Raw genomic sequence first — 72,089 nt, 5'->3', positions numbered from 1 at the left:
TCAGGAAGCAGGCGCCTGCAGGAGCAGGGTTGGTCCGGGATGCTTCCCATGTGAGGGCTCCAACAAAGAACCACTCCCAAACCACTGGGAAGAGAGCACACAGGTGTGACCAACTGCTGAAAATGCCCCTCACCTTCAAAAGATTTTAATCCTTTTACGCTTCTAAATAGCACTTCAGTGTCTTTGGTATTTGTAGTATCAATTAAGCACTACATGCAGCAAACTTACCTATGGCAGTAGGTGAAACAGCCATGCAATTTGAGACATGGATAATAAACAGTAGTGCCCTGTTTGCTCACTGAGTTTTAGGGTACAAGTCTGCGTTTATTGTAATGGTCATCATGTAATCAAGGAACCTAAGCTTCCCCCTTAGCTTTTAAAAAACAAATACTTTATAAAATACTGTTATCTGTTCTCATGTTTCCAAATATCAATACAACTGTGGTCAATGCACAGCAAGCCTTCAGTCAAACTTTGTAGCCAGGCTTTAAGAGAGGAAAACCTACAGTGCAACACGCTTGCAAACACCTAAGTCCCTAATCTGGCCATCACCTTTTACTGACTTTTTTTTCTAATTTACTGTATAATGAAAGTTAAATTTTAAAGATAGGAAAGAAATTACAATTTATGCCAATGCTAATGTGGGCAAGGGAATTCAGGCCACTGAATACACTTCAAAAATAACTAGAAATTAGAACTATACCTTTCCCTTTCCAGTCTTTGGTTTGTGGGTTGGAATTTTTTCCTTTGCTGTCTCATTCTTGCATAGACAGTTGTCAAAACTCCTTGCAGAATGCATGCTTTCCCTGGCTCCAAAACCATTCTATTTAGTTATCAAAAACAGGTATCAAAACTCTACCTCAAATTTTTAGAGTCTTTCTTTTATCCAACGCACAAAAATATGTGTTTACAGATGCTCACCAAACCCAGCATGCTTAAACTGTGCCACAGAAATGATCTCCAAATTTATTAGGAGGTACATCATGTTTTCAGCTTAAATGCATGTGGTTTATTGCCTTTTAGTTCTGCCTGCTAAACAGCAGCACTATGTGAAAAGACAGGCTTCAGAGACATAAGACTCTTGGGTAAATGAATTTCAGTAGCAGCACAGGCTTGCACAGTAAGGCTGGAAAGTAGCCCAGTGTTTTTCTAGGATATTTCTTTTCCTTTGTCTAGCTTTGGCCAGATTATTTGTATTCTTAGTACTGCTTCTTGAAAGGTACTGGCCCTCAACCTGTGCTCAGTAAAAGGCCTGGACTCCTGCAGATGTCCTGTGAATTTCTCCACTGAAACTTTAACTCCTACGTCTGTTTGAGTCCCTTCTTCACAAAGGCACTCAGACATGAGTCAAGAACAAAGTAGAGAGAATCACCACATCCTTATGCTGGTTTAAAGGGGAAAAAAACCACCAAACAAACCAACAAAAAACCCAGACCACCCTAATTGTAATTCTGCACTTGCAGTTTCCAACTTTAGACATACAACCCCAGAATCCTTTTATACACACTATCAGAAAACTTCTCTGCCAGTAGCCTCCAAGGCATGACAAAGCCACATTTTTTTGTCCAGGAACAAACTAAAACATGGGGTTAAAGTTCATAATTAACTACAGCTCCATTCCAAGTCCAGTGATCTTAATGAATATCAGTAAATTTCAAAGACTGTCAGGTTACTTTCTTCTCCCAGATGAGCAAAACAGATTCCAGGAGACAAAAAGAACTTGATTTCTGTCTCCATGGCCCCAAGAATCATTATTATTTTTAATGAAACACATTGAGGGTCCACACTGCTGTCTGCAACTTGGTTTATTTTTAGCTGGCAATGTAGTTAATAAAAACCAGGTATGAACCTCATCCTGCTTTAGAAGCACATCTTGGAAATCAGACAGTTCTGCTAAAGTCATTATAAAACAAGATTTTAAGATACATCTAAAAAGCCATAAACCAAACTGTTCTTAATATGTCATAAAAGAGCTGTTTATCTATGTGCATGCATTGAAACATCTGATGTTGCACTTTTCCATTTATAGGCAAAGGCAACCCTGTCGGAGAGACCACACACTATGTCACATTTAGTACCTGTTAGGAAAATTTCAGCATGATTTTAATTATTTCCAAGCTTGGTAAATCCCTTCTGCCTCCTTGCTGGAAGGGTTTACATCAATTAAAATGGACCATCCTGTAAACTGTTTAAATGCCTAGAAAACTTCAATTTGCATCCTAGTTAGCAAATTCTTCTCCTCCTAATTGTGCAGCTACAGCCTTGGCCACGACAACATAAAATGCAGTTTGACAGGTAGCACAGTACCTAGGATGCCATCCAGATGTCCCTGTGTTGCTCTCAATACCTGTGATGAATTGTGTGTGCTATCTGCAGAGCTATCCTGCACTGCCAGAAAAACCAAGAGAGAGCAGAGGGGCCACTTGGCTGCAGTGACACCTCATCAGCTCCTGCAGCATTTGTACCTAAAGGCTACACCTCTAGAAGGGCTGGGGCCATGAACCTGCTATCCTACATCTATGGCTGTGAATCTGCTGAGAAATTTGCATATGCACAACCAAACCCATTCATTGATCTTAGGACAGCACCTTCAGGAGGCAAGGCTGTCTGGGGTCCTGCCCACCCAAAGCCCAGGGAAGAGCTCAGGCAAGGAACGACAGGTACAGAGACTACACAAGAGGAAGCAACACCTTTGGTGGAAATGATACGGGCACATGGGCCAGGAAGAGAGCCTGACACTCCATCTTTGGATCCAAGCCTGGTGCACCTGAACATCCAGTGATCTATCAGACCCTTGATAACCAAGGGCCAATATTGGAATATGAATCCCAATATAACCAGTTAGATGGTGCCTGGGCCAGTTCTGACCCTCGCTGCTGGGCCAAAGGCGGCACTGTGGTGCTTTACCCCAGAGATACCTTGGCTACTGGAGAGTGCAGCGGGGCACAGGCACAAGTCCAGGCTTGTCAGGACTCCGTTTACCTCAGGAGAGAGAGCTTCTGGCGATGGTGAAGATAAGAAAGGGAGGATTCTGCTGGAGGGTTGTATCCAGATGTTTATTCCATGGGTACAGAGGTCTGAACCGGGGCAACTGCTCCAACAGAATGGAGGCCGCATGGTCTCATTAACCTTTTAAGCTCAGGGCAGGGGAAGGGGAGAGGACAGGTGAGCCACCAACCAGGTGAAGGGGCAGGGTCTCAAGGGACTAGGGACACCTATATGGGCCAATGTCCCCCAGGCCTGAGGGACCAATCACACGACGCCTTGCTGGTATGTTAGCCTGATTGACAGGGCACACTCAGCAAGGGGCGAGGGGGAAGGGAGAAGGTATAGGCACACCTGGGAAGGGACCGGAAGTTTAAAACAAGACATTGCAACACACCGCAACAGGCCAAGGCTTAGCTGAAACATCTCCCTCATGCTGGGCTGCTCACAGCATTAGAGCCTACAGGCTGCTTTTTTCAGAGCAGAAAGACACAGCCAGGTGCAAAGCAATAACCTGTAGTCATGTTGGGGCTTGCAGCTTCAAGTCCAGCATTAGAGGCTTCCACACAGTTACCCTGGCAGAGGGAAAAACTGAGTTATGACCAGCAGAAGAAATTCTGCTGTTAAAAGCAAAGCTGGGGTTGGTGTTCATTGATCTGCCCCTCCAATCTTGGTCTGCAATGCAGAGGGGACAGCAAAAGGTAATTACAGGAATATATAAGAGAGAAAGCCTCTTGGCCCCCTTCCAAAGAGACCTCAGCATCTCCTAGCAAAGGGCAATCTTCACCTGCAGCCAGACATCTCCCTGCTCTTCGTCTGGCAGCAAAATGAAACCTGAGAGCTTAATCCATGGTAAATTAAAGAACCAGTGTGTGTTTTAGTGATTAATAAGAACATTCCAGGGAGTAGCAGAGTTTGTGCATATAAACTGGCTAGGACAGAAACCTAAAACATTCTTGCATGTCCTACTCCACAGCTGGGATGCCCACCTCTTCTGACAGAATTTGTTCTGGTAGCACAAGCTTTGTTCTTATTTCTCAATGAAAAACAATAGGAATAATGAGATCACTATGCTCTTTTAAACATTTTTCCCTTTGCAGAAATAAAAGGCCAGATTTATATTTTGTTTCATACTTCACTCCAATTTGGAAAAAGACACATATATGTATTATTAAGCAGCCTCATGCTGCAGTAGGACTGGGCACTGCTCTCCCAGTGTGAACAGATCACATAGAGATTTTGATATCACAGAAATGGGTCATCTGAAGTTTCCTTGGTTCTGGATGTTGCAAGTAAGCCGAAGCTTTCTGGGAGTAAAGGAAGGGTGTTTGTTACCAAGGAAATTCAGCTGGTCCTTACAGTAACAGAAGATGGATCATATAAGCAGAACAAAACTTCTGGTTATGCCTAACCACAATAAATACCAGATGCTTCCAATATATTTCTGCTCACCTCAGGGTGGAGTTTCCAAGCTTTCAAGACAATATGCCCTACAAGTCCTTTAGACACCTAACTGTAAAAGGAGGACAACAGCCTGCCCAAAGAAATTTTTCTGTGAAAGCTTTCATGTAAGGAGATACAAGTACCCCAGTTGAGTTTCACATTGTTGCAGGAGGAAAAAAAAAATTACATAGCTTTTACAATAATTAATAATTGAATAAGGAGTTAGTTGCATAGAAAAATGTTATATTGCTAAACATCTTTCACACAGATGAACATTCGAATTGTTTCACTCTTGCATTTCAGGAATTAGTAAATAATGCTGGTGCCAATTCCCAAACACAAAGTGATTTTAGTAGACCACCTTGTTTCAGACCAACCCAGTGTCACCAGCAGTTAAATATAATCCCTTAAATTATACACCACTGGTACTGTCTGACAAATGCAAGTGTAAAACAAACCCAGGGTAGCACTTAAACACTGAAGGCAAGGGCAATCTTGGATTTAGGGGCAGCAAAGTCTCTTCTTTCCCAAATGGCAGATACATCAGTGTCTCCAATGAGGGGGCTCATTACCAGGCTCAGAGCACGGGCTAAGAACCCATGGCAGGATGCAGACGCACATGCTGTGTCAGGCATTTGAACGGGGCAGGCTGCAGACCCTGAGGGGAACACCACCATGAGCTACACTGAGATGCCTTCATTCTTTCTGTTCCTGGCATGGCCCGGGATCCCAAGCAGGCTCAGCAATTTCAGTCCACAATCTAGAAACAGAAGAGCCAATTGTGAGCCAGCACACCCATGCAGCCAAGCCCACTGCCAAACCTGTCTCTGGGGCCTGCTGTAACCACAAAACTTCCGTGTGCATTTCAAGCCATAGCCCGCACAGCAAGCCCAGCCCTTCCCTAGGGAAAGGGATGGGTGTTAAGGAGGAGATCCTAGGGAAGTGCTTTGCTAATCACACTTTCAGCTCCAGGAAAGTGGTCATGTCCCCAGGCAATGTTTTTGACAAAATTGCATCTGAATGCCAAAAATTAAGGAAATGAAAAATGAGTAAAGAGCAAATTAAAATCCCATAGCATTTAATTGTGGAATCAACAAAATGTTGTGTTCCTGGAACAAGCACTGTGCCCCAGGCACCTCAGCAACTGCAGCCCGGCACTGAGAGGGGCTGAATCTCCTCAGCGTCCCTCTGTCCCAGCCAAATGACAACTGGGAACACACGAGACTCAAAGCAAAAATCCTGGCACATGCCAGGCTTTCTCCTCCCTTTCCTTTTCAGTGTTTGCAGCACTGTCTTGAACGTGACTAACGAGAACAACCGAAACAATGGATGTGGCCTCTGCAAAGCAGTCCATTGTCAGAGAGGGGAGCACAGGGCTGGTGACTCAGTGGCTGCAGCATCACTGCTTCCCCCACACGTGTCCTTGCACGCTGATCCGCTCATTAGGGTACAGCTACAGGCTGCTGTCCGATTTTCGGCTGTTTGGATGGCCTGGAAAGGCCCGGGGTGGCCTTGGGGCAGCCCACGCTTCAAAAGACGAGAAGAGGCTTCAAATCTTTTCTCGGTCTCAGTGTTTATTAATAGTTTATCTAAAAGATTTTCTCTCGGCCCGACAGAGGTCTGCTCAGCAGCCAGCCATGAGCACACTCCCTGCCCTCCGGGCGGTCACCTATCTTTATTCCCAAAGTTACGTGTACAATATTTATCATTTTTCCCCAATACCTTTCACCCTTATTGCCCAGTGCACTTTTAGTAATGACCAATCCCAAAGTGCCACCATCACCACAGAAGATGGAGGAGAAGAAGAAGAAGAAGAAGGACAGGACACGCCCCAATTCCTCCATCTTACTTTTCTAAACCCCCCTGTACAGAAATCCTAAACCCTGTGTTTCACTCTCTAATTAACGAATCCCTTCACCATTCACCCCGGTGAAATCCTCCTATCCTCATACAGGTGTCGTCTCCTGCGTAGGATCAAAGTCCAGCCACCAGACACTTCTGGCAACATTCCAGGACTCCCGAGCCCCCCAAGGGTGGTCTCGGTGACTCGGCACCTCAGTCCTGAGGTGCTGAGATCCCACAGGCTGCCATGTGAGCTCTGTTTGTTTCATGGAAGCATAGTCATGGTGCATTCACATATTCCTTAAAAAATTTAATTGATTTCAACTGTTAAAGCTACTTTCACAAAGGGGAAAAAAGGGGTTAATTAATAAGAAACATGTAATTTAAGTTAACAAATTCATTCTGTATTAATATGATTTTTCTTAAGTTCTTACTGTATTATCGCTATGATAACATTGTGCTGAAAACTGTTTTCTTTCCTACACCAGAAGTTCTGTTAGCTCCTCCCATCCCTTAAGTTTACAACAGTTCAGAAACTGCAGCTTTTGTGAATGCGAAAAATCTAACAGCAAATTCCATCTGTGCTGAAAGATCATGACTCTCTCTAAGGTTGCCCCAATGCCTGCAATATCAAGAATTACTCAAGCTGTCTGAATATGAGATATATCCTTCTGAAATCAGTCAATAACAACTGGAAAATCTATTATGTCATTGGAAAAAAAATTGTGGACTTGAGCAATGGGATTGCTTTGTACCCAAGTTTCCACACCACCTGTATTTTACTTTAATTACATTGAGCAACTGACTGCGACAAAATATTTTTTGTAGCTTTTATAAGATTCTGAAAAAAGAGATGTTCCACTCAGTTTGCAAAAGCTGATCCTAGAGATGAGAAGGGACCCTATCTGATAAAACAGGTAATTCAGTGAACACAGCATTACCCCCCCCTCAGTTGTACATACTGCATGCACTAAGCATTAAATATATTGGAGGTTGTACATAGTAATGAAGATAGCAGTGCAGAACTAAGATTCCAAATTCCTCTGTTTCTGACTGCCAAGTGTCAGAAAAATCAGAATAAAAATCAAAGCCAGCTCCAGAAAGGAGGAGTCACAGAAAATCAACACAATAAAACAGAATTTGTCAAAACCCATAGAAACTGAAGTCCTGGAGATGTACACAGCTCTGCTGCAGACTTCAGTTTTATGGACATTTTCCCTTCTGGCCACAGGGCCCCAACTGCCTCAGGTCAAACCTACTGACAGGCCTGTGGTTCCTGCTGAAAGTTCTGCCCATCCACTTGGCAGAAAAAGCACTTCATGGCCCCTGCAAAGCTGCCTCTAAAGCTCACTGGTTTAAGGTTACATTTTGACTTCTCCTTACTTGGAATCTGACTGAAAATACCACTCGTTTTGGCAAGAAAACTGGAAGAGATTCAGTGTAACGGGGTGAGCAGACCAGTTATTAGCATCTCAGCAGGAGCCACTCAGGGATGCACTTCAGTCTCCACATACTTAAGAGCTAAAACAGCTTCGGTCTTGCCTGAAATTTCTCTCCCCTCCCCACTCCCACAGGATTTACTTCACTCTTTTGGTGAACAAGTACTGAGTTCAGGAAGCCAAAGAAACTCAATCATACCATAGATGGGTACTAAGCAATCCTCCATGAGGCTTTCTATGCAAACCACAATCCCTACTTACAGAAAAAGCACTCCCAAAAGACAAAGCCCCACCCCAACACATAAAGCTCTCCCCTCCTCCTCATTCTCCCTTTCAGCCACACACTGTCTGGAAGCAGATATGATGTTTTGGGAAATCATCATCCAGACAAGAGAGAAAGGATAGATGGACTATGTGTTGATTCCTACTGACTCAGTAATCCCTTCATGGAGTTCCCAAGCTCACAGTTGGAGAAGGCAAGGCAAAGGAAGCAAATACATTAATTTACAGCTTCTTTTACCTTTTTCTTTACCATCTGCCTGCTCCAAATTGAACACGTAAGAGGAGCTGACAGCTCTATATAAAGTTTATCAGGATTTTATCATCTAGCATTTCCTTTCCAGCACACAAGGTATCCTTTGTTCAACAGATATTTTTCCTGTCTTTCCTCTCAGAGGGAGGTCCAACTATGTCCTGTGGCAATTCCCTTTTCATCTTTTAACTCTGTAGTTAGAAGTTATGATATAAAAGGATGTGCAGGCAGAGTCTTTCTCAAGTTTTCATTTCACACATGGATAGAAAATTTAAAAAGTTCACAAATTAATCAAGTTTCTTATTGAAACTACAAAACACAGCAAGTTATATCTGCTGTAACTCCTCTGTTAAACTTATGGATACATCTATCCACACAAATATTTTTGTATGTATATACACCCAAACACAAAAGCTGTGGTCTCCGTACAATTTCTGCTCATGCAATTACAATTCTGCATTCAAAACCAGGCAGGAGCCATAGCAATCCTGCCAGAGTCAATTCAGTGCACCACAGAAATCAGAAGGTTGCAGTGCAGCTGAACCCACTCAGCCTGTTTGCCCTCAGTCGGTACCACCATGGACACACTAAGCATCTGCTCCTGTTCTGCTGCTCACGGTTTGACATAAGAAAAGCTCCTTCATCTAAGTTCTTTCTCTGGCCTGAATTTAAGGATTAAATAACCCCCCCAACCATTTAGGGAAGACACGGCATCCCTTTGCTTTCATGTAAGGCTGCCAGCTCATGAAGCTGCTCTCAGCCGGAGCAATCGGCGTGAGCTCCCCTTGCGGAGACTGCGGGCGGAGCGCGGCTCGCTGGCAGCAGCTGCACCCCGCCTCGCACCCACCCGGGGCTGCCCCTTCCTTCCCAGCCACCCGGGCTGCCCCCTTCCCTCACACCCACCCGGGCTGTTCCCCACCTCACACCCACCGGGGCTGCCCCCTTCCCTCGCACCGACCGGGGCTGCCCCTGCCTCACACCGACCCCGACTGCCCTCTTCCTCACAGCCACCCGGGCTGCCTCCTTCCCTCACACCCACCGGGGCTGCCCCCCGGCCTCACAGCCACCCGGGCTGGCCCCCGCCCCACACCGACCCGGGCTGCCTCAGGGCCCTCCGGGGGATTGTAACTGAGCCCTGTAACCAGTCATGGAAGAAAGGGAATGAACTACCGGCACTTAAAACACATCGTATCCCACAAGCCCGAGCCACAGCAGTGTTTTCACACCGGTGTCCTAGCTCAATTTGGGTGCACGTTTAACAGTAACAAGCTTTTCCGACAGGAAACCAGCAGCTCATAGGCAATGCATTTGAACTGTCCTTTCTGCCTTGTACTTTTCCATATAAATTTAAGTTGGTGAACATAAACAAACACATCTTTTGAATCAGGGAAAGTAGAAAATTACCATTTTCACTTCACCGTCACTTGCCCCATGCAGCATTGCCCCACAGCACAAGGTCGTGACAGAGCCCTGGAGCACCCCCTCAGGTCTCATGTCAGGCCTGACGGGAGGCAAAGCCCCGCACAGAAGAAAGCCTTGCATGTAGGTAGTCACAGACCAAGATTTAACATGTCTTCCCACAGCAGTTACCAAATCCTGTCGACCTTTGGTTAGCTCTCCAAGGGACGCCTTCCAGATTTGCTCTTTTAACTCGATGCCGGCCTGTGCCACAATCAGACACGCAGGCTTGTGTAACACCCACCATTACAGTACCCCCCACAAGTATCCCCCACACACTGCTCCTGACACAGCCACGGCAGGGTGAAGCTGGATACCCCACAGGGCACGTACCCACCCCTCCTCCGCCCCCAGCCCAGCAGCCGCCATCCCGCAGCCTCCTGCAGCAGCACAGCTCCCGGGGCAGCGCTGCACATCCCCGAGGGCCGCTCAGCCGCCGCTCACCCACACCAAAAGCGCCGATTCCCCGCTGCCAGGGCCCACCTGAACCCATCGGGGGTCGCTGTGCTCGTGGCTCAGCCAGGTCGGCTGCTGCTCACCTGCGGGGCACTGGCTCACACAGCTCAGTGCCAGAGTACAGGCAGAGCTGCACGGGCCCCCCGCATGCTCCAAAGCAGCCTGGAACCGGCAGAAATGGCTTCCTCTTCCCTGACAGCATTTTGGGGGCTGACTGAAAGAGTAAAAGAGGCCTAAAAAGTGAAAGTTACTTTACCACCTACTGCTCTGTGTATTCTCCATGTTTCATTTCAAACCATCCTCATGGGTGAAAGAAGCCTTGTCAGCCCCATTTTCTCAGATGGGCAAATAAGTTGTGGGAGGAAGGAAAAATTCTGTGGTGTGCAATAGGCTAGAGTAATCACAAAACTCCCCCTCTAGAGAAAATAAACTAATGACCTTTAGAGAAATCTTGTATGGTGGACAACTAATTAAAAGTATTGCTCAAATGACTATACAGGTCCAGGTCCAGTATTTTGGGGTTTTTTTCCCCCCTTTGATCTATTGTTCTGAATTTCTCCCATGAGAGCTGAAAATACCTGCCTTTCATTTCCTGAACCAACCTGTTGGGACGTGTAGGACTGGCTGTAAAAGGGCATGACAGCAGTGCACTGCTGAACAAGCTGGATTGAGCACTAGCATGTACAGAAGCAAACGTCATACAAGGCCATGCAGGTGCTTTTAAAAGTTGCATCCTGGCACAATGCCTGGGACTCACTGATGTCCAGAGGCTGTGTTGCCATGCTCTCAATGGCACCAAAATGTCACAGGACAAATCACGTGAAACTACTCTTCAGTAAGAAAAACACTTCTAAAACAAAGAAGATGTCAAATGACTGTGGGATCACACACTCAATTATGGTCTTTTGAGCCAGTTGATTCCCTGGTAATTCTTGCTCAGGGAATCATGGTGAAGGCAGCAGGAACACTGCTGTGCTTGAAACTGCCAATACCCATACACTGGTGGTATCAAATCAACACACAATCTAGCACTGCTTTTCTATGAACCCCTCACTGCACTTAAAAGTGTTGCATTAGATATATTCTGCTTCTCTAATTTGAAAAATGTATATTTTATTACTGTTTTCAGACTTTATATATGGCACTTTATATATGACACTCTTATAGGGCACTATGTAAGCTGGCCTAACATTCTGCAAAAGAGTAATCCTTAATCCAGAACCACAGTCAGGAGCTTTACAAATGAATTTTCATTTCTTCATAAATTATTCTCTTCCAAGATTAGGAACACACAAGTAAATCACTGAGTCCACTCTGCTGATTTGCCACATTTTTCTGAACAGCAAACAAAAGCATTTCTCTCTGGAGACTAAAATTTCAACAGCCATGTTAGTTACCTTTATCCATGAATCAGAAACCTAACCTTAGTTTAGAAAAAGCACATCCATATTCATATCCTTAACCCATGTTTAGGTTACAATATTCCCTGTAAATATTGTGTGGCTCTATTTTTAGCTTATACACGTAGGCAATTCAAACCAGCTCATAATTAATCTTAATAAACAAAACATATGAAGAGTGGACAGACTGTGTTTGCGTGTGTGTAACTTGGGTATGTAGCTAAGGAGCTTAACCCCACAGTCACATCATGGGTCAGCAGCACTACCAAGCACAGAGCTCAGATTGTTCATATTCAAGTTCGCACTGGATCCCACAGATACTTCCAGAGTAATTGGTTGTTTATTTAAATGAGTAAAATATTTCCTAAAAAAAAAATTATTAATGTTTCACATTCTTAGTTCCAGTGCTTCATTTCCCAACATCACACATGCATGGGTTACACAAACATAGACAGGGCCAGAAAAGCTAACTTCTTTTTGTATTGTCAAGACAGTTTGATTTGTTTCTTCTCCAAGGAACTTGGAAGCCTGTAAGAAGGAAAAGTGCTGGAAAATAAGAATATAACCTTATATGCAGAAGGAAAACAGAGCAAATAATAATGTTGGCCTTTCAGAGTCACTCCTTCTGGAGTTTGCACTGGGTGAATGCTGCAATACAATTTCATCACATTACCACAAGATTTTCTGATTTGGAGTAGGTATAATGCACTACTGTGCGCACTGAAAAAAACACCACAAGACTAGCCTCCAGAATGTCCAGGAAAATTCCAGAAAACCCACCAATCTTGCTGCAATTCATAATACCTCCTTACAGTTCTAGGTACTTCAAGGAGAATGTGATCAGGTAGTAATGGCTGAAGGTAAGCAGATCCAAATAAGCTGCTATGTTTGGGTTCAACATGGCTGGATCTCTGGGTAGCCATTCCTTCATTGCATTTGTGTTATTGTTGGTTTGGTATCAGTGTTGCTTTTTGCTTTTGGGGGTAGTTTGTTTGGTTGGTTTTTTAGTTTGTTAGTAGACTTCTACTAGTATAATAACAGAGTTTTAGGCATGGATTTACGTGAGGGCTTTTTTTTAATGTGAACTGGACATACAACTTGTCACTTTCTTTTCTAGATCAGGTACTCACCACTGGGGGACAGCGTTCTAACTGATTGCAGAAGTCAGTGTATTGATATTACTACACAGAAATGCATAGCTCACCACGACTCAGCAGAAGGAAAGACAGTGCTCCAAACAAAGCAGTATGAGAGAGTGTATCCCTGTTACCATTTCCACAATGTGCCTGTGCCATTGCTACAAAAAAATGTATCACATGCTTTGTGCCTTGTGAGGGACAACCGCAAAGGAATTAGGCTTCAGTGACAGAAGCCTTAGCCTCACCACAAGAAATAAAACTTACCTCAGTCATCACAGATGGCAGAACTAGTAGTTTTAACTGTACTGAAGCACATAAATCCTGGTACCAGGTCAAGGCCCCCTGAGCTCACTTTTTTTCAAGTATGTAAAGAGACAAATTGCACAGAGGATTTACAGTGTATGTACTGGAGCAGAGACCAAACAAGAGATGCCACAGCAGAAGAACTGAAGGAGCTACCATGGCTTCAGGAAGCCTGCAGCCCCATCTGCTCCACATGGCCTCAAACCCGCAGGGGGTTAATACAGAATCACAGGCTCTAGCTCCTCCACAGAGACAAAACTACGGAAGTGACTGTCTGCTTGTGGATATTTTAAACAAAAAAGAAAACATATGGCCTCTGGAGCTATGCTTGCTTTTTCTCCAGCTGGTATGACACAGAGAACAGATAGCCTGGGCCTACAACTAAATGCAAAAGCTTTATTCCAAGGAGCAATCTAGGGAACGTGCTTCAATTTTAAAAGTTCTCAGATTAGCAAATCAGAGACAAAAAATTTGAGAATGTTCATGTATACTAATTAGCAAAAACTTTTAAAAGCACAAAATATCTTAGCTGTTTCTTACCTGTGTGACTAATATTTCTGCAAACTACTAAAGACAATTTAGAATTAAATAATTAAGCCCAGCATTTCTCTCACAGATATTAATTTGTAATTCTACACATACACTAGTAATGAGAAAAAATTAAAACTGAATAATGGGCTTAATTCAGAAGGCTGAAAAGAAAGATCAGTAATTTCGTTTATAAAATCATAAATTTCTTTAAAAATGTAACCATGTGGATTAAAACCATGGTTATAATAAATAGTCAACAGCAGTCATGATGCACATCTTTAAATTCAAGTCTTGAAACATGCTGATAAATACTTCAGAGTACAACCTCATTTGGTAGTGTGGGCCCAAAGCTGAGCCAGTGTGTGCAGAGCCAGCCCACCGACTTCTGAACCCCTGCAGGAGCTCTGAACCCCTGCAGGAGCAGCTGCGGCTCGCAGGGAGCTGGAGTTGGGCACTGCCCAGGGACAGCAAGGCCAGGAGGGATCTCAACAAGTCATCTAGTCCAACCTCTGCCAGAGGATGAACGTGCCTTAAACATTGCCTGACATCTGATTTAACTTTTATACTAAAACTTAAGTAAATGATTTTATAATGTTCTCAGGAAACGTATTGCAGGGCTTTGCAAAGTTACCATCAGGATCATTTTCTCCTAATGCCTAATCTGAAGGCAGGCAATTACCTCTTGTCCTACGAATAGGGAATTTGGAGAACAAGGTTTGGGGTTCTTTTTTTACTGTCTTGTCTGCAAAAGGTTTTTACAAATGTGAATACTCCTTTAGTCCTTGCTCCTGCAGACTAAACACACCAAATTCTTTCATGTTTTACACGCAAAATAATGTTGTCTAGCACTCTCATCTTTCTTGTCTCTCTCTTCACTGGACTCCTTCCAGTTAGACCCCAACCTCCCTCAAGTGTGGTGCCTGAAACCAGATACAGTACACCAGCTCAGACCTCATTAGAACTTATTAGGCCTAATTAGAGTAAAAGGTTATTTCATGTGAATTTAATGGGGAATGTTTATTTATTCAGTCTAGTATGAAATTTGCTTTTTCACAAAACCATAACATTATTGACCCATGAATAACTTGCCACTCACTGGAATCTGCATGTCCTTTTCCATAGAATTACAACTAGCCTGGTCTCCTCCAATCTCTGTTAATTACTTCAATTCAAGACTTTATATTTGCCCTCAATGAAGTAAATCCTACTTACGTCATGTAATTTCAGTAATTAATGTAAGTAACTTCTTGTTCTAATCTATTTTTCCAATGCACTTTCAGCTTTTATCAGCAATAATTACTTGTAAATGAAGTATCTATTGCATAATCCAATTTATTTTATAAAGGATATAAATTAGCATAAAATTGATTTCAGGAAAGGCCTCCTTATTACATTTTCCTAGGTGACAGTGAATTGTTAACAACAACCCCAAATACAAATCACTCTTGTAGATTCTTTTAAGCTATGCTTCTTGCATTGGCTATGAAAACATCAAAAGCAGACTTTACCAAGAGCCCCTTACCAAAATCATGATGGGTCACCTTTCCAGTTCCCCATTCACAAGCCAGTTACTCTGTGTGAATCACAAGACTGTCATAGAAGAAAGTGTTAGGATTAATCTTTCATTTTCCCTTTTCTCTGAGATTATGTATGAAAAAAAAAAGCTCTTGAAATGAGGACATATAGAAACTATTTTTCCCACAGGATGAACATTCAAAAAAAAAGGCATATTTCAATTTGTGAAGATCTCCCCGTCTTTGCTATAAAGTGGTCCCCATTATCTTACACATCAAATTAATCAAAGGAACATACAGTTGTCCCTACTCAATTCAATGTTCTTTAACAGAAATGCCAACTTCTTCAAGGTACACTCTCTCCATCTAGATTAAGAACCTGAATTAAAAGCCAATCACAACTGGCCTCTCTTCTTCTACAGACTCTGGTGTACTCTGGATCAGTCCAGTGGTGAATGGAAATTCTTTACCTATCTGCCTTTACCTATCTTCCATTTTATTGGAAACACTGCTGTCCAACACACTCAGAAATAGTAGGTCTTTAGTAGTCTATTTTTATGTACAGGTTATGTTATATAGATGATATAAAAGGTTAGTGATGGACACATGCTAGACTAGGTTCTTCAGAGACACTCTGATGAAACCACATTAGGCAACTCTTCAAAGACAGAGAGCCAGACTTCACAAACTTGATGGAGATCCTGATACAAATCCATTACATATCAGAGCTATAATAGATTATTCTAAACCACTTTATTTAATTGCTCTTATATTTAATATTGTACTTGATGTTACAAATAAATTATAATATTTAATTTATAAAATTTTCACATTTCTTTGTAAAACCAGCAATAGGTTTAAAGTAAAAAGAGCTTTGTTGCGGCAACAGCTTTGTTTAACTTCAACAAGACTGTAATATTTTAAGAGTAGAGAAATGTGTAAACATAAATATTAATGATTTTCTTCTGTACACATCTGTGTAAATTAGTTGATATAAATATAATTTACTATAGAAACATTTTTGTTTGTTTATGTTACACACAGTTCTATGCTGGCATCATGTACTAGTTGATTCATCTTTCAAAGAGCGAAATTTATTCCTTTTGCATTCATACTCCCAGTATGTCCATTGCCAGCAGCGGACCTCATGATCAAAGAATCAGACTCACAGTGTCAGAAATCTAAAATGAAATTTCAGTACAAGATTATAAATAATCAAAAATGAATGCATTATTTTAATACCATAATTGCCAGACACTTAAAGGCCACGGTCCCAGCCAACCAAAATCAATGACTGTCTTTCCATTGACTTAGCTGAAATTTACCCACAGTTTCCAGTCTCATTTTAGTTTTACAATTTTATTACAGCGTGAAGAGTTAAGAGTACGTAGTATCAGAGCTTCAGCGTAAGAAGTAAAGCCTCTAAGTCTTTCTGGGCCTCTTTATCCTGAAAGAAACAGACAACCATGCATCAATTTAGAGAGGATAAATCCCTTCATTTGCCTAATACGTGCCTATCCACATTTCTTTACTAACAACAGACATAACACACAACTGCAACAGCCACAAAATGTAAAGACTGCATAGTAAGCTAATTTATCAGTGAATACAAAAATAAAGTTTGAAGTGAAAACAAGAGCCAGATGGCAGCCCTCCCTTTACAGCTCTGTTAAAGCACTTAAAATGTTAGCCCACAAATAGCCTTCTCAGCAGACCAGTAAGCCCTTCAGCCTGAGATATAATTTTTATTGGTGTACTTTGCATAAAGTACTGCCTTGCCTTATACCTGATGTAATCTTGCATCCCGATCACATGCAGTTTCTCTAAAGATGTTCTGTGATGTTTGCTAATGATTTATTATGCAACTAAGAAGAAAACATTGGGAAATGTAATTAATGACATAGGTTAGATTGTGGGTTCAGAGCATACAGCCATATCTACCTGTAACAGCCACCATGGGCTGACTCCACCCTCAGTAGCTTCCACACCGGGCTTTGCCTATGCTACTGGGCTCATGGCAGAGCCAAGGTGGGAGCAAGAGCCAGGTGTCCTGCTGTGCTCAGAGCCAGCACCACACTGCACTCCTAGGGCAGCAGGAAAAGACTCCTTTCAGGCCAATGCTCAGAGCCAACACTACACTGTACTCTAAGGGCAGCAGGAAAAAGCAGAAAAAGGCTCCTTTTAGGCCCCAATGTTTTAAGTGCACAGCTTGCATGGGGGTTCAAACCTAAGCCAGGCCTAAGACTGTCTCACAGGTACCCACTGACATATCTTTTGGCTATTCCATTCCATTCCAATCTGCTTGGAAAGGGGCACATGCATATGAGCATGTAACCACAGTACAAAAACTCCATTATTCTATTTGTTTTTAAGTGTCCCCTGGATATAATCTGCTTCCTTTAGCTGCTGTTGCTGGGAAACTTCTAGCTTGCAAAATGCACCTTGGTTTAAAAACCACATTTCTAAATGTCACCACCTCATGCCTGAAGGCTCATAAGGGTCCAAACACACAACACATGCACCCATGGATATTTAACAGTGCAAGTGAAAAGTGCCTGCACATCACAGATTTTGTGTAAGCATTTCTAATGATAGGGTCCAGTAATGATAATGCCACGGGATATTCTGAAGGAAAATACTGTAGACAGTCAGTGAAGTAATCACTAGATTTCAGGATCACTTCATTACTCAATCAACCAAAGAGCTGGAACAAAATACAGAACATTTTAGAATGTATTTTATGGGTGAAGAAATTCCTGCTTCTCTTTATTTTGGTTAGTTGTCTATAATGTCATGGAGGAACAGAGAAGAATATTGAGATGATAGAAACCATATGCCAGACATGTCAAACTACATCATATTATTGGTCTGGATTAAGGCATTAATACATTAGCTGGACACTTCTCTTGGAGTTACTGCCTTACTCCTACTGGCAACAATAGGCTAAACTATCTGCCTAATCATTTATCAGAGGCCTTTAAAGGCACACACTGCAAAGCTAGGAAGCTCTTGCCAAAATACTCTAACAGAAGGAAATGTCATGCAGCATAGAGCACCCCTTAAACTCCACGTCACTACAGGCTGTCTGGAGCACCATGCCGTTGCTTTCAACAAAAATTGAAAACCTCAAAATTTTCCCTTAATTCAGGGAAAACAGACTTTTCTGTACTGACTGTGGTCAACTTGTGAAAATGATTCTAAACTCCATTAAATAAAAAAAAGTAAAAATCCAGATATTGTCCCATGCTAGTAAGAAAGGAAAAGCTTAGTTGTATCTGGTTGTACTCTTATGATACTTTTCTAAGTTGAAAATTATAAAGGTGCAGGTTTTCTCATATCTGAATAGTGTTCAGCATTTCATGAGTTGATGGGATTCTCTACTCATTTTGCAGGATGCAGCATTTAAAAAATATATCTCCAAACAACTTTGGATAATTGTCTCTTTAGAAGTAAAGGATTTTATTGGGCAACGAACTTTACAAGTTGCAAAGGTCCAGAAAACATTGGGCAATCTTCCCTGAATCTTCCTCTGGGCTTAGGAAAAAGAATGGAACAAAACCCAAGATTGTTCTGAGAACTGTCTGGAGAAGAAACTGCAAACGTGCAAAGCATTCTACCTCTGGTTTGCCAGTTCTAAACAGGCAAATATCAGTTAAAGCAGGAATTACTGTTGCAAACTGCTTGACGGGTTGCATTAATTGAGCCAGCAGCTTCCAGTCAATAACAACTCATACGGCAAAAGCATTGAAAAAAATCAGTAATGGCATTAAAAACAGAGCTGAGAATGGTCAGTGAAGGGAATATTATGTCACCTTTGGAGAGACTCCTTCCAGACCAAGAGGTGTGTCATGCTAAAAGGAGAGAGAAGCCACAACTCTGTTCAGTGTACTAGTTTCTGGTTTTAGGGTGAAAACTTCATTATTGCCCAAAGCTTTGCTGCTAATGGAAAGAAAAAGCCATAAATCCTGTCCTGGACCAACTCTCTTCCTTGTTGACTTCTGGGTCTGTGGCTTTCTGAAAATGAACAATAAGGTCAGCCTTTTTTTTTTCTTTCTTTTTTTTTTTTTCCCAGACAGCAGGGTTTCTCTTTAGAGTGTGGCAAGCAGAAGAAGAGGTGCAAGTTGTAGGAGGAATGCAACATGCTTGCGTCAATCCCATTTGTTCACCCTGAGGCTTAGTTCAGCACTGACTAAATACACAGCCATTTTCAACCTTGTCTTTCTACTGTCAAGGCTTACATTTATTAAACACTCCTTATATCATTTTCAGAGTTGAATATGAGTTCAAAATATTCTGCGCAGTGCTACACAAAATGTATTCAAGTTACAGGGTCAGGGACCGTATTTTGCCTTATTGCTATTTTGTTGCTTTACTTTTATGTTTCATCATTCACAGGGGATATGCACAGGAAAAAAAGACCTGGGAGGCCAGGGACTCAACAAGGGGAGAGAGGGAGTTGAAAACAAGAGCAAGAAGGGAGAGCTGGTGGGAAAAAGGGAATGTTGGCTTAACTGGAAGCGGTTCACATTTTGACAGTTCATTTTTGCTGAAAAAAATTTACTGATACACATACATGGAGAATTACACATATAAATATGCATGTAAAAATTAAAGGGTAATTAAAGCCAAGACAGAAAGATAATGATTTTACCTTCCATCTCTATTAATTATTTCCTTATGTGCTAATACACTCAACCCAGGCACTGCACATGTGTGCACTTGTTGACAAAGTCCCAAGTGTCAGCAGAGAACGATACAGCCCCATGACCACAACCAAAACGGTTACACCAGCCAACGAAAACATAATTGTGTGCAACCACTGCCAAATCCCAAGCTGACATGCATCCTGTAGGGTTTCACTGAAGTCAGCAGGGCAGCATGGTATATTAAATGAGCTGGGCTGCAAGGGTGGTCCAAAGCTGTACTCTGATATGCAGTAACAGCAATGAGGTGCTGAGAGACACTCCTGCTTTTGGGTACAGCTGTATCATTCCCTCACAGCTCCAGCAGAAATCCTGGACTAGCAGAAGAGACTCCCAAGCATGCACAAGGGTTGACAGAGAGCAATAGCTCTTGTGGACAGTATAAATCATGCAAAGCTAAATGCTATCCTATCCCTTCCTGGTTTCCTGACAGACTCTCACAGATGGTGTGACTGCAGTGTGCACTAACAATTGTATAGTACCATGAGTTTTCTCCTTTGATATTGCAACACACGAATGCATCATCCACGTGATTATTCTTCTTCTACATGCCTACGGTATGCCACAATCTGGTGTATTCTATGTTCTTTCATATTATCACTATCTTCTCTGGGGATTAACCATAACTTTTCAAGGCTTTTAGGATCAAGGCAAGCACAGCTTTAAAATATGCAGCTGTCAATAATTACAGATTTCTGGATATTACTTCAAGTAGAGGGGAAAATATCCTTTCTCACCCAGAAGAATATGCAAATGAACTCATTCAAGGACTACTGTTGAAAAATTACAAACCAGCAGAATACAATTCAGAATAGTTAGTAGTCACGTAAAATTTTAATTGGCTAGTTCTTTCCTGACTTGAAAGACTACATTTCACCTATGATCTGTTTTTCTTTTACTACTGTATACAATATGGAGCTTTTGGTGTTCAAGACATTCTCCTCTTTCTGTCTGCCTCTCCCATGATGGGACCTACAGCTTTTCTTCCTGCACAGTCATTGCTGAAACAGCCTGAAGCATATCACACCCAGTTACAGCCCTCTCAGAAAGGTGCCTGTCAAGGCTTTCCTTCACCCTGCATACTGCCTCCAAGACAATATATTTCAAAATCCCACGAGTTTGACTTGGCCCAGCTACTCTACAAAAATTCAGAATGGGTTTTTGCCAATCTGTTTTGTAATCCTGGAGTGTACCACTACCTCTGTGAATATTTCTTCCACTCTGTCCCTGTATCATGAGAATGCCAGTGGAAGAGACACACTCCATACTTTGGAGAACTGGCTGCTGATCAGTCTTGCTGGACTAAGAACTATGCTAAAACTGTGTTGGCTTTGATAGGATGTTGAAATGAATACTGTGTGATAGTCAGTTTAATCATAAATATAATAAGCTTGGTATTTATGAGGATAAACTTCATCCTTATGCATGAAACTGTAACACCACAAAAAATATCTTCACTTTCTGGAATAATTTTCAAAGGGAGAGAAGAAATAAGTACACAATGCAAACAAAGCTTTTTTCAAGGACTTCAAAAACATGCAGATAGAAAATTGATCTGATCACTAAGATAGAGAAAAATAGACTATTCTTTGAAGTAATGTAACAAAATAATGTAAAATATGGGCAGTCTCAAATTATTTTAGCAACTCTTTAACCAATGTCTCACCTTTCCCTAGAATTTTAGTTTGAAGTTTGATTTCTTTATAATGAGTTTTTAAAAAGTGTATTCCCTGCACTTGAAGCAGTCACGTTCATTGTATACAAACCCACTAATTAAGGAATAGTTTTTTTAAGCACACTCAAAAAATATTTTAACTTTGAGTTGGTGGTAGCTATTAGGAAATTTTTGTTCAACTCCACAAACAGTACTAGCAGGAAAACAATAGCCTGGAATTCAGAAGGAACACAAATCAGAACACTTCCATTATTTTTCAATTGAAACATCATTGATTTTTGCTGGTCATTTGGAGAACAAATATGCAAAAAAATCTAAAGCAACAAATATTCTCTGAAAAGCATGACATTTTGTATTGAGCTGAAGATATGAAAATAAAATATTCTGGTTGATGAGAAAACAAAAACACTTTATAAGGTTAGTTGAAATTACTCCATTTCAATTGGTAGTATTTTTACAAAAACAAGTCATAATTTGTAACCTTCACTTTAAAAGCAAGAGTAAATTACTTTTTTCTCCTCAAAATCTTACTGAGAAGGACAGATTACAACAGCAGCTTCAAATAAGATCTGTTGGAAATATCACAACAAGGTCTGCTCATATGACCAATCCATGGCTGCTGGAGTGGTATTTCTTGGAAAAATTTGAAAATACAGATAGAGAAATGGTCTGTTGGAACAGAACAGCTGATGGGTGCTGAAATTTATACTCTGACCTCTCTTCCATCCCTCTGCAAATCCCACTTTTTTCCTTATAGACAATATTAAAAATGAAATTAATAGCCAGGGAAATCAATTATGGTGTTGTATAAAAAAGTGAAAGAAGAAAATTGTATGAGTTCTCCTCAGGAGCTGCATTCTTGTGTAAAAATTCAGCCATTGTTGCTGCCTATTATTACATTTATCACCTCCTCCACATAAGTTTCAGATGTCACTGAGGCTGAAAGCAGAGTATTTAATAAATCTCTGCTTCCTACTATTTTACACCTGTAAGAAGTGAATGTCATAACCATGAATTTCTGTAAGATCTAAACCTCTCTTCTTTGTTAATTTCAATTCTGAATTGCCATCATTTCTAATTCCTGGGAAGGACAGAGTGCACAAAATCACTAATAATTTTGTAAAACACTTATCTTTAGGGAAGTTTTAATCTATATTTTAAGTGAGACTTTCAGTAACTCAGTACAAATTGATTTCCTTTGCATTTTTCCTACTTTCCTGTCTTCATCTCTTCCAAGACTACACCTTTTGTAACGCAACTGCTGCTTTTGAGATTAATTTTTAAAAAAAAATGTAATAGAGACTAGAACCTTGAAATTTTAATCTCTTTCTCTGCTAGGCTGTTAACTCCTTTGTGGTGAGCTTACTGGTCCTACAAGCATAGAATTCATTGTCATGCTCATGCTTGTCTCCAGACGCAAGAAAAAACAGTTCTGTGACTATTATATTTTATAATTCTACATTAAGACTTGAAATTCTAAGAGTTCCAGTCTTGAAAACTTCCAACAATCTTTATTATAAACAAGAAATTAGGGTCTTATTCCCCTTACAAGCAAAGCACCATGTGTTTAACCATACACCACACACGCACCCTCTACCTGTTCTGTCTTTCTGTATCCAAGACAAATACTCACGATTTCAAAATTAAATTACATTTTTGTCTTCAAATTAAAAAAAGTAATTTTGTTCCACCACATCTGGTTTCAAGAGCCCTTCACACAGTCACAGTCAGCAAGGCTCTGAGCACACTACAAAGCAATGAGTCTCAGTAAGGGTAATGCAACATCCTCTACATGAACAGAGCAGCTGTTGAGCACTTAACAATAACTCACAGCAGCCCTGAACATTGGGATCTCTTTTACTGAAGGGCAAATGTTTCCCAGGACCCTGAGGTTATCCACCTGGGTAGCAACCAGAGAAAAACTGGACAATTTAATGTCCCATGCACCTCCAGCAGTGAAGTACCACTCTACACTATTTATGGCCAAGGAAGGACTGTATGATTCATTGGAGGCTTTTTGTTTAGAAAGGATAGAGAAGGGTCTTTAAACTTGCACTGTAATATCAGCTATGTTTTTCCAGATGTAATTTGAACCAAATCACACATATTTCCTTTTAAAATAAAAAGAATGCATAGACTGATAAGTTAAAAATGTGCCAAACTATTTTTAAAAACTGTCCTGTTTTTACAAATCGTCCTGTAACTCTTAATTTACAGGACTCACTCAATCAGAACTTGTTTATTTTTTTATAATTTCTGTGTATCCTTTCTAAGATTCAGAATAGGTTTGAAACAGGCCATTTGCTTATTTTTTTTTCCTTTAATAAGAATGAACTATGTTTGGAAGCCCCTTTACCCCTTGAATTAAAACAAACTCTGTAAATGGTAAGACAGAGGCACAGAAGCGATATCTGGATGTGATGTAACATTCAAGACAAAAATAGTATCACTTAACTTGAAATGTTTTGTGAAATGAATCCTAGAAAAAGTGTCAAAGAAGTGTCCTGAATTAGAGCAGCTGAGAATTTGACTTGAGGATTAAAATGAGCTATGGGCTACCTTACTGATGCCAAGCACCTCTGGTTCCCAGAAGGCACTGGAAACTGTGGATGCTCAGAAGCAATAAAAAGTAAACCACTGTGTATGATAATTTTTCTGCAGGATGATTTTTATCATGAAATACTATACATTTCCTCAACGTGGCACCTTTCCAGAAACTTTGTCTCTCAGCCTGCTCCTGGTTTTATGCCTTTATACAAATACATGTTTCTCACTAGAAGTCAACATTTAAAAACAATAAAGGAGTTCCCCTGCTTGAAGAAAGAGAAAATTCATATGAGAAACTATGATTACACTTGGGAATGATGGGTTTCACATGACTGTGACAAAATACCACACTGCTGACAACCCTGAGATCCTGAGCTGTGGCAAATGGAAAGAAATCCTCGCACTGCGGCTGACCTGTGCTTTTTTTTAGACCATGAGCCCCAACTTCTACAGGGCTGCAGTCAATTCAGGCAATAATAAAGTGCATATTAGCATCTGCTTATTACTCTCTCCCCAGTGCCTCTTCAGTCTTATTACAGTCTCTCTCCCCTCTTAAACTAATCTCACTAAATGTTATTCCTACATACAGCTCCAAGCCCTGAACCACTTCACTTCCAACACATTTTCCCAAAAATCAGTAACAGTCTTTCTGTAACACAATAACCAAAATAACATGTAATATTCGAATTCAGATGGGATTTGAGGTAACAGCCAGCAACAGCAGAGTTCATGTTCCAGATCTCCATTTCACAGTAATTTCTTTCAGCATGCACTTGGTTTTTTTACCCTGTGCTGAGTGCTTGGTTGTTTTTTTTTAAATTGAATTACATACTACTGCCCTAATGCCATATTCTTCTGGACTCTTTTTTCCTAAATCTAACTCAAAACACATCACAAGTAAACAAGACAAAGGAGATTAATCTGTGATATCTATAGGATTTTTCAAAACAGGAGAGGTCAAATCATCTTATCCTCTTCAGATGGACAAAAGATTTTTAGGGCTCATTTGATGCTCACTCTTCTGATTACACAAATCAGTGTAATTCTTGTTCTCATCACCACCCTGCTTGTCAGAATACATACACCTATCCCTCAGACTCCTTTTGAATTCCTGCTCTCATCTCAGGCTTCCTTCTCCTTCTCAGGTCTGCTGATACTTCACAAATGTGATGGGATATTAAACAGATAATTTATAGCAGCCTTTCCTATGTTCTGTAATAGGCAAGCTGAAGGTATATTTTAACAATAAGTAAAGAATAAAGAGAATTAAATCATTGTTAATGTCATATCAGTATCAATAGATATTTAAAGAAACACGGACCTTAAGCAACGATTACCTAATTTATGATTGGTACATACTGTAACTGGGGCCAAAAATCAGGCCACCCAGGAGCAGCGGCTGGTGAGGCATGCAGGGGTCTCTCTTCCCAGCAGGAACACTTGACATAAACATGTTAGTGCTCCACACACAGCATTTATTGTCAATCAAGTTAAAGAGTTACTTAATGGTCTTTTTCCTTAACTTCAAAGAATTAAATGGGATGGGGCCAATTCCTCTCAGGAATCACCTCTCTTTCTCCATACCACATCTGCTGTGCTCAGAGGGGGTCCCTTAGGCTGGAAAAGCTCAGGTTTGAACTCGTCATGCTCTAGGATGGTAAGATGTTTCCAGTTATAGGTCAGTTATGGAACTTGCTTCTACATGAGATCAGACAGAGTGAACCTTCTTGCCATGACTTGGTTTATATTTGAGAAATTAAACAACTTAAATCTCTCAAACATTTGTAGAAATTTTGTGTCCACATACCAAAAATGCTCTAATGGGCCTAAAATACTGTAATGGGCCTCAAGAGGAATCTAGTAACCTCTAAGAACAAACTCTAGGCTAGCAGATGTGACTTGAAGAACTGTGCTCCCTTAACTGCCCTGTGGTTGAAGACAAAGCCAATCTTTAATAACTCATCTGTCTCTGCTGTAATTAACATACTGCCCTTAACAAGAATCACAAATCAGAGGCTTTCAGGAGCAGAGACAGACTGTAGGACAAAAATCCAGAGTGCTTTCAATTGAGAAAAGCATAGGTCTGGGGCAAAATTTCAGCATAGCTAGAGTGACACACTCAACTGCTTATGCTCAAGATGATCTAATGAAGTGGGTTGAATCACAAAGATTTCAATTCAATTTCTGATACAGACGAGTCCCTAACAGTTCCCCAAACAAAGATTTTTTTAAAGCTGTTGATACAGACAACTCTAATGAGGCAACCTAGAGTGGAGGAAAAAGGAATGTTCTGTGTTCAGAGGAAAAACTGAAACATTATGTTGTTACCGGCAGTGCAATAATGGATGCCAAAGACAAGAGAGCAGTCACAAGGGAACAAGTTATCACTCTCAATACCCACCTCATTAGTAACTGAGAGAATTGACAGTGCAGAATCACAGTACTTCAGTGCATTGCTTTTCTGGCCAAGATCTTTATAGCACTGAAAAGAAAAAACATTTTGTTTCCAATCAGACCACTGTAAGAACACCAGAGTCTACAAATCATTATTTTTAAAAGAACTTGGTTACCTTTGCCAAATACACATAATTGCATTTGGAATATCCTGGATGCATTTCTTCTGCCTAAATAATAAAAAACAGGAAAGAAAATAGACATAAAACTCGCATTATGAGATTTATGCAGTCTGCCTAACATTTTTAGCAATGCACTACATTTCCTCAAACATCAGACCGGATCATCCCTACTTTGTGTAATGCAATCTGTTTAGTAGCACTTCAAAAAAAAAATCAAGAAAACAAAAAATTACAAAACTCCAACCCTAAACCAGGCACATGAGATGCTGACAATGAACACAGAAAATGTTCTGTACTGCTTGCTCTCCTCTCACCCAAAGCATTCTCTAAAGATCTAGGGTCATTCTGCACAAGATCTATTGGATTCATTCACTTACACGGTAGGTTTACAGATACCACTGTCTATAGATTATTAACATTTATTTCCTCATTAAAGAAGTGAGAAAGTAACCATCATTCACTTTTTGTGTAATGAGTAAAGAACTGTGTTTATCAATTTTACAATTATTTCCTTTCCACATTCTCTTATTTTCTGGCTTTGCGTTCACTTTTCTTTTTAAATTATCGTCTTCTAAAAACTTCAGGTAATTTAAAAAGTTTAATAATGTCTTTTTTTTTTTTAAACAAATCAAGGATATAGAAGCTTGCAAGATGAGCAAAACTTTTACTAATTATCTACTAACAAAGAAGCAGCTTTTAATCAAAGAACAGCTATTGGGAGGGGAAAATTACATCAGTGAAATTTATAGTAGCTGTAATCTTTGGACCAAAACAATGCTGCTTTACCACAACTGTGTAGAATCAAACAACTGAAAAAGAAACCTAAACAGTTGTCTTTTAGAGAGTAATTTGATTTTTGTTGCTGAAGATGACTTAAAACCACAGTCACTCTGCAGCCCACCACAAAATACCCTGAGGCTAAAGCAAATGTTTCAAATTATTTCTACCACTTTTGGAATTTGACCTTCAAGATAAAATCTCTTAAACTGGGAAGATGGTAATGTATTGTACTGTCCAAAATTCAGGAGATTTTCAGTCTTTAAATGGACTAAGAACACAGAAAAGAAGAACTTTTTACAGTGAGGAAAAGATGCCTATCCAATTTATTTGAAAAACTTTGATAGTAATTGTAATGATAGAAGTTTATGCTTTGAATCTATGAATGTGAAAAACGTGTATGCTTTGGAGCTCCAGAAGCAGAAATTAGTCATGTGGAAAGCAATAAAAGATAGATTTATTTTATTCATGTCGTGTTTTCTCATAACTGTGTTCAAATAAAATGCCCAGGAACATGGACCTATATAGGACAGGGCTTTCTTCTCTCCTCACTACAAAAGCCATTTCATCTCCACAAATAAGAAAGACTTCTACTGAAATTCAGTGGAAAATAGTTTCAGATCAGTGGAAAATAGTTTCAGATCAGAAAAAAGAGAAGGATCACAATGTCAAAGTTTTCCTTGCCTATGTCAACTCTCTTGCAGAAAGAGGCAAATCAGCAATCACTATCACTATGGTTCATCTGTTTCAGCAGCATATGTAACTAATCTATAATCACATCACATTCAATTCAATAACTATTAACCATGGCAATTAATTGGAGAATTTCCTGAAACTAAATAAAGAAAAGAAAGGTGCTAACCACTCGTGTCCAAACTAATTTTAAAACTGAAAAGAAAAAAATATTTTAATAGAAAGCTCAGTGGTGTTTAGAAGAGCCCTGAATGTATAGCTACTGAACACAGCCTGTTGAACAGACATCTTGACAATACTCACATACAACAGCTGGCAAACAGCAATATAGGAAAACCCTTGGCTAGGACTTACCTTAAGGAAATTCTGCAATGCTTCTTCTACTGTTGAAGTTGGTGGAGTCTCAAAGAGAGCAGCAGCTACTTTCTTTTCAAGCCACGACAACTGAGCTACCTGGAAATAAAAATCAAACAAACAAACAAAAAATTAAAAAGTGAGATTTCTTAAGAGTTGCTTTTCAGTTTTGCAGTAAATACTGTCTTTCATATTGTCTACCTATACAACATATTTTGGAAAAGAACCTGTAAAGGAATGCTTTATAGTGTCACTTTGGCCAGCTCAAAGCAGTCTTTTGGATTTTAGAGTCATATGACCAAACATCAACATCCCCAATATAAGGTTACTTCCATGTTCAAAGCTTAAAGTACATTTTAGGTTTCATAGCATCTTGTCTTTTTTAAAAACCTAAGGCTAGAAACAGTACTTGAAACCTCTTGAGGTTTTCATGAGATAGACAGCTTTGCAAGATAATCTATGCACTTGATTACTCTCCTACATTATAAAAAGGTGTTGCTGCTGTAAAAATGTGAGTGGTTGTGGAGCTTGTGTAACAAGTTCATTTATTACACACAAGCTGGTGACAACCACTGTTAAGAAATAGGCTCAATGTTTAGCTCCTCCAATCTGACAAATAACACTTGCCAGTGACCTCTTCTCATTTCAGGAAGATCAGCTGTTATAAAAGGACTTTAGGGAACTGTCATATTGCCACACAATGCATACGACTTACATACACTGACACCTGACAGAAACTGCTTTGGTTACTGCCATAAGGTATTTGCCTCCATCACCCAACCCTCACATCTCCAGCAAAGGCTGGAGTTGCTAAGAAATGCAGCACGAAAGAAGAGCCTGTTTAAGTGGAGGAGTGAAGCCATTTTCCTTTGGTCACTTCTACCACATCTGTAAAGAAAAGCCAGAAGTTTTTTCCTTCATATCAGTATTTGAAGCACAGCACTGATGGCTCCTGTCACAGAGCAGATGAGTCAAAAAATGGCAAAACCAAGGTTCTGTATTTTCTGGCCTGATCTATGCAGAGGCAACACAGAGAAGAGGCACACACAGGGTGTGTGAAAGAGAGCCCCTCATCAGAGACTTGGAGATGAGATATGAATCACACAGGGACATCTCTTTTTCAGAAGGAGCTGCAATTCAAATAACAGAGTTCTGCCTTGAAGTCAAGTCTCTCCTACTGCTATGAAATTTAAAATGGTTTTGCTTTGCTTTAGATTTTTCCTGCCTCATTCCCTGGCTTCTCAATATTTGCAGGGCTGCTGCTGCTCCCCATACCAGCTCCACCTATATCCAGCAATTATCCAGGAGATGTCAGCTAATAATTGTAAAATATGAGAATCCACTCTGTCCTAACTATCCACAGCTACCAACCAGAATGCTTCTCCTCTGAACAGACATCAAGTTCTACCTGCTTCTTCTTGCAAACGAAAAATACCATTGCAAAGACCAGAAATCCAGGTCAGCAGGGAAATGCACAGGATCATGTTTTCTCATCTGGCCCCAATGCCTCTAGCTACATGAGAGCAGCATTGCATGGAGACAGAAGGCATCCTGTTCCAGTCATGCTAGCTGCTCAGTAGGGTCCCAAGGCCTTATTTGTTACATGTTGTAAGTGTCTCACACCAAAGCCCTAAATTACAACCCAGAGAGAAACAATATTACCAAAAAAAGCTTTTGTTTTCATTCTCTTTCACATACCTCACCTTTGAAGCTTCTTCTGAGAACAGAAAATGGTTTTTACAAAACCTCTCCAGCAATCATGGAGTTCTTACTCATTGGAGCAACAAGATGCTGTTGCCCCTGCAGTGCTTTCCCACTGTATTACAAACTGCAACAGGCTGCTTAAAACGTCTAATTGTAAGTATAGACAAAATGTCCTTCCCCATTTAATTTCTTTCACTGTTGTATAGTTTCTGAGACATATTCTGCAAGAGTTATTGAAAGATTTTTTTTGCCAAAGTGCTGTTTTTTTCATGTCAATCTGCTGTCGCCTTGTTCTCTCTCCTCTTGGAATAGGAAGGGCATTCCTATATTCCTAGATCCACACATCAAGAAGGAGAAAGAGAGGGGGTAGAAATAAAGGGAATGCGTTACACTGTTCTCTGCAAAAGCACACAACACCCTGGAGATACACACTGAGCAGATACAATTACCACACTCATGTCTGCTGTTGTGCAATAATGAGGAAACAAAATTGCAGTTTTTCCATGTGGAGTTATAATTAACTATGAAAACACAAGTTCTTCCTGGCAGTTACTTTATTTTCTTATGAGATTTAATCAGAACTGATTTGCTGAGGTTTTAGTCTTTATTTTGTCTGGCTTGGGTGCTGCTTTGCACTACTCAAATTTCTAAAAAGCCCAAACATATATGCAGTTGGCCATTTTTATTTCACCATGCCCATCAAGCTAAAACAATGTTTAAAAATGAAATGCATGTAAGCACATGCACATTTCACACAAAACCACCCACACTGAAAGGAGGTTGTAGCAAGGTGGGTGTCAGTCTCTCCTCCCAGGTAACAAGTGATGGGACCAGACAAAATAGTACCAAGGGAAGGTTTGGACTGGATCTTAGGAAAATTTCCTTTACTGAAAAGGTGGTAAAGGTGGTAAAGCATTGGAATCGGTTGCCCAAGGAAGTGATATAATCACCTCCCTGGAAGTGTTCAGACATGTGGGTGTGGCACTTGTGGACATGGGCTGGTGATGAACAGGACAGTGCTGGGTTAACAGCTAGACTTGATCCTAATAGGTCTTTTCCAACCTTGATGATTCTATGTCAATAGTGAGGTTTTTTAATGTGCACTCTATCCAGCATTATATTTTGTGACTATCCCAGAGACAGTCTGAGAATTCTATGATGTTTCAGCAGTGAGACTTACATGCCACTGCCTTAATGAATTTGTCACAGCAAGCCTAGCCCTCCATATATGAAGTATCTAGTTCACACAAGTTGTCAGACAAATTGTCACACACAAGTTGTCCAGGTTCCTTGCATTCTCAATACAGAGAATCACTTCCATTAGGCAATTATTCTTCACCTACCTTAGCCTGAGATGAACACTCCTATCTTTTTTTTCTTCAACTACAAAAGGAGCAGACCCTGGGGATAGCTAAAGGCAGCTGAGGTGAATCCCATCACAACAGCTTAACTGTGCCCCACATGAGTCTGTCTGCACCCCTCTGGGACTGAAGTGGGACAAATGGAAGAGACCTGTTATATGAATACACAAAACTGTGTCCCAGAGCAATAATGATGAACAGGAACCTATACTCTTCCCCTAAACACCCATAAGCAAAGTCTTTAATTTGAAATAACTTCATTTGAGTAACTCTTACACCATGTTCAATGGAATGGAAACATCATTTTTTTGTTTGTACTACACCTACATATTAATGATTCTCTGTCTGTGAGCAGGCACAGGGAATGGACCCCCCGGTGGAATGTGCTCTAGCATAGTGCAGAATTGACTGCTACAGTCAAGGCTACTCCAATAGTGCAAAGTGCATCTGGAGGTCCATACAAAATCAAGTATAAAGAGAAGGTAACTGTCATCAACTACAGCAGAACCATGATTTCACTTAGTGAGTGTTCCAGGAGTAGTAGAGTACAACAGGTAATAAGGCAAACAACTACTGCTGCAAGTAATAGCTGCAACAACCACAAAATTAAAGGAATGAAGATTGGTTTTGCCCTACAGATGATGTCCAAATGTTAAGTGAAATTTGGTTTTTTAGGTCTCCTAAACCCAGATGTCAGTCCTGCCAGAAGCCTGAAAATTCAGAGCAGCACTGGAACACAAGGAACACTGTGTTTCCACAGAGTATCAGGTTTTAATGTGCTGGGTCACTCAAGGAACATCACTCCTGAGCTGCCAAACATAAGGAGAGCTACTCCCACCCACTCAAGAGCAACAAAGGCCTGAGGAACCATCAGCCAACTCCTGATCTCCCTTAGAGCTGAAGGGTAGTGGGTCATCCTGACAGCCCGGCCTTTGCCAAGGACAGGAGGCCACTCTATAGTATCCCAAAGCAAATAGAGATGCCTGTCTCAACCAACCTCTCCTACAGATCTGTCAACAAGCTGTCATCAATTTATCCTATACCAAAATCTCCATTATATCCAGAGATGGAAGAAAGGCACTCCCAGAGTTAAACTGCAGCTGAACGATAAGTCCATACTCGGCACTCTTCCATCAGGCCTCTTGGATCTCTGGTGGTGCTCTCTTAAATACTGGGAAAATCAATTTCAAAAATATCCCTTTCTCTTCCTTAGCCTAGGATCAGCAAAAGTCAGATATATACTGTAACACTGGCTGGATTTTTGTCTTCTGTTTGTTATTTATGAGAAGCAAACCCTCCCCACTGACAGCTTCTTTCACATTCCAGGATGTTGGTTCGAAGGAAACTAACCCACTGGAATTGAAAAACCATCCACGATTGACTTTCAGCCCTAAAAGACATCCCCTTCCAATGCTTCTTTCCTAATAGCTCACTGAACACATATCACACAATTGCCTTCCATAAAGGTAAATCACAGCATTGATCCAGCTTCAGTAAAATATTAATGGCATTTATGTAAATATCCCCTGAGAGTTTCTTTTTCTTTTTCATTACAATGTATTAATGTAAAATTGTACTAAATAATTTTGCAATGTTTTGACTTCTGGAAGAGATTAAGTAACTGGACACCAATTCTGAAATACTGGCTTCCAACAAAAACATTCTCTTTCTTGCCAGCTGAGGAACCTGGACAATCTGCACAGGCATTTAGGTATTTATCCAACTTGAATTGGGCTTTTCACTTTCCAGTAAGGGAAGCCCATGTAGAGAGCACACAAAGGAACTGTATCAATTTATTCCCTGATGTAACCCAAACAGATACTGGGATACACAACAGACAAACCCAAAACATAGCCTATAACCTGCAGAAGGAAAATCCAGGAGATCTAATTTTTAATACACTACTAGCATTTACTCTGATCCAGTTTCACAAGTACATGATAGCTGTTCTGTGCCTGTCCTGTAATGGCAAGTAGACATAAGTCTTAACTAGAAAGTTTTATCAGCTATTTGAAACATTAAAACACTTAACTCCCCTCCCCCTCGACCATACAATTATAAAGAATTATCAGATAATTGTGCCCAAAACTTTAAGGAAATAATTCTTATATACCATGCATCATAGATCCATTCACTTCTTGTATAAACAGCAGGTCTCATAGGCCAAATTTTGCCCACTATGACATCTATGAAATGACTGGTGAAAATCTTGCCTGCCTGATTGTGATACCAGGAGTAATTTTCTAACAGAGCTGAGAGGATTCTATGATCCTCCTCTTTTGTACAGCTCTACTGACTTTAAATGGTAAGAGAAATAAGAAACAGCAAAAACTGATTTTTAGACAAGGTGGTGCACAACTGTCACTGGCTCTGCATCACAGACAAACCCCAGCTGATGTGAGGCAGTGAAAACCCAGCTCATCCTTTCTGCTGGAAGGTGCTATGACACCTTGCATCATCTTCACTTCTGGCCCAGCAAGAAAAACTGCTGGTAAGAAACTTGGCAGCACTGTACCACTGCTCCTTGCAAAGGACTGTGCCACACTGAGGAAGGTGGCAAATGGCAGGCCAGTCAGGCCACATTAAACTCCACTAATTAAACAGCTTTTACTAGCACAGCATGCAGTCTTTGCATATAGATTTCAGTCTTCAATACATCTTCTGCATCTTCTGCATCTGCCTCCACTGGTTTAGGGGTGACAGTATTGACAACTGGACTTGATGATAATGAAGGTCTCTTCTAACACTGATGATTCTATGATTATATACTTTTTACCTCAAAGTCTTTTCAATGGATTTTCACTTGTGAAAATGAACTGTAGCCCTGAGTTACACTTGAAGCATCGGCATTTACAACATCTTATGCAATTCCTGTTTGTCATCCAAAAAAACGTATGCTAGACAATAGTAATAAAATCCGCTAGCATTAAATCAGGAGTGAATGGGAAATATCTGACTATACTGGGAAGACTTAAGTATATCAGATTTCACAAAACTGTTACCAAAGCCTATAAAATATCAAAAACTTGTTATCTTTTTTAATTACACTGCTTCAGTAAAAGAATATGTGACCAAAATTACACAAAAATACCCTGGGAAGCGATACCTACAAAAGAACAAACATTGTGGCCTATCCTAACTTGCTCCGTAAGTCAGCTAGGCTAAATGTAAAAACTAATCTTGCCTGAATCATCCCTTTTCTGCTTTATCTCACACTGGACAACACTTCCCAGCCTTAACAACAGTGAGACTGAACACTAAAAACAGAGCAGCTAAGAGGAACATTATCGCTCCATCTAGAGGTACCAGAACAGATGAGTGGCAAAGGAAATTTTCAACCCTCCATCATAATCTCTACCCTGACAAAGTACTTGGAATCAAGGCCACAGCCAACAATCTTCTTTTGGGATAATTACCACAGCATGAAACTTCACAGTCTGCAGAACAGGAGCAAGGAATTTGGCATACCTTCCACAAGCTCCCATGATTACCTATATCACAGCATGGCCAAAACCTGGGTTAGTGGATCAGCACAGAAACAATTCACTCTGCTAAAACGAGTGAGGATATCACCAATCTCACTGGGCTCAAGTTAAAATTAGTAATGCCTCAGCATTAGTGTTTCCAAATGACCTCATCTTGCTACTGAAAGTGTACAAAGACAGTAAGTTTTTATGAGCTGACAGCCCCAGAAGTCGAACAAGATGTTATTCAGTCCTATACTTGCATTTGTTTAGAGTATGAAAATTTGTTCTGTATGTTTCAGGTTACTATTTTGTCATGGCAGTCACAGAAGGCAAGAATTAATAAAAAAAGAAGAACAACAGAAATCTGAATTCCATCCTTACATATTTCAGTGGCTGCATCTGTTTAGGTAGATTGTTTCACTTAAATAAATGCAGGTCAGGTCATAACCTAAAGCAAATGCTAATCTGTGGTTTCAATGTTTAGTAAGGAAGTCCTGCATATAAGTTGCAAGTGTGGGATATGAATTTGTAACAATACAGTACAACAAACCACATGTATTACTCAGTCAGGAAGTGGTGATTATCACGAAAATGAAACGAGTAAAAAAAAAAGTGCAATAAGAACAAAGTGAGGTATACTGAGATTGTGTGTTTCCAAAAAGCAGCAGCTCACATGAGAAATAAGCCACGAAAAACATCTGGGAGTATTTGGCTTAAATGGAAGCTGCAGTTAGCTGTTGGGCACAGCACAGTATAAAAGTGCTTAAGGAATCATTGGTCAGAGATGCTTCCCAGAGGCAGGACAGCAGGCATACTATAGGATCATCTTCAGCAACTTATTTTTGCATAGCTAATGCTGATATTCAAGATTACACTGCGACAAAAAGCAAAAAGCCAAATTCCTTGCAAAAGCTGGTGTCATTCCTTATTCAAATCAACAGAGAAAAAACATGGCTGCTGAAAGCTCTTTGGAAGTTATATATACGACCTGAAAAAGTGCTGAAAGATTACTTTGCATTAAGTCTTGTTGCAGATAAAGACAAAGTCTGCAATGTGTCACAGCAAATCCTTCTTTCCAGTTTGCCGGCACTTTGTAGTGACTTGCACTGGAAGTATCCGAAAGAAAAAAGCTTGGCTGGAATTCACTGTGCATTAGCAGTCATTATTCTGAGAAGACTCACTGTGATCTTTTACAGCATAGACAATGCAAGAATGTTTTCATCCAACAAAAGATTCCTCAAAGCACTAGAGATGAACCAGCATGGATAGCCAGCTGAGCCCTCAAAGATGTGGATTACCAAAAAGACAACTCTCTTATTAAAGCACAAGCACAATTTTTCTAAAAACTTAATGAATAGTTAATCTTGTAAACCAATTATCCTGTTTTTTCATATATGAGTACTTATCACTACAGAATCTACTACAATATAATATAATCTTTATAAAATAAAAATATATAACTAAAACAATCTTTAAAAGCAGCTGTTGTACCAGTAGGACACAAATTACATTTTTGCAAAACTCATTGGTGAATTATAGATTTTTATGCATGAATATTTTTTGGACATTCCTTGGAATTTACCAAGCCAGTATGGTAGCCTTGCTGCCACAGACATAATCCCACAGCATTGTCAGTGCCTTTAACTTAAGTTATGGATGGGAAATAAAGTTACAACAAGGCTATGCTACCAGCCCAGGTCCACCCAGAAAATGTATGGCAGAACAAAGAAGTAAACTCAAGAGGTCATCCTTCCTCCTTTCCAAAAATCAGTTTTTCATTCATTCATTCAGATAAAAAACCTGAATAGACAATGAGGTACATACAAGCACAGCTTACCTAATTACATTGCAGGAATGGTCAGCTGTGAGCATCATGCATGTGGTATTGAACTCAGGAAGTGTAAATGACTGTTTCATTTAGCTCAAAACATCTACTTAAATAAACACCTACTTTGTCTTAAGTCCCACTATTTAATTATAATTCTTTATTATACTCAATTCATATGTTAGATAAATAAAAACTTACTGAATAGCACCATCTTCCATTTAGGTAATACAAAAAGGGATCTTGAGGCTTAAGTTCAATTGCCTTGTCTAGGTGCTCCTATTGGAAAGAAAATTAGTATCACTTTAGATGTTTGTTTGGCAAGCGTGTTTACATTCTAATTTGCTGCAAGTCAGAAACAAATTCAGAAATTCTCTCCTGCTGCAATTGTCTTCTAACAACCTAAAACTTCAACTAGCAAATCCCTTCCTCATGGAGGGAAACCACAAAATTATTTAGCAACGTTGCACAGAATGCAAGAAGGCATGCTGTATTTAGAACATGACTAAATAGCTCTAAAATTCAGTCAAATAATTCAAGAATTTTGTCTTAAAAAGGCAACAACTTCAATTAAATTAATTTCATTTACAGTTTAATATTAGGAAACTATCACAGATCAAATCAGTGAGGAAGCAACTACTCTTGAAGAGATCTTACATGCCAGCACCCATTACTGAAGCATTGTTCCTTCCACCCTGGGATGTGACAGCCCCAGTGAAATGGTACTTGACACAACCAATTGTTATTATATTGTGAAATTCAGAAAATAAAATGGTTCTGTTTATAGTGAAACTATAAAACCTATAAAGTATCTAATTAGGCCCTTCCAAATCATTCTCATTTCAGGTCATGAGTACTTTTAATTTACCAAAAAAAGCTTATTGCTCAACCTGAGCTGGAAGAAAAAAATAAATATTTCAGCCTTACCATTTGTCTCTCAAAATACATTTAATTCAAACATTTCTTTTTTTCCCCCACATATCTTTCTAATTAAGACAGTCACAAAAGTATTTGACTTAGACATATATAAGAGACTACTATATTATCATACTCACAAACTATTCAGATAGGAGCTATGTTTTCATACTATTATTTTCCCAAATCAACAGATTTCAGGATTTACTTTTGAGGAGCAAAACTTCCCTGAAATGGCTACTGCTCACACTGCAGTGACTCTTTTAAAACTTTTAAAAACGCCATCCTTGAACGGCTGCAGCACTTGTGTTGTCATTTTCCCTTTGTTGCCAGCCTGTCCCAGGGCTCGGGGCTTGGCTGGCTCGGCACAGCTCAGATGTAATGAACGCTCTCTCACAGGAAAGCTCTGCCACACTCCAAGTCCTAACACGGACATGATGGGAAAGGAGCCCACCCCAGGCATTCCCCAGGGACTGGAACTCGTCTGCTGCCTTTCACTGTCACCCAGAAAGGGGGACGCCAGCTTGGAGGGCGAGGCATGGATGGAAAGTGTCTAAGCAATGCTGAGGACAAGGAGGGGGAGAGTAGCACATGTAACACAAACAGCTAACTCTAAAAAACACAATTACCTTCGCAAGGACAGAGTTAAAACAAACATTACTTAAGGGCAACATGAAGGATGACTGCAGAACTGCTTTAGCTCATCGCTTGCTATTTCACATGTTTTGGTTTTCTAAACAGAATCATTACTGCCTTTCCCCCCTCCTTTGACTACAAAGGAAATCAGAAATCTTAATGCTGCTCCCAGAATCCTACCTCAATCCTTATATTTTGCAAGCATATAATTTATTTTCATACATAATAATAACCTTTTCAATTTAACTTCAGCACCAAAATAGATCTGTGAGGCTGAATTACTGTGTTGGAAAACCTGTCTTTGACACTATATAAGGAAATAACTTAAAGGAATAGCTTAAAAAAAATAACCCCAAATCCTACAAAAACATACCTTAAAGAGATAACCATTCCTGATTTTGTTTTGTACACTTTCAAACTGAGACATATAGCCACACATAATTGCAAACCTGAGAGGGGAAAAGAAAAACACACACACATACTTTTTGTGATTTAAATAAACCTTTGAATCATTACAAAATATTTCAATACCTAATGCACACATTTACACTTTTATTTTTCCATCTGAATGGCTGGACGGAAGTTTGGTATGAGCTATACATATTGAAGAACAGACAAAAACACAAAACCAAAACAAAACAATGGAAACAAGGAGAAGTTTCAATGACACTATTTGGGTTGTCAGTTAAGTGACAAAACAGATTTCTCCTCCAAAATTTAAGCCATTTAGTTCAGAGTGCAACACTTCCAGACTGGCTCTACTGACAGCAGTTTACCTTGACACATTGTGCTCTGCATTTCACCGGGAACATGAGCACCACCAGCTGCAGGAACTCACCCAGGAAGGCAAATGCTTGGGGTGTGCCCAGTTGGAAGCTGCACACACCTCAGAAACATTCACAGTTGCCTTCTACCTTTCTCAAGTATCCCAGTGCAATCCTGCACTTCTGACACTCTTCTAGTATCTTTAAAATTTGAAAACATACACACACATTCTGCTCTAACAGGATCACTACTGCTATTACTAATGATTTCTATTGCTAAGACCATTATTATTTGTATTATTATTACTATGATTATCATAAATTGGAGACACTGAGTGGTAAAAGAAATGTGAGATAATTTCTATAAAATATTTGTATTGTTAAACAGTTATAAGTAAACATATTTTCAGAGGTAAGCCTATAAAGATTCAGATCACCTAAGCAGCACTAGTATCTTATTGACACTCCACCTAAATTTCTATTGCTTTCTTCTTATTTCTTCAACAGTTATAGAACCTTTATGCATAAGGAATCTCTTGCACAGATATCAATTACAGTTTCCTTGGACCTATTTTCATTGGTATTAAGACAACTTTGCACCTCTGTATAAAACTAAGAAAACCGCCAAAGAAATAGTTAACCAACAAAACCTCATGTACATTACTTTTCTAATATTTTTCAGAATTTTGCTTTTTTATCAAATATTTTACAATGCAACACCAACCAAAAATAAAATATAATCCTAAAAGAAGGAAATCAAGTTGAAGTCCAGAGGAAAACATGAGTTATGCAAGAAGCTTACCAAGTTAATTATGGCAACACAACCACAATCTGTATGGCACACACAGTTTATAAGCACTATTAAACATCAGCTTTCTTGAATTGCTTTATATAATGTAATTATTCAAGCTCCAGTGAATCCTGATTAAAATGTCATTGCTAACACAACTCAAGAAATTACTTTATTGCTCAGTTATACCTAATGGTTTTAAGTCAGAAATGCTCATGCTACAGGTGATTTTGGCCAGAAGTGTTTTGGTCAAGGTAAGTGTTCCCAGGTAAGGCACGGAGTCAGCAGAACAGCAGCTGAGCTTGTAAGAGCTCCATTCACACTGTCAAGCACTGTTGGGGCAGGGTGTTTGCTGTGACCAATGTGCACTGGACAAAATCCAGCTAATGGCAGCACTAGTGCTGACAGAGCTGCAGCCAGAGTGCATTTCCTATGGGAACGAGCTGCAGCTGAGGGAAAGGCAAAGGGTGGGGGGTGAGGAAAGTTCAGGTATTTAGAAAGAGGGGGGAGGTAGTGAAAACTTTATTAGGGTTAAGTAACTCAGGCAACATTGCCCCTATTCCCTTCACTCATTAAGTGCTAATCAGATAAACTCAGCATACCATAGCTAAACGGATTGCTGCTACAAAAGAAAACAATGAAAAGCGAACAAGCTAATCCAGCATCTTGCAGTATTTCCCTGTCTGTGCGTGACAAGAAAGAGGGCCTTAGTTTAAACTAGTTCAAAGAAAAACTTCTACTTACAGCTAAAATCTCTTGGGAGGGAAATCCTAATGAAATTTCCACTGAATTAAAAGTAAGCTAACCTACTAACTTTAAATACCCATTATTAAAAAAAAAAAAAAAACAACCAAAAACTCTTTCTGGGTTTCTTTTAATTTGTTTTGGTTTGGTTTTTTTAATTTTATACTTTTGAAGTGGACTAGACAGGCAATTGATAAAAAGTAATTATTTAATTTTTGAAATTCTATGGCATTTTGGATATTCATATATTCATTTCATTTCTAAAAAAATCCCCCAAACAAAATAAAAAATGTATCCTTTCTTTCTTGAGAAGAATTTTTAGACATTTTAAATCATTTTCAAAGAGTTTAAAACACCAGGCAAACTTTTTGGTTTGCAAAGGGTAATGTTAATCACTGAGTGGTCTATATTGTAAGGGATCTTAAAGATCGAGTTTCAACTGCCCTGCCATAGGCGGGGACCCTTCCACTAGACCAGGCTGCTCAAAGCCCCATCCAGCCTGGCCTCCAGGGATGCCCATTCTCCAGGCAATCTGTTCCAGCGCCTCACCACTCTCATGGAGAAGAAAATGGCCAAAGAAAATGAGGCAGGGAGTAACTAGAAATGCTTCCATCTCGGTCTTTCCATGTCGTTCTTTCCACAGCCCTGGACTGCATGGTCACCTGCCCCATCTCGTGGTGACAGGGGGAATACTGAAAAGATGATCATACAGCAACATGCAAATATCTACTGAAATGGGTAAAAAGCAAACCAGTTAGAAGTACAAGCAATACTGCTTCTACTTGCAGTACAAGCAGCATTGCTTGTACTTCTAACTGTACTTGCACAGCAATTACCTCCCTCATACCCTCTGAATATCAGAGTACTGCTTGCAGAATTTTCACAGACAAAAATAAAGAGGAAATTGTATCAGGAGAGAGCTGCCAGGAATGATCTCTTTGCTGAGCTGATGTTACTCCTGGGTAATGTAAAAACCAGCCCCAGACACATTCATCTAGATAAACACAACAATAATCACCTCAGGTGACACAGTACTTGGTTGGTGTAAAAAATGTTATTCCCAGATGGAAGAAAAATTACTGAACACAGTGTAGCAGCATATGATTAATCCCCACAATTAGCAAACCTTTATTAAGCATAAACACAATCAAACAAACTCAATATATTGAGTCAGCACCATGTTCCTCCATGATGTCTTGGAACTCAGACTTGCAAGAAACTCTAGCTGACAGAGATGGATGCCAAGTACCTATATAGCCGTCATGCAGAAGGTCCTAATCAAAGGGAATTAACATTTTCCCATCTGGTGCTACATGTGTATTCAGGCCAGGGAAAACTGTAAGGGACATATCTTACCTATTGCCAAAAAAAGAGAGGCAGGTTGATCTAATAATTTTATCAAGCCAATTTAAATTTCAATAGGAAAAATGATACCTACACTTAAGACTCTGTCCTCCACAGCTTATTCTACATGAGACAGATTTACAGAAAAGATTTTGAAGTCTCAAATGAAGATTAAACCACAGTAGGGCAGTTAAATATAGCATTATTTATCTTTTCCCTGATAAATTTCACATGGCCAAAACCAGAAATAACATGCGCCTTCCCAGACTTGTTCCTTCCTCTCCTATATACCCTTTTATATATCCCAAATCTAAAAAAACCTTTTATGTAACATAAGACTACATTTAGAAATCCAGATCTCCATTTTAGCATCTCAGTATCAATAGGAAAGAAAAACATAAATTTTTTAATTGTATCTGACAAGACTTTGCAAATGGGAGGAGAGTTTGTGATATTTACCACCACCAAAGTTTAATTCATGTGTTTCATAACTGTTTTTCACTCCCTCCTCCTTATCTGAGAAATATTTAACATGTAAAGTAGTGTGAGCAAAGGCTAATGCGTGGGCAGTACACAAGAGGCCCAGTAAAAAGAAAGTTCATTCCCACTCCAGTTCTAAATGTGTTCCTGCATCTCTCCACCTCTGCATGGCTCAGTTCTGTGCATGCCATCTTATATTTTAGCCCTCAACTCCCTCACTAACCAGTTTCACCCACTTATATATTCTGACAGTCTTTGCATTGTAGTGAGACCCACAGGATTTCTTTTTTACATTATTTCAATGAGATACCAATTTCTATGTAGAGAGATTTTGCAACTGAAATTACTAATTATGATCCCTGTTGCATTGCCCTTCCTGAGATCCCAGTTTTTCATACTTCGTATCATATCACTTTGGTACCAAGAGATTTAATCTACAAAAACACATCTGACAAAGTTTCCAGGCAAAGGTAAAGTATTGGTTTGTATTGGTATATGATCATCCTCATGGGGATAGGGAATCAGTGCCTGAGAATGCCTAAGATGGCCAACACACCAAGTAAGATGTGCCAAGGTGCAAAGTGAAGTGTTTAGGCGATATTTTGTTTGCAGAGTTTTGGTTTTTTTTGTTAATGGGGATTTCATTTCCCTTTCCTTTTTCTGGGAATATAACTGAGTCTACACTGTAGAAATTGGCAGAAATACACTTTGCACATTAAAAATTCAACAGAGCATTGAAGCTGAGCTCTAGGGAAACATCAGATGTAGCACACACTTGTGTAGGTAACACTTGAAAAAACACAAGAAACAAACCCCTACTTCAGTTTAAAAAACCTCAAAGGTAAGGGCATTAAGAATTCTGGATTTATTTACTGCAACACATGCAGTATACCAAATCAAAGGAAAATGCTGCTGTTAATGTGTATTCACAAAAGTTCACTAGTAGAACATGTGGATGCCATGTTCAGCATTCCTTAGGCTGTGAAACCCACAACTGTGCTAAATTCCTGTTTCGAGAAATTTAACTTTTATTTTTATAATACACAGTTGTTACAGATGGAAATACAATCTTGAAGAAATTAGCAGGATAGTCTTCACAAGTGTAGAAACAGAGTGAAACAATAGCTTTCAGAGACACTAACACAACAATTCTCCTTGATAGAAATGTAATAGGCATCATTAGGTTGTCAGAATTATTTCCTCTGTGACCATTCTGGCAAAAAGCTTGTAGTAAACAGATCTTTTCACATGTCAAACCTTCCTCCTTTGCACTTGCATGAGTATGCTGCAGTGTTTCACTGATCCACTTACTTCAGGACAACTTAGAGCTTTTGAGAAATGGCTTCTGAATTTGAAATCTTCAATTATTAAAAAAAAAATAAAATTACATAGTTCAAAGATTCCTGACTAAGATTACACGTAATTAAGAACAAAGATTGCTGTAAAATTTCTTTGGTCTTTCCATGGATCAAATACAGGGCAAACAACTAAGAGCTGGAAACCTTGTATTTCCATACAAACTATCAATTCCTGAAAAATCTGACTGCATGATAGAAACAGATGCTTGACACTTGCAAGTTATCTGCCTCATCTAAGTTTAAATAAGGGATAATTAAGGGCAGCAGGTAACAAGCATTTAGTTAGAAACAGCTGAGGACTTAATTTTAAAAGTTCTTGGTAGTATGACCATATCCTACAACATACTCCAAAATTTTGAAAAGTTTTGTTTCACTGGAAGATTACTTTTATGCCATTACACCTTACAAACCTGACAAATTATCTGTTAGAATTCTATTACTGAGATGGAATGTTCACTTTTTTTGTGGGAAGTTTGTGTAAAATCACCAAAATACCCAAATGACAATGATGGAAACAACCTGCACTACTCTTCTGTAGTGCTGCCTGCCAGTGAGAGACTGTCCCTAAGCTCTGGAGCTCACTTCCATGGAACACCCAGGCCTTGTGAAAATATCTGTGCTTCTGATGAACACTCAAACACACGACAGAGAAAACTCTTGGGGGGAGGTGTGTTCATAAGGGCTCCTCATTTACAGCCACTGGGTTTTCACTTGCTAACTTCACTTGCACCTAAATGAGATGTGCTGTATGACGCCCACCAATGGGTGACTTCTAGAGAGTAACACAAACTCAAAAGCAGCACCAAGTTTGTTTGTGGCAAACAAACCAAAGCTCAATGCAAAGAATGATCTCTTTAAGCAACTTTCCTGAAAATTTGCCATAACAGTAACCTTTTTGTTCTTTGCAAGGCCTGTAACAAGTTCTCCTCAACAAAAAAGGAAGTGTGAGGATCTGCACAACAGCAGAGAAACCTTCCAGACCTCTTTCCCAAACTCCTGAAGTAAATCAGCAACAAACCTCCCACAAATATAAAAAAATCACTGGTTTTCCGAAAGAATTTAAAAGTGATAGTTTAGTTTTAAATAAGAGCACTGTTCTTATGCATCTACATGTTGTTTTCTGTGACTGTGAAGTTGTAAAGCAGCACAACTACAAAGCAACTGTATGTTCACATAGCATTTCTAATTAAAATCTGGGTGATAAAGATGCTCCATGATCCAAGATGAGCTGCAAGTATTCACAGCTGTCCTTTGGGAATCACTCACCCACAAAATGAATTTGTTTGAGGCTTGGAAAAAATAAGAGGACCTGCAATGGCTGATGATAATTTTTGCATGCGAGTTCCTCCACAACTTGAAAAATTGACACTGGCTGAACAAAGCCACAAATCACTTAGATTATTTACTCTGTCTTTCTTTAGGGTGTTCATACAAATATTAAAGCTCTTTTTTTCCTTTCCAGTGTTGCCATTTACTTCAGTTATTTAGAGGTCAACATTCAAAAAGTCTGAAGGTTTTTGATCTCATTGGCAACTACAAGATTAAGTATTATCACTTATCTGGATTCAGATATGACAATTATTTGCAGCTGCAGTTCATTACCAAAACCAACTGACTACTTCAAGATCTTTTGCTTTCTTTGTTCTGCATATGTTTCCTCAAATTTAATTTGAGGCTGAATACTGTTAGTATTCTAATCAGTAAGTTCAACAGTTGGAGAGTTGATCATTTTATCATATAATTTTACAGAAAAATATAGGTGATACACTAAGAAGATATATGGCATCTTTTTGTTCCTAACTGAAGTAAATATCAAAAGTAAGGCAATACAGCTGAACGCTAAGCCTGCGTTAGCAAGTTTGCTCATGGAACCATTCCACTAAATTCCACTGGTGGACACAAAAAATGTGTTCTGTCTTACAGACACCTTATAGCAATTCCACAAAATAGAAAAAAAATACGTGCTCTGGAAAAGGGATGCTTTTTCTTATATAACTCTGTCTACACTAGGAAAATTATGTGTGTCAAAGTGTCACAAGAACCTGTTTATTTTGGTATATAGAACTCTCAAGCAGCAGGGATAAGCTTTCAAAACAAACTTCCAAATGGGTCTATAGACCTAACCACTGCATGACAGGCATAGTGCATATTTTTAATGGAAAAAAAAGGAATTGTTAAAAAAATGCCTTTTTCTAATATTTCTAAGTATTAGGAAAAGCTCTATAGAAGATTTGGTAAGAGACAATACTCAACAGCACAACTCCAAATGACCCTTTAGTCACAGCAGGGAATATTTTTAGATCAATTCAGCTCCATTGAGGAATTCCCAATTAACTTAAAACCCAAAAGAAATTTACTCTAAAAATAAAAACAAGAGTCCACATCTAAGCTAGGGATATTGGTAAGACAATAAGAAGAGGTTCTATAAATACACCAGAAGGAAAAAAAAACAGAAATGAAAGTGCAGAACATTTAGAAATGGGGAAATAATGGCAAAAGATGAAACCAACAAGGCTGAATTCAATTTCTTCCTCACTTATATCCCCCCTGCTCCACAAGGGTTAACTGTAAGTAGAGAGCAAGGTACAGGACCAGGAAAAGAATAGGCTATCATTTAATCCTCACTCACTTAGTAAGCCATAATATATTAAACAGTTTAAGAGAACACTAGAAATAATGTATGAGTGGACAACATAGATAGCAGCTATACCCAACATGAGTGAAAACTCAGTTGTGCTGATTGGAAATATCAAACCCCCTCAGAAATTAGTAAGAAATCAAGAAAAACTTTCTAAACTTTCTTTAGTCAAGGTCAGAAAACCAGCTTGGTTTTCAATAGCTGATACAGACTGACATAGCCTTACATGCAACAAACAGATGGGCTCATCTTACACAGGCTAGGATTATTTACCTTGTACAGCCTTAGAAAATGTTATGTTGGCAGTGAGATGAAAAGGAAGGATTTTGGTCTGAGACAGCATTGTTTTCACAGTGACCTTACACTCATGCTGAGTTCTCATTTCTCTCTGTTGCAGCCAGCAGAGACCCTGTTCAATTCACAGGCCCCCTGCCCAGATACAGATGCCTACTGCCACTGGAGATGCCCTAGGGTTTCTCACCACTTCTGGATTATGGCCTGGAAGTGTAGGGACCCCAAATGTGGATATCTGTCATGCCATGCAAATATCCTGGCGCATCAAATGGCACATGCTGCCTTTGAACTCTCCCTCTCCCCAAGTGCAGGATCAGGCCCTTGCTCACATGCAGGCACATATGACAGAGACAGAACATCCACGTGTCCATCTGGAGCTGGGCACTGCCTTTCAACTCTGATCCTGACCACCCACTAGTGATCCTAGCACCTTTTTGTACAAATATTTGCTCTACTTTTTTATTTTCAGTTCTTTTCTCTATTATAAATATTCTTATTAACTACGGATTTCATATTACTTTCACATATTATTTATTCATAACTTAATTGTATTGCATCGTTATCTGTTTACACACAGTCTTTTCTATTTATAACCTCAGGTAAAATTCTGTTTGTTTACAACTTTGAGAGAACAGTTTTTACAGAGAAGATTCCCTGAAGTCTTATTTCCTGTTCATGGGGATTAACACGTGAAATAATGTTTAGATAAACTGGAAAAATTTGCATTAGGCCAGACTCAAACAATATAGATCTGGCACAGAGCTGACTACAGAAGTCTTGTAAGTAATGCAGAAAGCCCCAACAGCAAGCAAAAAGGCCAACCAGGGAGAAGGAGAAGTGTTACAGGCAAACCAGCTAGCATGAAGACAACATAGGATAAATTATTCTGGAATTGCATAAGCATACAAAACAGTTAACACAAGATTTCTGTGAAAAAACAGGATAAAGGAAGAATTCTGGCAAGATAAAAAAGCCTGGGTAACAGGAATGCAACAAATGAGACACAGCTTGTTTATGTGGCCTTTGACTTTGTCCTGCCTGATGTTCCTCAAAACATAACTGTGGAAATATTTAGATTAAATCACCTGTAGAGATGGTTGCAGAATCAGGTTCATGTGAACCTGAGCATCCCTACTGGTGTCACCCAAAGTTTAGTGCTGGGTCCATTATCTTCCAGCAATTTCATTAATTAAGTTAATGATTTTAAAAAGCCCATACAACAAAAACCACTTTTGAAATAAAATGTTATTCCATGAGGGGATGCATTTACAAACCTAAATGGCCTCAAACCTCAGAAATAGTCAGAAATAAACATGAAATCAATTAAATGTGTGTAAAACACTTTATAAAGAATAAAATAGAATAAAACAAGTTTTAAAAATAAGTTACAAAACAAGTCCAATTGGTTAAGTAGCAGCACAGCACAAAAGTATCTATTGGGACCACAGATGGAACAACTATTGTTATGCTAAACAAAAATATACCAAAGTCTCTCTGGAGCATGGAAGTCCATTCTGCCCAGCTTTTAGAGCCTCGGTTAGATTGGCACAACCATTACACTTACATCACACTTTAAAAATCATGCAGTAAGTCAGAAAGATGTCAGTAAATAAAGACAAGCCAATAATATATTCAGAAAAAAAAATATAGTGAACTATTTCAATCTATAATGTCTATCTATACCTCTAGAAAGACATCAGTTGAACAATAACTGATAAAAACCTCATGTTCACTTGCAACTCAGATACATGAAGGATGAAAACTGCAAACCATACAAAAATCCATTGCCTGTTACAAGAAGCAGTAGCTTAAAAAATGTAAGATTTTCCTCTTAAACCTCTCAATTTGGCTTTCTGAGCTAACCTCTGGAACACATCTCCTTACACTCATAATTCTTCCCCTGCTAGATGTTCCTGCCAGGACAGGATCTCTCATGTGAAGTCCAGCAGACCACCTACATCTCCCTGCACAATATGTAAGGGTTTATCAGGATAGTTTCTGCCAGTGAAGCTGCATTTATACTAGGATATGTCAGTCTTGTGGGCTGAGGAGGAAGGGAGGGGCAGGATTCATACTTGAATGTGATTTTGTGGTTGTTTATACACAGAGTTCTAGCTGAGAGGGGTACACCAGCATTACCCTGAGGAAGTGGCCATGGCTGTTGTGAAGCAAAGAGCAGAAATGGCTTTAAATTGCTTTCAGAAAGAGAGAAAGCAAGACAGAGAATTACCTAATTAAATTACAATGTCTGTGACTAATCAAGTATCTAAACCTGAGATAGCTGACATGTGCTCCCTTTGTTGGCAATGGAGATGTTGTCAACTGAGCCCCAGGAGAAATTCATCTCACCCTCATGCAAGACTAAATGAGCAAAACTGACTCCAGTGAAGTGCACTCCAGAAGTGGCTGATTCCTTTAGATTGTGAAAGGAGCCTGGGGTAAAAGTATTTGTTTTAGATATGAAGAAGTTTGGTGAAATCCCATCCCACAAGTGCAAAGACAAAATTAACAAAAAATGCAGAAACCAAAATTGAGATGAAAAGCTAATAATATTAGAAAAGAAATCAGGAGCTTAGTAAAATTTACTAATAAAATACTAAGGTGAGGAACTACCAGCCAGAACCCAGCAGAATTATCTTTTACCCGATAATGTTGATTTGATAAAAAAATATTTATATTTGCAGAGTTTGTTAGTTCTGGCAAGGTCTACAAAACTAAATTAAGAGTCACGCTTGGAGAAAAACTGTACGATAAAACAAAAATTGAGAAGTTAATTCAAATTTCCATAGTCCTCTACACCTATTTTTAATTATCACAATTTAGACTATTATAAGAAAAGGAAAGGACAATGCAAGGTCAAATGACATTATTTTGTGAATTGTTGAAAGGGAAGGCAAATGGAAAACTATGGCTTCTCTGAGCAACAAAATAGTGGCTTAAGCAAATACTGTTATGTCCATTTCTTGGTACTTATTGAAGTATGGTTATTGAGTTGTTTCACATGCTATAGTAAATGCTTCACAGAATATTTCAATGTAATTTTTAGTAGCAACTGGTAATAACTGAATTTCATAAAACTATGAAAAAATATTAATGACTAATTGATGAAACTGATGTCAGGCTGGGTTTTTTTTCCTTGAACTTAATAAATGTACACAAGTTTGTAAAAACTTTGTCAAACTTACCACTGGTGACTCTCAGCACTCCCAGCATCCAGCTGAATAGCTTTTTCAGCTTTAATCTTTCCTGTAAATGGAGTACAATATACAAAAGGATTTATTGTACTCTTCCACATTTTAGGTGACTCCCAAGAACAAAGCAATCTGATTTACTCTAGCAGCAAAGAAATTGCTTCCTGTTCTTAGAAACATTTAGATGAACAATGTAACATCCTGGCTTTACTTCATTTACATAGTCATACACTTACATATAAGTATATATAAACTATACATGCAATTTTAGTATTTTCCTTTAAAATCCAGTTCAGATGCAGTTAAATCAGGGAAGGATTGGACTGGACTGCCAAAGGAGGCCATCATGTCTGAAAGACTGAAGAGCCTTAAAAGCAGGTCAGACAAGTACCTGTCAGAAGAACCAGCAAAGCCATTTCAATGCCTTGGTACAGGAATAAACTAGCTGAAGTTCCTTTCTGGCACAAAGCCTTCCCTTAAGTTCCACTTTTAACTGAATAAAGATGACAGTAGGTGATTTGATCAAACCCACATCCCCAGTAAGAAGTTCAGATGAGATGCTTGCTGTTTGCAGAGTCTCAGCTGCAACCAATTAAGCTGCACTGACATTTCTGTATTGTAAGTTAACTTCATAAAAACAAAGAATAGCATACACAGTCCTCCTACCCAGTGGAATGAAAAATAACCATGAAACTACTGCCAGCTCTCCTGCAGTCTCAAGCCCTCTGCAGCACTTCCAAAAACTGAGATGAAAAAGGCTGCCACCACCCCCACTTCATGAGAATGAGCCAAACTAGGCTGGTTACTCAACATCTAAGACTCCCTTTCATCCCATCATTCTATATCTCTCCCTGTCTTTTGCTATCATTCATCAGCTGAGGTTACATGCAGTTACAGAATCACAGAATCTGCTGAGTTTGGAAAGGACCTACAAAGATCATTGAATCCAATTCCTGGCTTGCACAGGACCACCCCAAAAGTCACACCATGTGCCTGACAGCATTGTCCAAATGCTTCTTGAACTCTGTCAGGCTGTGTTTGACTACTTCCCTGGGGAGCTGCTCCAGTGCCCAACCATATTCTGGTGAATACCCTTTTCTTCACATCCATCCTAAACCTCCCTGCCACAACTTCAGTCCATTCCCTTGGGTGCTGTCACTGGCACCACAGAGATCAGTGTCTGCCCCTCCTCTTCCCCTCATGAGGAAGTTGTAGCTGCAACAAGGTTTCCCCTCAGTCTTCTCCAAACTGAACAGACCAAGTGACCTCAGCTGCTCCTCATGTGGCTTCCCAACAAGGTTCTTCACCGCCCTCATGGCCCTCCTTTGGATGCTCCCCAATAGTTCAGTGTCATTTTTACATTGTGTCCCCCAACACTGCCCCCAGCACTGGAGGTGAGGCTGCCCCAGCTCAGAGCAGAGCAGGACAATGCCCTCCCTTGCCTGGCTGGTGATGCTGTGCCTGATGCCCCCAGGACAGGGCTGGCCCTCCTGGCTGCCAGGGCACTGCTGGCTCAGGTTCAACTGGCCAGTGACCAGGATCCATGGTGCTGCTTCCCAGCATCTCATTCCCCAGCCTGTCTGTACATCCAGGGCTGTCCCATCCCAGGTACAGAATCCAACACTTTCCCTTGCTGACTTCATACCATTGGTGATTGCCCAGCTCTCTGGTTTGTTGAGGTTCTCTCTGTCCTCAAGGTACTCAACAGCTCATCCCAGTTCTGTATCCTCTGTGAACTCGCTGTGTATCCCTTCCAGTCCTGTGTCCAAGTCATTTATGAAGATGTTGAAGAGCACAGGGCCGAAAATGGAGCCCTGTGGAACCCCCCTAGTGACAGGTCCCCAGTCTGATGTCACCCCATTCACTGTAACCCTTTGTGCCTGGCCCGTGAGCCAGCTGCTCACCCATCCCATGATGTGTTTATCCAGCTGTGTGCTGGACATTTTGTCCAGAAAGATCCTGTGAGAGACAGTATCCAAAGCTTTACTGATATTCAAAAATATTATATCAACTGGTTTCCCTTGATCAGCTAGGTGGGATACCATGTCAGAAAAGGAAATCAGGTTTGATAGGCAGGACTTTCCTTTCATGAAGCTGTGCTGGCTGTGACCAATGGCTGCATTGTCCTCCAGATGTTTTTCTGTACCTCCCAGAATAATCTGCTCCATAACTTCACCAGGCACTGAAGTAAGACTGACAGACCTATAGTTGCCAGGGTCCTCCTTCTTGCCCTTTTTGAAAATCAGGACAATGTCAGCCAACTTCCAGTCAGCTGGACCTCTCCAGATTCCCAAGACTGCTCAAAAATTATCAGGAGAGGTTTTGAGATGACACCAACTAGTTCTTTGAGGATTGTTGGATGAATCCCATCAGGCCCCACATTTTTAGGAATCCAGCTGAAGCAGCAGATCATACACAATTTCCAGGTTGACTGGGAATTGATCATTCTTGCAGCCATGGTACTCCAGCTCAGGGCACTGATAACCCCTTGCTCCATTACCCGTGTTGAAGGCGGAGGCAAAGAACACATTAAACATCTCTGCCTTGTCCATGTCCCTGTTTGTGAGGCAACCACCCTCATCCTGTAATGGGCTGATGTCATTTTTACACTGCCTATTGCCATTAATACATTTGAAAAAAACTCTTTATTGTCCCCCACAGTCCTGGACAGCTTCAAGTCCAGTCACTGGTAAAAGCAAAAGATTGAGCAACAGAATTTTACTGTTTTCATTTACTTTGTGTCATAATCCCCACTGTAGGATTTATGTACAAAGCCAAGTTGCTACTAAAGAAAGCAAAGACAGTATCAATTAAGTTGCTAAGACACTGCAAGTCTTCAGGAGTATTTAGATGACAAAAGGATTGGAAAAAGGAAGGATGTTGAACAAACTGAGGGTGACTGTGGAATATGTTACAACAGCATGAAGGCATCACACTGCCTTTAAGGATGACAAAGTGCAGCTGAAACTGCTTTGTCAGTGACACTGGCACTACCAACACAACAAAAAGTCAATGAGAGGTGTCACAAATGTCAAAACAACCCAAACTTGGGTTACACTTACAAAACCCAATTCGGTGCAGCAAAAAAAGAAGGGGAAATGGAGAGACAAAAGAAAGAGAGAAATATTCTGAGATAAAGGCGAAAAAGATTACTTTAAAAACAGTGCCTTGACTGGAGGAGAGTGACACAATATCGAGAAAATGTAGGTTTTAATGTAATAAAAAGAAGGCCCAAAATAAAAAGGCAAACAAACTGCTCCTCTAGCCAATATCCATCCAGACAGTGAAACGCCAGGCAATGATTTTAAAAGCAACCAAAAAAAGTGCTATGATGGAGAAAATTAAAATCTTGTAGAGATTAAATTGTCAAACAGGACACATGGGGTGAGATGTCTGGAAGTAACATCAATTGTCACACACCACTTCTCTTTCTGGTCAACAGTTCCTCCAGATTCACAGAGTTTCATCACCACAAAAGAGACTGCTGATATGAAGGAGTGCTCCCTGACCACTGGAAAGCAGAAAAACAAACCTTGACCCAGCCTCAGCATTTATTTATTCCTCTTGCTGTCCCAAAGATGTAATTAAGAAACTGTGCTAAAAACATCTGGGAGTTTTCACTTTCTGTATCCATGTGTTTCTCAACAAAATATAGGATTTTACAGCCATCTGCAGAGACAACAGCCACCAATTATGACCCATTATACTTCTCTGCCACTCATTTTGGATCTCTCATTGAGGAAAGAGTGAACTGAAGTTGCAAACTGTGGTGGTTTACTGTACAAAACATTATTATTACAGTACAAATGCTCCCATCTATTGGATTGCAAATTCCTTACATTGGAAATATTAACCAAAGTTCAAAGCATGTTTCACTACATTCATATGGCATTCTTCATAAACATTTTTCCTCTTACCATCAGTTACATATTTCCTCTTCTCCTCAGCATCAGTAGTCATCTCAAACAGATCTCCATAAGCACGTGCAAGCCTCCAAAGAAAGTCCACACAGTTTTCATACTGAAAGCAGAGGACAACTACATAATTAAACTGATCAGAATGTGATTTAAACCGTTTACTTCCACAATGCTTAAAATTAATAACATGCTGAAAGCAAATAATCAGAAGATGGCATAATTTTTTTGTTAATTTTCCATTCTTCTACATACTACTTTTAGTTTCATGTGAGAACCAATTGACCAATCTTCCATGGAGAAAAGAGAATACAGCTTTTGGAAATACCCTAGACTGTCTAAAGAGGTTTTATTTTTAAATCAGTTTAAACTTCTTTCAGTATAAACATTTACAAGGTAATCCAGCAAAACACAACAAATCCCTGAACAAAGTGATGTGTATTTTCTTTAGGGAAGTCATAAGCACCACATTCACTCACAATATCCCATTTACCTTTCTTGGTATTCCAATATTCAGATGAAAATACAGTCAGAACTAATGCTTGCCAAACCAGAATAAAATGGTACACTGAATTGAGAACTGCACATCAAACCACCTTTTAATTTTATCTGGAGTTATATATGGGCCCAGTAATGCCAAAGGAAAAATTCACATGAATGGTATTAGAAAGGTATGAGCAGATGAAATGCTCACAGTTTCAGAACAATAGGTCTGGTTTATGACTTAATTTTACAGGGCTTTCTCACACAGACTATTCCAAAACCAGCAGAAGTAAGTGTATTTTACATTGAAAAAAGCCCATGATCTTTCTTTCATGGAAGAACTCCTATGTCAAACAAAGCTTCAAGGTTATTGAATCAGAAAGGGATATAAAACAGAAGAACTCCTATGTCCACACCACATGAATATTGACACCACTCTGCAATACTGCTTTTTTACTGTATTTTAAAAATATGCTTGAAATTTCATAGTCCCTTTCTATGTGGATTTTAAAGCTTGTATTTAGTTCTCAAAAGCAGAGTAAAGTATAAGTTAATAGCAACATAATGTTAAGTTTACCCACACTACCTTGTCATCGTTCTCAAGCAGCAGTCTGAAGCCCTCCTTTTTATCAGCCTCTGAACCCTTGTGCAAATTGTCCACCTGCTGTAAAAAATTATGTAAGTCTTCATCTTTTTCTGATTCCACCACGGCATCAGGTGATTTCGTCCATCTCTTTTCTTCCTCGGACTCTCCTTCAGAATCAGTATGGGCGGTAAGGTAACTAAAATCACAGAAAAAAACAACCATTTTTTTCTTAAACAAAAAAAAAGGGCATTGTTAAATAAAGAGCAAGAGTTTCAGAGCACAATTTATCCTGGTTGTCCAACTTTAAAGGATTTTTTATTAAGGATATCAAGCTTATTGTTATTATTACAAAACCTTTATCTTCAAAGGGATAGCACAGTCATATTCCAAACATAACAGGTAAGTAATTGTACTGCTGCCTAATACTCCATTAAAAAAATGCAGATACATATTAGAAACACATGTAGTCTTGTGTTTCAAATGCAGAACACTTGAAATCATTAATGTGCTTTAAGACATGCTCTGTAACCCTGAATAGGCCTCTTCAACTCTTTACCTCAATTTCCCTATTTTTTGAACAAGGAATGAGCTTACTAACCAAAATATAAGTGCTATAACAATCATTTATACAATATTTTCTTAAACACTTTTAAGATCTAAATACAAGCCAATAAAAATAACACCATTGTTATAAATTCCTTATTTCTCCTGAGCATTCTGAAGTTCAGAGTATCTGAAACTGGAAAAAAGCTTATATTGATTTGTGATGCTTAGTGTTCAAGGCAGTCAAGGACAAAGAAATATTTGCAAAAGCATAAATATCACACAGAGATAAGCAGGTGGCCTTACTGTCCAAAGTGCTGAGAATATATTAGGGTACTCCAATTTCAAAGAGGAGCAGCTGATAGCATTGTTTTTAAAAAGCAGCCTTTTGTATTTTAAAAAGCAGCCATCTAAAGATGGACAGAGAAGCCTCATCTTCTGCATTTCCACTTTTGAAAATATTGCTCTGGGGAGAAGTAATAATGTAAACCTACCAGCTGCCAGGTTCAGAGATTCTCTAAATGGTAACAACAAGTATGAAAAGCATGGAATGTACTATACACATCAAGTAACTGAATAATTGAAATAGACCATAACAGTCAGAATATTAAAAAATCTATTTATTTTTTCAGAAATATAACCAGGACAGAATGCTAGCAGTCAAAATGAAGGTTATTAATCATGGCTTTCAAATAGTCTGTTCTCAGTATGTTGCTTTCAGAACAGATGAGTGTATCAGAGCAGATACACTTCCAGCCTGTAAATGAACAAATGCTTATGAAGCTGCAGAAGTGCTAGATGTGGCACAACAGTTTTGCTGCAAAATTAACCCAGTGACACCAGAAAGAGGAGTCAAAAATACATTTGGATAAAACAATTATACACAGACCATGTGTACATGTTCAAACTGAATTGAGCCGAACAGACATGGGAAACTTCATATGTTTTTACAGATTTTTTTAGAAAATCTTGATAATGCTGAAGTTGATGACACATCATATGCTGTATCTTGCAGAGACAATATTCAGTCACTGAACATTTATTTTCATTTTCTGAAGCATGTTTAAAAACACAACATATTGTTCTTCCATAGTTATTTTGAAGTGGGCACAGATATATATCATGGCTGCATTTGTAAAAGCCCCAAATTAAATCAAATATAAGGGAGCTCCTGGGAGTGGGACAATCTTTTAGCTCCAATACAAAAGTCTGTGATGTGAAGTAGGCTTGGAAAGTATCTTTCCTCACATGGTTTAGATGCTCCATTCCCCTAAATAAAAGATAAATGCACTGAGGATCTGGGAAATTCCCAACCTAAACTAAGGGCACTAGATAATATAAAAGAGCAACAACTACGCAGTAAAGACAATATCCTTAGTTACAGGAATTTGGGCACTGCATCAGATGCTACCTAATCAGGTAGATCAGTGTTTGGAAGTCAGTGTTGGTGTCGTATCCTTTACCTTTGCTGTATAAACATCTGCTAAAATTTCCATGGTCATTATTGTTCCCATGTTAGATAACAGATAAAAAAGATTATTAGAAAATGCTATTCTCCCAGCAAAAATACAATGGCTGGGTGACAAATACAAGGTTGGGCTGATGCCCAAGCCCATTGGGCTGTCAGTCCAAACAAGCCCAGCAGAGATTTCCAGCAGCACTATGTCATGACAAAACATCATGTCAAAACATCATTTGTGCTTTGTCCAGCACAAATGTCACGACAAAACATCAAACTGAGGCCAAACATCAAATTCATATGACATCAGGTAAGTAATATATTTTTTGGGAGACTCATAGAAAAAGTGTGAAGTAGGTCACTATCTAACAGACCATGTGAACCCAGAAGGAGCTAATTACAAAACAGCAGAGACATCAGGGTCATGTCTTACCCATTCCCTCTCATCTCCACTGTACTTGCCAACTCTCCTAGCTCCTCTATTTACCTGCTTTATGAACCCTCAAAGTATTTAAATGTGGAACAGACCCTATTAAATGTTGATCAGAACATCATGATTTTCAATTTACTTGTTGGGCAATATCTGCCTTCAACAAAGCAGCTAAGAGTCTTGTATATCTATGCATTCTACAGCACTGAAATTAGTACTGACACTAACAGAAGTGGAGATTCTTCTTAACAGTTTAAAAACTCCAGGATTTTAAGGACTGATAACACTACTCCAAAAAAGAAATAAACAGAAAACAAGGAATAGTCATTATTCTTTGTTTTACAAATATTCCATATAATAGAAAGCTGCAATTTTACCTGGCATTTTCCTGCAAGAGGTTTTATCAGATGATAAACAGAAAAGTGATTTACAAGTGACAAACACATTGATCAATATTTGAAAAAATGGAACAATGTTTAAAAAATGTCCAGAGTCAGTGCCAACTTGTTTTCACCTTTATTACCAATAGATTTTAAATAAAAGAGAAAAACAGCGATAAGAATGTGAGGAGCAACGATCAACCAACAGGACTCAGTTGTATCACAACGGACTGTTCAAAGTTCAAAGGACAAATGGAAAGTGTGCTGGAGACTCAGCCCACCGTGGCTAAGCAGTTCAGTAAATCCCAGCACCCAGAACTGGATTAAAACAAGCTACATGGCATAAAACACCCCTGTGGTATAAACACAGTTGGGTGGTTCACAAACTGTTGGGGTGTCTGTAAATTGGCAGACACTGGGTCTAACCAGGTATCATTTGCTCACAACACTTCAGCTTTTACACAGATCAAATATCATCTGTCATCTCCCTGCCAACTTAGAAGAAAAACACAAGCTGACACAAACACCCTCTCATCTGCTCTGGCTAATTCCACAGAAAGGTGATTTTATGTCACAGATGGATCTGGATCAAATTTGCACTGTATGATTCAGCAAAGTGCATATCTATCAGTAATGATAAGTGGCTTTCAAGGAAAGGTTTGGCAAACTGGATTCTTAAGCCAGCTGAAGGTTGCATTTAAAATAAATGAACAGCAAAATAAATTAGAAAATGCTAAGTGAAATGATACTGAGAAGCAGGCAGGGCAAATTTCTTTTCCTGTTGACTAAACTATTTCAAGGAAAAATTATAAATAGAGCATCTATCAGAGAAGAATTGACTGAAATTAATCTTTCTGGAGCCTGATGCCAAATGCAATTTGAAGAGCTTGGATGCAGGGCCAGCTGAAGACGGGTTCCAAAATGACACTGATGTCCAGAGCTCATCTCTGCCATATCAGGGAGGAAACAACTTGAAAATCACAGAGAAGAGAATTCGGTGACATGTTCCATTCCAGGTGATCATCTAAACACAATTTATTGTATTTGTAAATAAATGAGTGCTTGTTACACATTCTCAAATGTTAAACATTGAAGTTTTCACTAGGACATTACTGGAACTGAAACAAACTAAAAAAGAAAAACAGAATACAGAGAAGCACAGACTAGAAACCACAGACTCTTTACCATTTAATGTCTCATCCATTCAGTGCCCCTTCCATTCAGACTGTCATTATGTAAAAATATAGCTCATTTATTAAAACACACAGGATATTTCTCCACTTACAGAAATACATAATTTTTGAAAGGCAAAAGAGAAAACTTCTCTTCCCAAGGTGTTGAATACCAACAGTGACATTGAGAATATGCCCAGAGCAGATCAAAGCAGTGAGGGCCTTATCAGAGACTGTCAGCTTCCAATATTTAATGTAAAAACTAGGAAGTACTAAAAGCTTTTCTGGAAGAAGTTTACAAACCTGAAACCAATGTAGTCATCCAGGACAAATCCATAAAACTCTTCAGATTAGTTTATCTGTCAATTCCCAGCATCGACCCATTCGTCAATTAAAAACAGAAGTGCTTAACTCAAGCAAAGTCCTATCTTCTAGATCATGAAATTACTGCTGAGGCAGTGAAACACAATGCACTTTAGATGGGAGTACAGAAAGGTGAAAAAAATGTTTTATCAGTAACAAAGAGCAAAATTTTTTTTTCTGTAGTGCAAAAACAAGCACCTGAATGCACCATTGTGTGTGGAATTAGCCACAGAAGAGTATAAAACAATGCACGTGGTGTAATGCCTACAACATATGAAGTAGTGATGTAGAGTAACTGGAAAAAACCCAAGTGTTGCTATTGACCCTCCTGGCCATGCACCAGCCATTAAAGTTACAGTAGACCTTGGAAAAAGCTATATATATTGCAACTGTACACATTAGGATTGACAATCTATTTGCAAGAGGAAGAAAAAATTACTATTTACTAAAATGAAATCAAATTATCTCAAATTGAGAGAAGATATGAAAAACAAACACATCAAGTACAAGGTGTTAATAAAAAAAAATCCTACCTTTTTTCATAAGGGACTGAAAAACAGCATTGGGAAAGAACATAGCCAAATGACTAATGCTAACTGTAACCTTGAATTATCTTCCTTGCCTCTGAGTGTACACAAATACTTGTCCGAGAAGGCCTCTCTTAAGGACACACTCAATGCTCTTGCACACTATAATCACTTGTATTGGATCACCGCATCAGCTTCTTCGTCACACACAAGAACCTGAACACACAAGTTTCCTTGGCTTGTTTTCAAACAGCAACACATCACTCCTGATCAGAAAACAGGATTTGCTCAAATAATAAATCATGACAACAAATAATAAATTATAAAAGCATGTGGAATAACCCTTGCGTTGTGTCTGGGGACTTGGTAATTCGTAAACTGGTCCCTTTGCCTTATCTGCATCTCTGAATATTTTATTCATAACATGAAGGCCCATGCAAACCAACCAATGAATGAAATCATCTGGGAAACTAAGAGAACCAAGATGTTTCCACACCAGATGAAGGAGGACTGTGGTTGAATACTTATGCCAACACCGAATACCTAAAATAAAGAACTTGCTCATAATAGAACTGACAAGTCTTAAAATATGGTATCAAAATATAAGACTTGTGAACCATGTGGGCTGGGATGTAACATAGAAAGAAATTCTGCTCACAGGAACTGACAATGAATGTGGAGAAACTGTTAAATATAGAATTCCATTAATATGCAGCGTGTTAGCTGTCTCCAGAATATTACAGTTAGTTAAAATATTTTAAAGAGAAAAGGTGACATAAGATGGGCAATTTACAGACATAATGCTGCCTACACAGATGTGTAAGACATGCTGAGAAGTAGCTCAAAAACCTCAGTTGCTATAAACATAGTATTAGTAAATTGCACCTAAGTATCTAATCTGATTATACCAAAACAAAGTTGTAATTACAGGAGATTAATGTCAAGACAAAAATATAGTGCCTCTCCTGGAATCCTAGTAGAAATCATCTCCCAGTGTGTTTCTCAACTCATGAGAATAAAAGACCCCATTACCTATAATGTGACTACAAGATGGGATCAAAACTAGGAACTTTCCACCTGACTGAGTCAGTACTCTAAATTCCTCATGGGCACTTTCTGAGCCATCAAGGAGTGTATACAACAGCTGATATACATAAACATTGCCACTTGTACAGAGGTTCTCTCAGACGTAGCTTCCATAGTACGCAATGCCTCTAGGCAGAACACGGTAATAACTCATCTGTGAGGCTGATAAAAAACAATTATCAGGAAAAGCACATGAGCGTTTGTACAGTTGGAATAAACTCTGTCAAAGGCACTTTGCTCTAGAAGAACTTTTAAAATTACACCATTATTCTGAACTTTGCCTCTTATTGCATAGCTATGTAGCAATACTGCATTAGTGTTACCAAACACACTCTTAAAAAAGAATCTGTATTATGCTTGGCATTAAGCCAACTTCAGCCATCGTGCAGACTCAGAGATGGTCACCAAGAGTCTTCTCTGATCTAAAAGCTGTTAATCTGAACGTTTGTAATTATTTTTCCAGAAGTATAAAATCTATATCAAACTTTTAAAAGGTTCCTGTTTGCAGTTTCATATAGGTAATGATGCAACTTGCACTGCATGTGTACAGTAGAATATGCAGATTATTATTAACTCACCCTCCTTCACTTTCTGCCTCCTCAGAGCTGGTAGTCTCTCTAGGAGCTGTCTCTGCTTTTCTCCGCCTTGTTGCTCTGTGTGATGGGCTAACTCTCTGAACATCACCACTTCCCTGAAGCTCTTTTCGAACAAGCTCTTCAAGTTTTGGAATAGCTTCTTTCAGAAATTCCACCTCTCTCTTCAGTTCGTCCACGGTTAGTAGCAGGCCATTCAATTTTTCTAGGATCTGCAGTTGCCTTCCATGTAAAACCATTACTGCTCCTTGCTCATTAGGAGCCTCATTCTGTGGCAAAACCACAGAATTAATTCTGTTACCTATATCCTGGAACCCTCGAATACGCACAGCTGCACCCGGCTTTCGGATCTTGCGGTAACAAACCAGCACCAGGCTTAATCCAGCAGTCCCTGCCATTATGCCCAGCATTAGTCCTCTATTTTCGAAGGGAGACATTTCTGCACGCTCCTAGAATTGTGAGACAACAATAAAAGAGTTTAAGATGTTTTCCAGTGCTCTACGCAAGTGACTTGCTCTGCTCTGAAACCACGAAAGGATAAGGCAGGAAGAACCGCAGACGCTAAGTTAGACTTTTTACAGGTTCTGCAGTACGAGGCAGCAAAAAACAAGCTCAAAGTGGATTTGGGGGTGTGAGGGGCGCTGGCACGTGGGCAGGACCGAAGCCTTCACTCTTAACCGTCCCGGCATCCTGGGATTTTTTTGTTTTAATGCGAGAAACTCATATAATCGGATTTTCCGCCACCGCAGAGAGGCGGAAACCCAGCTGTCAGGCCGGAGCGCCGCCCGGAGGGGCGTCACGCCGGTCCCCCAGCCCCACCGCGCCGAGGGCTGCCGGAGCCCCGCGCTCTCTTCCTGCCCACCCGCAGCCGCCCCGGCCCCCGCCGCCCCGGCAGCGCCGGCCTCGAGCCCAGCGCCGGCCTCGAGCCCAGCGCCGCCCCCGCTACGTACGTACGTACGGCCGAGCCGGGCCGGGCCGGGCCAAGCCGGGAGCAGCAGCGCGTCCGGCCCAGAGCCCGCAGCTCTCCCGCCGCGGCACAGGGGGCGGCGGCGGGGCCGCCCCGGGGCGGCGATACCCGGATCGAGGGGGCCGGGCCTGGGCCGCAGCGCCGGCCGGGCCGCCCGGGTGACGCGCGCTGCCCGGTGGAGGAGGGATCCCCGCGGCGCTGGGAGTCCCGGCGGGCCCTGCTGCTGCTGCTGCGGTTGTGCTGCGGGACGCTGGCTGCACCTGCCACGGACATGGCTGGAAATAGGCTGTTCTAGAGCGAGGGTACCTGCTCGTGTGTCTGTCCTCAGTCTGGTGGCCGCTCGATTTCACCAGTTCAGTCTTTTGCTACTTCTCGGCCACAGAGAAATTGTGTTTCCACTGCACTGGTGGAGACCTGAAGCTGCAAAATCACGGAGAAACCCCGCCCAGTTACCAGGAGGACGGGCAGACCCGGCACAAAAGCCTCGTTGCTATCTAAGGTCCCAAAGCTGATTTTACCAAAGTCCATTATGGATTGCCCAAAGTCTGGAGGAACTTACCATAGAGTGATAGAATGGTTTGGGGTGGGAAGGAACTTTAATGGCCATCTAGTTCAGGGCCCCTGCCGTGGGCAGGGACACCTTCCACTAGAACAGGTTGCTCAAAGCCCCATCCAGCTTGGCCATAAACATTTGCAGGGTCGGGGCATCCACAGCTTCCCTGGGCAATCTGTCCCAGTGCCTCACCACCCTCACAGTAAAGATTTTTGTACTAGTGTCCAATCTAAACATATTCTCTTTCAATCTGAACCTACTTTTCCTTGTCCTGTGACTCCACGCTCTTGTAAATAGCATTGGCCCATCTTTCCTCTAAGTTCCCTTCAGGTCCCAGGCCACAATTAGGTCACAACAAAGCCTTCTCTTTTCCAGGCTGAACAATCCCAGTTCTCTCAGCATTTTTTCATAGGAGGGGTGCTCCATCCCTCTGATTAACCTGATTTTCCTCATCTGGACTCATTCCAATATATCAATGACCTGTATTGAGGACCCTAGAGCTGGATGCAGCAATGGCGGTGGAAACTTGACAGAGCAGAGGGGCAGAAGTTGGATTTACCAGAGTGTGGGAGGTATTGCTGCTGTGCCCCATCTGAGATCACTTTTATTGGTGACTCTCACAAGGCTCTCCTTTGCCCTTTTATGACAAAATGATCTGGCTCCTGTTTCTGGCCTTGGATGGGAGAAGGATCACCACAGACAACTTGCTCTGACCATTTGTCTTGGAGTGGCAAGACCTTGAAGGCTTGTGGAGAGCTTCTGCACAACATCCTGCCAGAATTTACAAGCATAAGACTCGTGTTGTTCTGTATAAGGGCTTAAGGAAACCATCATGGATACCACTGTGTCTGTGCACTAGCAGAACCACTTCAGCAGCTGAAATTGTCCTCAACCATAGCAATCAGAAACAAAGGAACTCAATTCTTAAAAAACATACTAATTGCCTTTAAAAAGTGAGCAGACTGCTGTTCAAAACAAAAAAAAGTACCTAAAACAGGTACCAAGAACTCAAAATTTTTCAATCTTAGTACAAATTAGCAATTGTAAATCAGCCTAATGTCTATTTATTGTCAAAGAATTTAGTTTAAGTCAACTACAACTCTAAAATAATTTTTCATTAAGATCTTGAGGATGAAATTACCCTTATGAGACCAAACTGTAATCTGAGACAAAGGTAGAAATTTGTTAGAATGAAGAAATGAATACTGTTTCAGTATTTTGCAGGTTTCCCAGTTACAATATAATAATAACAACAAAATGTATATATAATCTGTTCATGTGTTTGTAATTTGAAATTTTTAAACAAAGGATGGAAATCTCTTCAATTTTATGGAAACCTCACTAAACTCAATTATTTTAACAAATTTCACTATAAGTAATGGTTTTAAGATACACAATCGCTCAGTGTTTTAAAATTGAACAAGAAAACATAAATCTCTATATGCTGATAGTGTTTCAAGTGTTCAGGAATGGTAATATAAATGTGTTGGAAAATCTTTAATTTTTGTTTTCCTTTTTTTTCAGTATATTCTGCCAAAATCTTTGCATAAGCCAATTAAAACAGGAAAAGATTTTAAAAAGAGAATTAATTGGAGAGCAAACATAGCACAGAGCTGAAACAAAATACTATGGATAAAAAAGCTAAGCAAGTATTTTTGAAGATTTTCCAAAGCAACTGTCTTAGGCTGCAGGCCTTAGACAAGGAAACTGTTTTCAAATCTAAAGGCCTAGAAGAACTACCATCTACAGCTGCCTGGATATGTGGCAACCATGAAAATCAGGTCACCTGTCTGGTCCCAAGAAGTTATTGCATATATGTAGAAACTTGCTGGAACTCAGCAGCTTTCCAAGCTGGAGAACTAACATCAATTTACCTAGGTTTGACATAATTCAATTGGCCTAAATTTGACATATGTTCTAAAAAAACTGAAATAAATGTTTTTAGAAAAGTAGTTCTTTTGCATATGAATTTTTCTAGTTAAAAAAACTTTGTTCCTGAAGTCCTAAGAAACAAGTCCAGACAACCATCTGTTATAAAATGGTTAGCCCCAAATATTTTTAGTGTATTTTCAGCCTTATTTCCTAAGAGCACAAAGTTTATGCCCCCAGGTTGTCCATGTGTTGTCCTTCTGACAAGCCATAACATTACACTTTCTCCACCCACTAGCTCCTGAACATGGAGCTTAATTTCAGCCAAATGTGACAGAATATGTCAGGATCATAGAATTGTAGAAGCATGGAGTGGTTTGGGTTGGAAGGCAAGTTCATGATCATCAAATTCCAACCACCCTGTGATGGGCAGGGACACCTTTCACTAGAACAGGTTGCTCAGGCTGCATCCAACATGGCCTTGAACACTTCCAGGGATGGAGCATCCACAGCTTCTCTGGGCACCTGTTCCAGTTCTCACCACCCTCTGAGTAAAGAATTGCTTCCTAACATCTAATCTAAATCTCTCTTCTTTTAATCTAAACCTACTTATCCTATCATTATTTGCCCAAGTAAAAATCCACTTTCCCTCTTTTTTTGTAGACTCTTTGAAGTATTGAAAGGCCACTCCAGGTAGTTTCGAGAAGGCCAGCACTTTGTGGAGTGGCAAGACCTTGTGAACATCCTGCCTCCCTCCACCCCCTGCCCCAGGCAGATGCACAGGAATGAACTTAGCACACCAGTGCTGCAACATTGACACACCTGCACAGGGCACCAGCCTTCTTACAGCACTATTTTTGTAAAACCAGGATTTGGGGAAATTTTACTGGGCTTTTGGGAAATTTTGAACATGGACAACATTTTTGTGTCAGAGTAGAAAAGCAAGGACATTATTGAGTGGTTGTGTTCAATGGATCAGAGAGCGGTTACATAGTAAGTAATTGATGCATTCTGTTTCCAGACAAGGTAAACATAATCTACTGGAGGTTTCACTTCTGTATGGAAGGCATTTGTATGTTACAATTTTCATCACTTACTTTAGTTGTAATTCTTCTGTCCATTTCCTTTCGTGATAGGCTGTTCTTTCTGAAATGCCACTCCCTTCCCCACCCCCAAGAGATTAATCTATTGCTTGTAACAGATACAGAAACCTTAATGAGCTAGTAGCAGTTCATACTTACTACTTCAGCATTGGCTTGTAGGTGTAAAGTCAAATATTGTTAATATGTCACCAAACATTGTGAAAGCTTAAAATACCTTTGACCAGACTTGCAACCAGCCTGCCAGAAATCCTGTATGGATGTCAGAACGGTCAGAAATCACTGTTCTGTCAAGTTTGGTTAAATTCTTCTGAAAATTTTGCTATAAAAATAAAGTTATATCTTACCTCAAAGGGAAGCACTCACTGTCAGACTTGTCAGTATTCTCTGCTGCTTTTGGCTTGAACAGTTGTCCAGTGTCCCTGATGAGAAATTAATCAATTGAAGTTAAAAGGAGATGGATAATTGCACGCTGATCTTTTCTGTTTGCTTGAAATAAAGATATACTGCCTAGCACAGTTCCCTGGGGAGATGAGGCTGCCTCTGCCTTTATGTCTCCATGCATGCAAATGTAACTGTACCTTTCCCTCCTCCCCAGTATTTTTGAATCTTTGGCCAGTCTCAGTCAAATCCAACAGAGAAACTCGAACAACTTTTGTTGAGTTAGTTGATCTGATTCTTTAAAGAAGAAATTTCTGAATTAGAGTCATTGCTATGGGGAAGATCGCTTATCCCTTGGTGCAAAACTGAGAATCCACACAGGAGAAAAGCATTTTGCAAGGACAGGAAAAGCTAAAGCTGAGCTCACATTTTATCAGATGTGAACAAACAGAACTACAAGTTATACCCTGATAGGAAACCTGGATTCATTAGTTCAACTGCACCCACAATCATCTGTTTATTTATTTATTGTGTTGATAGGATCCAGTGCTGCAATTTCACCTAAGTACAAATGGTCACTGATGGCATGGCTTTTCAAACAGCAAAAGAAAAAATGTACGTACTGTTCCTGCTTCTTTGTGTCTTTGGGAATCTCAAGGACATTATCAAAATATATTTATACAAGTTCTGTTAACTTTTTTAGGCCAAGGTGGATGATTCAGTTTCCTTGATGTAAGAGATGAGAGTTGGCAGCCCAAAAGAGTTTGCATATGTTGTGTTGACAACAATAGGAAAAAATAAGCAAGGCTACATCTGATGTAATTTCACAGCACTGCCTGATTTCTTCACAAAGAGAAATTGTCCTTGGAGTGCCTGGGTAAAAAGAGGAAAAATATATCAACAGTCGTAAAAAGAAAAATGTGTGTATAAAAACATATTTTACATGTGTATGTGTATGTGTATGTGTATGTGTATGTATATGCATATGTATATGTTCCTTGGGAGTCAAAACTCAAAAAGAATCAAAGCTTTTATAAAGATGTGTGTGCACACACTGTATTCCACATCACCCACTGTATTTTCTTTTACTGAGTGAAAAATGTCCTTTTTTTCAGCTTCTCTATAAATATGCTATTTCAGAGCATACTGAAGTTTTTTAAAAAGCTTTACTGTTTCCACCTGCAAATGGCAGCATGCCCCTTCCTGAACTCCAGTAAGTATTGCCTGATGGCCCTAGGATGCCTACAATTTCACATTAAAAAATCATCATCCAGGTGACATGGTCTGTTCTTCCATCATTTCTGTCCCTCTTCTCTGTTACCTCTTGTGGGCTTATAAAAAATTATCCTTCTTGATTTCAAGTTTCCATCTAGGCCACTAAGGCTTTGTGTACCTTAGCAAGCAGTGGGGTCTGACAGGAGTGGGTCTCTGGGCCAAACAGCTGGTGCTGATTCCAGGACATCCATGCTGTGCCCCGGGTTAACTTTTGCCAACTCCAGCCTGATCACAGGGGCTGGGTGCCCGTTTGTGGCTGCAGTGCCTCTGCTGAGCTTCTGCAATGGATATTCCCAAAGTGCAGCCAGGTGTTGCATGCCTGGTACATGTTGAAGCAAAGCTTGCCCAGCTGGGACAATTGGGAGATTTGCCTGCGAGGTGCACACCTGAGCCAACCCAAAGCATTGCTGTCCACATACATATTTACACTAGGAGAGTCTGATGTGGCTTCCACCACTGTTCAGGGCACAGCAGGAGTGCACCTCACAGGCACATCTCCTCCTTCATCAGGCTCCTGCTTCATCGTGGGAGCACTGTGAACAATGGCAATCAGTAAGTGCAGCTAAAAGCACCAGGAAAAGTGGTGAAACCAGGTGAATTAAGGGGAAGCATAAACAAACACCTAACCACTTAAAAGAGTTTTCCTAAGTACAGTAACAAGATTGTTACTGTATGCAATGCACCCACACATACACACTCACACAAATATATTTATGTACACAGCATTTTAATTTTGCTGATGGTTTCAAGACACCTGATGTGCTTTTTCATAAGAAGATAGGTGTTAAAGTAAAATGTAAATGTAGATTTTATTCTTTTACTTGATGTTTGCAGCCCATCCTGGTGTTTAAGAAATTTTCCTTGTGATTCTGAGCTGCAGATTCCTAAAGAGTAAATAAACCAGATGGGCTTTCTGAATTTTGGTGAGATGGCTCACAAGTGCATTGCTCATTTATAGTTACAGTGCTGCTATCTTGTGGGAAAAAAGGCAGCAGCAACTGCAACACTTACAAAAGTTGATATTGAGTCATTGTCAAGATTTGTAATTATGGCATTTAAATGTTTGCACATTTCTTTCTAATTTAGAAAAACTGTGTTTGTGTGATTAATCCATTATGTTATATGGGGAACCATTATTCCATGTGGCCCCAAATTTTGTCCTGCATTTCAGCAGAAGTAACAAAACCCCTCCCAGGATATTCTGAAATATGAGCAGTGAAAGCAGCGAAACTGTTTCTTCTATTGCCACCTCCCAGAAACACTATTAAAGCTATTGCATGGCTGTGCAATGTGCAATTTCAAAAATCCATATCTAATGAAAAGACAGAAAAGTATCACGCACAACATTACAGAATTTCTATGAAACAGGCAGATTTTTGGCCAGAGTAGTTGTTATAGCTGCATTTTCATTGGCATGGGCTTTGATAGTCAAGCTGAAATACCAGAGTAAAATTCCAGAGCTAGGAAGAAATTGTACAAACAACTGAAACATGTTTTTATTTGGTTTGTTTGTTTTCCAGTTTGCAAAAGCACGTGGACATACAGATTTGTATGTCAGCAGGCACATAGAATTTTTGACAGACTTCTATTGCATACTGTTATAATCCACTTTACCAAGTTACTAAGCAGCTTTTCAAGATCATCTGTTTTCATAAAAGAAATATTTTTCTCAATAGTCTTGGATTGTGAAAACAGGACTTAAGCAACCGAAACACCTAGAAGAGTCAAATACAGCCCCGCCCTTCCAAAGGGCAAGAAAATAATTTCCAAAAGTATTCTTATATATTTTATTTATACTAAAATATGGTTTATCTTCCAGTTGTGAAACAATCCTTTTTCACTTTTCTATTTTTTAAAAAACATTTTTTAAATGTAAAACACTTTTAAAGGAGTCTATAGATCTGTATTCCTCACACAACTACAAGTCCTACTGAGCAAGAGGTTTGAAATATGCACAAAATTTAGCACCACACCCTGAACAAGTCTGATACTAATCAAGAGTTACTCTGAAGAACCAACAGCATGTGAGGCATCAAATGATGTAGATAAGGTATCCATTGCACTATTTTGCATCAAAACCTGATTCCAAAATACAGAAAGAATGCTAAAAAATGGGCTTATTTTTTAACTTACTGCAGCATTATCCCAAATGAGTAAATGTGCAGAATAGGAAATCTGTTTCATCTCCGGGCACCATCTACTCATTTGTGTAGGCCTGCAAACCAATATTGAGCAACAGCATTTAAAAATTCTTTGATATTTTCACTAAAAACAATTCCGTGCCAGTGTCATGATGCAATTACGCCTCTGGGCCGTGATGTTTGGAATTTCTGTGGCAGGCATGCAAGTGGGAGTCTGGAGGGCAAGGTGGGGCTGTGCACATCCAGAACATCAGGCTAGGGAGGTCAGGGCAGAAGCCAGCTACTGGCTGCCTCTAAGGCCACGCATGGATTAAGCTGCTCCCTATAACCAGCCTGGTTCCCTCCCAGCAGCAGAGCTTTTTCAGGGCTGCTTTAAGGCACACGTGGCCCACAGGATTTGCCCGAGGCCACACACCGTCCTGAGGACAGCTCCTGCCTCACGGCCACACCACCTGTGTTTGCCACCTCCCCTCACAACAAAGCGGCAACAGCCGCCTCCTGCCGAGGCTTGGGGTTTGTGCAACCCCAAAGCCACCTTCTGATGAGGGCTGGGATTTGTCCTACCCCAAAGCCAGCTCCTGCCGAGGGTTGGGGTTTGTCCTACCCCACAGCCGCCTCCTGTCGAGGGTTGGGGTTTGTCCTACCCCACAGCCGCCTCCTACCGAGGGTTGGGGTTTGTCCAACCCCAAAGCCAGCTCCTGCCGAGGGTTGGGGTTTGTCCTGCCCCAAAGCCAGCTCCCGCCGAGGGGTGCTGCCACCGGAGCTCGGGGCGGGGCAGCCGGGCTCACACGGGAGAAGGGGTACCCGTGCCAAAGCACACACCTGGCACAAGAGCAAGGCGGTCCGTGCCAGTCATGGGCAGGCACAGCCTGCAGACTCGAGCTGTCAGAGCAGCCGGGTCACACAACAGCCTGGCAAGGGAGCGTGAGAAGCAGCGTCGCTGCCTGGTTTCACAGGGGCCGTGAGGGGAGGGTTTCCCCTGGCACAGCAGGGGAGAGGAGCCACACGGTTCACGGCGCCATACATGGCGTACCTGCTTCTGGGGCAGGAGGGGCGCGGAGCCCACCACGTCCCCGAGCATGTCCCCACATACCACAGGCTCTCGGAGGCCCGGCAGCCAGACGGGTCACTGTCCCTGAGGGATTGCCGCCCCGTCCTCCGCCTCTCCCGGGCGCCCTCGGACGCGGCCGCACCCAGCGGCACCACTGGGTGGCGCCCGAGCGCCGCGGCCGCCAGGGGCAGTCGCTCTCTCGCCTTCGTTCCCTGCCCGTGTCCCGGAGGCCGGCGACGCCCCTGGAAACGAGGGAAGGAAGGAAACGTTCTAAAGCACGCCCATCCCCGGTGCTCCTCGCTTGTCCGGGTGCTTCGCGTTTGGAGAGATCGGATGGCAGCGGCGTGCCATGGGTTCCTGCTGCCATCCAAAGCAGTACTTTTACATCCTTTCTTGCGCTGAATCCAGCATTTATTAGATAGCTCTGCTCACTGCCTTGGCTGAGAAAACGGCGGTTTTGTTGTCACTGTTCTGCCAGGTTGCTGGGTTGAATCAGCTCAAGGCAAAGCCCTTGGTAAGAAAAAAAGGCACGAGCGCGTGCCCAGGAGCTGAAGGAGAAAAGTGACTGATTTGGCTCATCCCATGGAAGTGCATCGCAAATTGCAATTCTTGTAGGAGAAAGGGTGCAAGAGATACAAATTAAGGAAGGAAAGACAACACCTTGTATCTCATACCTGTACCAGAGACAGACTGTCAGATCTCAGGACTAGTTAAGACAGCAGCATATATTTGTAGTATATGCTCTTGTTTCTAACGTAGATCTGAATGACAGTCTCTTATCATGGTGTGGCTTGGCTCTGTGTAAGTTGTCCCTAATAAAAAAATTCAGCTCAGAGTGGTGTGTCCTTCAAGTCTAAAAAAAAAAAATAACCCAAAGAGAAATGGAAGCAGTAGAACAGATGCTCAGAAGTAGAATAACCACAAAGGAAAAGTAAAGGTAGAAACAAAGAAGGTGGAGAAAGTCTCTGTAAAATTTTAAATGCCAAGAGAGCTTGTTTCTGCAACAAAGGTGGTCATGACCTGGATTCCTACCTCCTGAATTTACATGTGTCACCAGAGTACATATCTAAAGGTTTTCTGTAACTTCTCTGGGAGAAAGGCCCCTTGGAAAGGGAACAACTCTTCAAGTTCAGTGTCAGTAGTTGTCCAACTCCTTCAGGCTGTAGACATCACTCTTGCTCTTTATGTGCCTAGAGTATACTGACCTCTGCCACCTGCAAGACATCCTGTCATGGAAATTATTTGAGGCACATACTGGGTTGCGTTATATGGGAGGCCAGCCCATGTGATACTCATTATCTCTTTGGTAGTAAAAAGGGTGACTTTATTTACAACCTT

General features: G+C 40.2%; 1 protein-coding gene across 4 annotated transcripts; it reads right to left on the bottom strand.

Moving 5' to 3' along the window:
* Positions 1-15,778: 15,778 nt before the first annotated feature.
* On the bottom strand, positions 15,779-62,811 carry RMDN2 (regulator of microtubule dynamics 2). 4 transcript variants are annotated; one of them, XM_064708751.1, is made up of 11 exons: positions 62,688-62,811; positions 61,400-61,863; positions 54,862-55,057; positions 53,796-53,898; positions 49,873-49,933; positions 38,649-38,724; positions 36,926-37,003; positions 28,368-28,466; positions 26,538-26,591; positions 26,369-26,449; positions 15,779-16,489 (listed from the first exon to the last, which is right to left on the bottom strand). In XM_064708751.1, exons 2-11 carry the CDS (start codon positions 61,849-61,851, stop codon positions 16,436-16,438), a joined length of 1,254 nt encoding a protein of 417 aa, XP_064564821.1. In that variant the 5' UTR covers positions 61,852-61,863; positions 62,688-62,811; the 3' UTR covers positions 15,779-16,435. The 4 variants fall into 4 exon arrangements, with proteins under 4 accessions (XP_064564821.1, XP_064564817.1, XP_064564818.1 ...); XM_064708747.1 differs by lacking the exon at positions 62,688-62,811 and adding an exon at positions 62,365-62,462 and having other exon boundaries at positions 16,251-16,489; XM_064708748.1 differs by lacking the exon at positions 62,688-62,811 and adding an exon at positions 62,369-62,458 and having other exon boundaries at positions 16,314-16,489.
* Between the last annotated feature and the right edge of the window lie 9,278 nt (positions 62,812-72,089).

Source organism: Zonotrichia leucophrys, chromosome 3, assembly GCF_028769735.1.
Source record: "Zonotrichia leucophrys gambelii isolate GWCS_2022_RI chromosome 3, RI_Zleu_2.0, whole genome shotgun sequence".
In the NCBI taxonomy this organism is placed as follows: domain Eukaryota; kingdom Metazoa; phylum Chordata; class Aves; order Passeriformes; family Passerellidae; genus Zonotrichia; species Zonotrichia leucophrys.
This window is presented reverse-complemented; position numbering and strand designations above follow the sequence as displayed.

Bases quoted from the DNA above. Each gene is read 5' to 3' on its own strand.
- RMDN2 (XM_064708751.1), bottom strand. From the start codon at position 61,851: ATGTCTCCCTTCGAAAATAGAGGACTAATGCTGGGCATAATGGCAGGG. The intron at 53,899-54,861 runs GTAGTGTGGGTA...CTCTGCTTTCAG, and splicing joins TGCTTGAGAACGATGACAAG to TATGAAAACTGTGTGGACTT. The intron at 26,450-26,537 runs GTAACCAAGTTC...TTTTCTTTTCAG, and splicing joins ATTATGTGTATTTGGCAAAG to TGCTATAAAGATCTTGGCCA.